The following is a 69,967-nucleotide window of genomic DNA, read 5'->3' on the forward strand; positions in this document are numbered from 1 at the left end:
ACTTGCACTGCTGCCGCCTCCATAGTCTCTTTCTTCTCTTTTCTCACACTTTGACAACTGCCACCTCCATAGTCTCTTTCTTCTTTCCCCTGACTCTGATGATGACGTTCCCTCCCCAGAGACTCTGGTAACTCCCTCCCTCACTCTTTCTTTGTTTTTCATAAAGAATGGGAGTTGTTCTGGAGGTACAAGTTTTGACCAACTTGGTGTATTGACATTCCTATACAAAACGGGAAAGAATCCTTTGGGGTTTAATGGGTTTAATATCTTTTATTCATTTAAAGATATTTTTCTTGTGCCAAATTGTACTATTGATTTCCTAAGCATTTTAGGATTTGGTGTCCTTAATTGTTTATATTTTCTTTAACACAAAAATATTTGTTTTTTCCTTGTAGAAGGCGGATTAGGGTAAAAAGCTGTTTTGATTGTTTTGGTTGTGACGGCAGCTATTCTAAAAGGGTGGAAAAACAGACGGCATAAAGAGAGAACTTGGAACGCAAGAAGATTGAGAGTCGTCTTGCATGTTTGCTAATTGAGTCTTCACAAGAGTCAAAACACTTGGTCCATGTTTAAGTGTTCTTGATCATTGTTTCATATGCACAACTTCTCTTGAGATCAGTAGAGGAGCTGTGAAGAAAGGAGAGCGATATTTGGTGATCGTTCAAGTGAAGAAGAAGTTCGAGACGGAAGACAAACTTTGAATTAGTTTTTGTCTAATCATTGTAGCCGAGCTAGTGCTATTCAAGTTTGTAAAGAACATATCCTTCATCATAAGTTAATTCTTATTTTGTGTTCTCAAGAGTAAGAGCCCCGCAGTGTTTTTAATCTCATATTTGAGGTTTTCACTACGTAACCAAAATCTGGTGTCCTGTTTATTAATTTTGGTTTTGCTGCCCAGTAAGGATTGATCCATAGCTTGGAATCCCCGTTTTCTAGAAAACACATTCTGTCCTTGTATTTTCATGTTCTATACCACTGCCTTGTACTTCAAGGATCGCCAATGCTTGCGCATTCCTCAAGTTTTCAGGCAAGTTATAAAGTTTTGAGCACCCAGCCAGATTGACGCAATCGGAAATAACCTGGGTTTACAAGCAATAAACCCTAAAAGACATAGTTCTGGAGTCCACCAGAGAAATAGAGAAAAATCTCTAGATTTTATTAAATTTGATATGATAAATTGATCATGATACAAAGCATGATGGTGCTTATATAGGCATCCAAAACCTAAAATCATAATCTAATAATAAATTCTAAAGAATCCAAATTTAAAAGGAAACTAAGAACCAAAAAATAAAAAGAATCCTAAAACAAATTTAAGACTAGCCTAAAAAAAAGATTAAATTACGAATCGGATAATTAAGACAATACATTTTGGCCTAAATCTGATAGGGCTCACTAAAGTGAGTCTTGAAGATCTCGTCGTTCCCATTCTGGAAAAGTATCATGCGTCTCAAACAGACATTCTGACCAAAAGTTGATCAAATCTGATTCACAATCAAAATCTAACTTTTCGCACGAGAAACCCGAAAAGTCCAAAACCAAATTTTCTTGGATATTGCAGCAGCTAGTAACCTCATTATGCGTGAATTACCTATTTTTCAATTATTTTTCTTAATTCCACGCCGCTTCTTTATTTTTCTAATTTTCCGGCTAAACCAGACTCATTCTCGTCCTACATCACAGATAGAGCTGTTGAAGGTATGCCAAATTACAGATGCTGTCTGGGAGGGAGACAAGGCTTCTGCAGTTTCTCATACTAAATACTTCAAGCCCGGAAGCCGTTCAATTGATGAGGGCAGTTCTTTAATTGCAGTCTCATCTAAATTAATCTCTGAAAGCTTATTCATAATTCCTGAAATCTCTGGAAACTTCTCAAGATTTGAGCAGCCAGAAAGGTCAAGGCTCCTAAGAGATATCATATAAATGCGGCTGGGAAGAATCTTAAGTTCTCTGCAACCTTTTAGATTTAAGAATACAAGATTTTCATGTAGCAAAATGGATGGGTGTACATCGAATAAACTTGTACAACCTTCAAGAATCAGCTTCTCAAGCTTTGGAGCCCCAGTCAAGTCGAAGGTCTTCTCAAGATAGGGAGAGTGACTTAAATTGATGAATTTCAATTCTCTGAGTGGCTGCATGTTAGAACAGCCAGGAAAACACATGCATTAAAAAACATATCCACAGCATCTAAAGTTCTAAACCTCAATTTCCATTTGGAAGATATATTTATGTAAATGATGAATGTACCTTGGTTCCTTCCCAAAGTTGTTCAAGGCGACTAAAACACATGTCAAGGTCAACAAGATTCTCCGGGTGAAAATCGGATGGCAAAGACTTTAGTGGGTATCTGTGCCAGATGAGACACCTCAGTTCATGAGAAAGAAACTTGAAGTCTCCATTAACATGTTGTTTGCAGTCCATGGAGCCGTTATCAAGGATTTAGAGCAGTCTGAGTTTCACCATTTTATCAAAAGCCTGTGCAGTTATGTATACCTCTTTGGAGTTCGACAAATCAAGGGTTATAACCTCAACTGCAATAGTGGCCTGGATAACCAATAGTCAAAATTGAGTTAGTGCATATATAAACAACCATATTATTCATAATATTAGAGTTGATAACATATCTGTTACAAAAATGATTTTTTTTTTAACAGGACATTTTGGTAAGTAGGGAAGGTTTGTGTTAATTTGTGTGTATTTAGCAGGAAGCTGATATTTACAAGTAAAAATAAAGTCAGAAACTTGAGTCTCACCGTATTTAAAGTTAACGTACACATGATGAACATCGTTATAACTCCATAACCGACTGCGATTTCCAGGCTCTTCCACATGTTCTTGGCATATGATTTCCCAACCCATATCCTGTACTAAATCATGCATTTTGAGAGTGTGGTCCCTCAATGAGATAGCTATTAATTAGAGATCTCTGAATTAGAATTTGTATTCCAGAAAAGGGGAAGAAGCCACAACATTCTAGAATTGATATTGCATAGTCTGTTTTCATTCCTTTAAAGAAACACGCAACATCTAGAAATATGCTCTTTTCTGAATTATCTAGATTGTCAAAGCATGTCCGCAGCACTTGCTGAACTCCCATGTGATCACTTTTCTCAAACTTCTGCAATAAATCTTCCTACTCACGTATTCTTATCTTCAAAGAAGTTCCTAAGACCTTAAGTGCTAAAGGTAGACCTTGTGCAAGTTGTATGACATGCTGCGAGAGTTGAAGGTACGTTGTTGGGGGTTCAACTGTACCGAAGGCAAACTGCGAGAAGAGCACAAGAGCTTCTTTAGGTGTCCACAAGCCAGGGCAATACTTCATCGCATTATCTCCACTAAGAATTTGTTTATTTCTAGTCGTTATGATGATTATACTCCCTCCACCAAATGAATATCTCTGTCCCAGTAATGTTTCAATCTGGGCTATATCATCTACATCATCAAGAACAAGCAGAACTTTTTTCGTACTTAGATATTTCATTATCATATTCGAAGTTCTATTCAAAGTACCTAGACTCTGCACCTTTCCAGTCAAGATTCTAGAAAGAAGTTCTTCCCGCATTTGTCTTTCACCCTTCTTTGTGAAAGCTTCCCTGAAATTCTCAAGAAAGCAATGGTATTCAAATAGAGAAGTAATTTTGTCATAAACAGCACTAGCGATGGTTGTTTTACCAATGCCACCTACTCCACATATTCCAACAAAGCGAACAATAACCACCTGATCAAGATGTAATAGCACCTCCATTTTATATATTTCGGAAACCATTTCAACAACACAATTATTAGTTGATGGTGATGATGGCCATGATGAAAAGGGTGCCGTCACTTCTTTAGATTCTTCACATGATAATGTTTCAAGCTGGTTCACGCGTAAAAGAGAGGATGGGAGTTGCTTTATACCACTTCTCTCTACTTCAAGGCCCAGCAAGGAATCTGAATTCCCAAAGTTCTCGGGCAAGCTATTGAGATTTGAGCACCCTGAGAGTGTGACACCTGTAAGGTATGACAAGTTACAGATATTGTCTTTAAAACAGATGAGGCTTCTTCCAGCTTCCCATGTCAAAGAGTGTAAGCCTCCTGAGTCGTTCAATTGATGGGAAAGGCTCTTTAATATATGTTCCACCCAATCGAAGTTCTCTTAAATCTTCGATTCCATACCGTTTATGGTTGTTGGACACACCTCAAACTTTGAACAGCCAGAAAGAAAAAGATATTCAAGGTACTTGAGTTGAGTAGTTGACAAATGCTGATAGGAAGTCCCTTGAGTTTTCGGCACCTTTTTAGACTCAAAGTAACTAGCCCAGTAAGATTTTCAATTGATGAAGGCAACTCTTCAATTGTAGTCTCATCTAAACAAAGCTTTGGTAGCTCCTTCATGATCCCTCCAATCTCTGGAAACTTCGCAAGGTTTCAGCAGCCAGAAAGACCAAGGGTTTTCAGAGACTTCATGTGAATGCTGCTAGGAAGTTGCTTGAGTTTTCCGCACCTTTCTAGACTCAAAGTAACAAGCCCAGTAAGATTTTCAATTGATGAAGGCTGTTGGTGCCAATTTCAGCATCAACGAGTCAATGGAAGATCCGTTGAAATCCAAGTGTAAAGTGGTGGGGTTGTTTTCTTCAAGTGGGCCTATCTTTTCCTTCGATTAGTTTGACTACATGAGTAGCTTTGGTCGTCTACTTGTGACTGAAGGTATGCCCTGGTGGTCTTGTGCCTAGTCTTGGTCGTCCACCTCTTGTGACTGAATGTATGGCCTTGGGCTTCTTTTGCCTGATGTTGGGCGTCCAAGCTCCCCGAGTTGGCGGAGCTCCTTGGAAAAGGCCTGCAAATGTGAAGAGATGGAAGGTTATCTGAGGACCAGCCTAAGGCCGGCCAAACACACTCCGATGCCTAAATTAGATAAGTGTGTTTGAACATTTATGGAGATTGGAGAAGAAACAATGATGCTTAAGCATTTTGCCATAAGAATGAAGTTGACATGTCAATAGAGAAAGAGAGATAAAAGACAATGCATGTTGGCATAGCTTTAGGAGAGAAGAGAGAGTTGAAGTCCCCTCTTCTGCTTGTGAAGGATTGATATTTATAGGAGAAGGAGTAGTTGAGGTGGAAAGGGACGGTATGGGCTCTTCCCTAAAATCGGGGTGTCAGCCCGTAATTCCTGCTTACTGACACTCCAATGTATGGGTTTGACAGATTCGGTGACACATGTCACCATGTTGTGGTCTGATTTGGTTGGTGAAGGGTCAAGAGACAGGTGTCGCCTATCCAAGCTTCCCTTTTCCTTGGATTACTCTTAGGCCATGCCTAAGAGCCATGCTTCATGTCAGAATTCAACACTTGGCATGGTTGGTGAGATTTGGCCTTAATTGGTGCTACATGTCTCTTCATGATAACTACTAATTGTGAACCTGGAGGTCGATGCTTTAGCCTTGGAGCTCGTGGTCATGATCCTTAGAGGTCGAGGGTTTTAAGCTTACAGGTCAAACTCTTGTTCTTGGGGGTTAAGTCTCTTGATTCCTTTGGATTATGTTTCCCTGATAGTGAGGTCATGATATGCTTTTGTCTTGCCATCCAAGATGGTGAATCAATCATATGGTGACCATCCTAGACTTAAGAGGTGGAGATCTAAGGTTGAAGACTTGGAGTACCAAAGTGAAGCATCTCACTAGCCATGGTTATTTCCGTCTTAGGATTATCTTTTCTTTCTTGACGAAAGGTTTAAGTGCGTTGGAAGGTCGGAGTCTTGCGTGGACTCTTTGACATTTCAACGCGTCCTACGTGGAGTGGGTTGAAAAGTCAAAAGTATTTGGCGAACCAAATTATGACATCAACAAAGGCAACTCTTCAATTGCAGTCTCATCTAAACAAAGCTTTAATAGCTCCTTCATGATCCTTCTAATCTCTGGAAACTTCGCAAGGTTTGAGCAGCCAGAAAGACTAAGGGTTTTCAGAGACTTCATGTGAATGCTGCTAGGAAGTTGCTTGAGTTTTCCGCACCTTTCTAGACTCAAAGTAACAAGCCCAGTAAGATTTTCAATTGATGAAGGCAACTCTTCAATTGCAGTCTCATCTAAACAAAGTTTTAATAGCTCTTTCATGATCCCTCCAATCTCTGGAAACTTCGCAAGGTTTGAGCAGCCAGAAAGAATAAAGGTTTCTAGAGATTTCATGTGAATGCTGCTTGGAAGACTTTCAAGTACTTTACAATTTTCTAGACTCCAGAAAACAAGGTTTTCAAGAGCTGAAATGGATGAATGAACCTCCACTAAACTTGTACAGCCACTAAGATTTAGTGTCTCAAGATTTGTAGCTTGAGAGCAGTCTGGGATTTTTCTTAGGTAATGACAGTCACTTAAATTGATGGATTTCAAGTTTCCCAGAGGCTACACATTTCAAAACAACAACGAAAAACAGAATCAAATAACGTGCAAGGGATCTAAAATTTAAATGCAACTGATGACCATACCTTGGTTCCTTCCCATAGTTTTTCAATGCGACCACGAGGCATGCTAACGTAGACAAGATACAGCGGCTCAAAATTAGACGGCAAAGACTTTAGAGGGTAACTACGCCATTCAAGAAGCCTCAGCTGATGCGAAAGAAACTGTAAGTCCCCAAGCACGTGTTGTTTACAAAAGTTGCCCAGAACGATCTTGAGCAGTCTTAAATTTTTCATGCTAAGAAAAGCTTCAGTGTTCCGGTATATCTCTTCTATGTTCCGGTTCCGCAAGTCTAGGTCTATAGCTTAAACTGCTTCAGCCTGGACAACCAATAGTGAAATAATTAAGTGCGAATATATATCCTAAACCTTATTCATTAAAATATGCTCCCAACATATGTATTGTACTTTGGTGATTGGTCAAAGTTGAGAATTTGTAGTAAAGTTTCAGAATTTAAGTTACATGTGATATGTGATATGGAAAAAACAGGGAAAAAAAAAACAGAGACGATCATATACAACACACCTTATTTTCAGTTAACACACGATAATCTTCGTAACTCCACAGCCTACTGGCTCTCCCTATATTCCGACCCAGTTCCACAAGTAAATCATGCATCTCGAGCCTATCGTGATATCCAATAGTTACAAGAGCTTTATCAACTAGAACTTGTAATCCAATATCAGGAAAGAAGCCACAACTCTTCAGAATGTTTGTTGCATATACTTTTCCTTTTCCTCTAAGGAAACATGCAATATCTAGAAAAATGTTCTTCTCTGAAGCCTCTAGTCCATCAAAGCTTATTCTAAGCACATCCTGAATTTCCTTTTGCGGTGTTTCCTTTATTTTCTCTAATGTATCTTCCCATGCAGGTACACTTCTGTTATAAAGAGAAGCTCCCAAGACTTTAAGTGCCAAAGGCAGACCTTGAGCATAGCTTATGACACGCCTTGACAGATGATCATACTCTCCTGACGGTGTGTTCATTCTGAAGGCATACTTCATAAAGAGTTCATGAGCTTCATCATAACTTAAGCACTTGGGCTAATATAATCGATATTCAACTCTGCTGAGAGATTGTATATATCTAGTTGTCAAAATTATTCTACTCCCAGTGCCAAATGAACGTTGCTCCCCAAGTAAGGTTTCAATTTGCTTTATATTATCCAAATCATCAAGAACAATGTTTGGCTCCAGTTTTGTTGCAGCTGGTCAACAGTCTCTTTTCTTGCAGGCGTGCCAGCACCGTTCGGGTGCGGTCGTTAGGGGTGTCCCTTGACCTGACTTCTTTCATGTGATTGTGGACAAGGAGAGCACCAACCTCGTCACTGGATACTTTGTGCCTCGTGGTGAGGACTTTTGCTTAGCTTCCTCGAAATCACACAATCGATACTCGACGTTGTAGATCGAGCAGAGCGAAAATCACCGGGAAGTGGGGAGAACTTGCTAAATCGTGACTTTAGCTTGGCTGGTTTGCGAGGGCGTTACCCTTGCTTGGCTGGTTCCGTAACCGTTGTGGTCGCGGCACTACAGTCGGCTCCTAAGGAGACTAGGACCGAAGCACGTTGACAGAGGGTTTGGTGGTACTGACAGTCGGCTCTAGAGGAGATTGGGACTGGAGTGTGGCCACCGGTAAGAGAGAGAGTTGGTTGCTCCAAGGAGGCTTGGATAATCGTAGAGATTAGTTAATTGAATTGTGTGTCTTGTGTTACTTGTTGTAGCCTCTATATATAGGCTACCAAGCCATAGTGGTTGGCCTTAAACAAATCATGATGGGTTTTCCATTTAAGCACTAATGGAATCATGATAAGTTTTCCTATTAAGCACTAATGGAATCATGGAGCACTTAATGAAATTATGGGGCACTAAATGGAATTATGGTGGGTTACGCACTTAAGCACTAATGTAATTGAAAATGATGAGTTTTGGAGTAGTTTTGAGTCACTTTCTGCTCCTTTATTCCTTCAATTATATCTCCACCAAGAATTCAGAATGGGCCTTCGAATTCTTCATATCAAATGATTCACCATGAGTGTAGATCATTCTGGTAAAATTTCAGAGTTTACTTCCATGTGGTTGGGACGGAAACGCTGCTGGACTCCTTACAGGTCCAGTTTTCCAGTTTTATCTTTTAGACAATTGGACTGATTATTTGAAGGTTTTCCACTCCAAACTATCTCTTACACTATTCATAAGAAATGATCATTGGGATGTCTAGAATGAATCTGGAAAGTTTTAGCTCGTTTGGATTTTGTTTTCTTAGTCTTTCGCCCCTTCTTCCTTGTTTAGCTCGGTTTCTCCTAGCCGAAGTAGGAAAATGTGCTAAAGTTGACTTTTCATTTCCATGCTTCCATCATTTCCTTTTCTTGCAGCTCACATAATCTTCCATAATTCTGCATGTTGGCTTTATTTAGCCTCTAAATAATATATTATGAACTTGTCGACAATATATAGCTTGAGCCACTGACATTGGCTCAATTTCTCTAAGACACGCCTTGTCAGGCCAAAATGCTCATTTTGGGTTCAAACATTGCCCCCCAGACCTCGAAGTCAAAGGTCTTTGTCTTGACTGAAGAGGTCTTAAATCAGCACTGTTCTTATAATGTCGTTGCTCCAAAGCCACTTGTATTGGCTTAACTGAAATTACTTGACTGAGTCCATATAGGCATCTAAATAGGCTATAAAGCTTGAATGCCACAATCTGAATTGCCTTTGTCATGAACTGACGCTTTCTTTGCCAACTTTATTGCCCCCCATGTATCTGATGTCTCGTGTGCTGTGAATTCGCGAAACTTGGGCAGGTTGTAGGAGATCAGCACTTTAGCGTGCCCCTCATGTGAACAAGACTGCTTTTGATCACGAATAAGGATCCTTCTCTTCCTTGGTGGTAGCTTCGCCATGTGTATAGCAGCAAGTATCTGCCTTGTTCGCTGGCTCTCTGTTGATTTTCTCAAATGTAGGTGTTGGAGCCGCTTCGCTAGCTAGATCAAGTTTGATCAAGGCCTACAGTACTTGGCGAAATAAGATGCAGAATAGCAAACTGTTTGCTGTCATTTAATCCTTCGCGAGTCTTATGTTGAAGAGAGGATGATTGAATCATGACTATCGACATCATGACATGTGACCAAGTGAAAACACCATACATGCTGCAACTTTAGCATCTAAAACCGCATGGGTTTTAATCATGTTTAAAAAAAGGGGCCGTAACCACTTACCCAATTTTAGCCCAAAAATTGCCCACTTACTCCACCAAGAGTTTTTTAGCCTCATTTATCCAATCTAACAGTGTTTGACAGTATTGCCCTCATTTTAAATAACAAATTATACTCATATCTCTCTCTCCTCCCCCTCATCGATTTTTTTTTTCTCTCTCTCTCTAACCTCGTCTCAGGCTCTCTTTCTCTCTCTCTCTCTAAGCCACCACGCCCACCACTCCACCGTCGATGACGGCCTCCACCGCCACTGCTCTGTCCCACCGTCGGACCACCAGAGGATGACGTCATCCAACTCCACGATCCCAACCCCTCTGGGCTTCGCCGGTTTTGTTCGTCAGATGTCTGGGAAGCTCTCCACGCAGGAATCGGGTCTGGGCTTCGTTTGCAGGTCTCAGACGACATCAAAACTGTGGTCGCCGGAATCGGGTCTGGGCTTCGTTTGCAGGTCTCAGACGACGTCAAAACTGTGGTCTATTGGGGGGGGCAATAAACAGATTATTGCCCCCCAATAATTTCTTAACTGTGGTTAATTAATCACTGAAATTAGAGTTTTGATAAGTCTTATGTTGTTTTGAGTTTATTAAAGTACAATAATCTGTCAATGATAGAAACTGGTGATTTTTGGGGTGGTCTATTGGGAGGCAATAGACAAATTATTGCCCCGCAATAATGTCTTAACTGTGGTTCATTTATTACAGGTCATTTCCAAAAAATGCTGCTAGATTCATTAACCAAAATAATTAGGTTTATTGGGGGGTCATAATATGATTATTGGGGGGCAATAATATGATTATTGGGGGGTAATAAAATCAGACGCCGGAATCCGGTCACCAGTCCGGCAGTCGGATTCGGGATTCCGGTGATTGGTTGTCGGATTCCGGTCACTGGACGCCGGACTCCGGTCACCGGTCGCCGGAGACCGCGGCCGGCCACTGGTCACCGGATTCCGGTCACTGGACGCCGGACTCCGGTCACCGGTCGCCGGAGACCGCGGCCGGCCACTGGTCACCGGAGCACAGCAAGGTGGAGGATGACTTCTCTCTCTAAGTGAGAAAGAAGGAGAGGGCAAAAAAGTCCTAAAAATAAATAAAAAGAATAAAAAAAGAATTAACTGGGTATTAGGGAAATAATCCCTCAGAGTGTTTTGGGTAAATGGGATTAAAAAACTGTTAGTGGAGCAAGTGGGCAATTTTTAAGCTGAAATTGGGTAAATGATCATTTCCTGTTAAAAAAAAACATCAGGCCACTATGTTGGCCCTATGGTTGTAGGGAAAGGTGCAATGCCATCTCTTCACTGCCGCCTCAGATGCAATTCTCAAGATGTAATAATGATTAATTAATTATCAACTAGAGTCACTCACTGGCCCAGCTAATAAATTAATCTCCAAAAATATCTGAGCTATAAATCAAGGTGTAGTGGAGAAGTGTTCCTTGCGACCCAGAAATGGCACCCAAGAAACCATTCGTTATCGATCAGTGGAGAAGTGGGCTTCTGGCCTACCATCGCTCCCGAGGAAAAGGTTTGGTATCAAGAGGTCCGAGCGAGAGATTTAGCCCGTTGGGATGCAGTGGGTATCATCCAAACCATCTATCTATGCTTCTGTCTTTCCCATAATACCAGCCCTGCTCCGCTAGCCGCCACTCTTTGCTTCTGGAATACCTCCAGCAATACATTCGATTTCCGGTTTGGGCAGATGAGCATAACTCTGCTGGATGTTCTTACCATCACGGGGTTGCCCATTGACTTTGACCCCTATGTGCATGGTCAGTTTGATGGCATTCAATTTCCTTTGAGAATGGATATGGCTAGTCGAGGGAATCGCAGCAAATCCTACCCATTCTGGCTCGACTATTACTGCACCCAGCGTGACCACACATGAGGTATCGCATTCCTGGAATTCTGGTTTTGCAAATTTATCTTTTGCACTTCTTCCAACAAACCTACTGGGCCCTGGAATTCTCTGGCCACTGCTCTCTACAATGGTATTTGCGTTGGCCTTGGGCAACATGTACTGGGTACGTTATATCGCTCCCTTTATAAAGCCGTAATGTTCCCCTTCGATACCGACATTAGTGGCCCTTTCTGGATCCTCGCCTTTTGGCTGCAGATTTATTTCCCTCGCTTCCGTCGCGGGGATATTCCAAAGGATTCTCCATTCGATTCCCTTTTGGGGAATTGGCTTTGCCGCAACGTAAGGTATCGAGCTCCACCCTACTCCGAGTGTTTTATTTACTTGTACTTGCTGGAAGAGATGCCGGACCCAAAAATAGACCTTTTTAGGCCCCTTGATGATGGCTTTCTGCCCAGTGGATGGGGTCATAGCGAAAGAGCCCTCCTGGCCTTTTGTCGCGCCATCTCCTGCTTGGATATTCGTCTTGCCACCGACCGCGTAAGCTACGAGCTCTATGCCCCTAACCACTTTGCTCGCCAATTTGGGTTGGCCTAGTTAGTACCCTGGCCTCTGGTTGATTCCGCCAATTACTACACCTCTTGGCGGAGATTAGCCCCTGCTGGGTCTGTCCCCTTTCAGAGTCAGTTTACTTTGATAGTGATTCCCCCTAGGGTCAGAGCGTTGTACCCCCTCAACGATGTCGATGATGATTATGCTGATTGGTGGAAAGAAGTGTCCGTGAATTGTTGGGACATGCTATATGACGAACTCTTCGCCCTGATCTTTCGTGGCATGAGTAGTCCTGGTCCGGAGGACCGCAAGATTCTTGAGCGCTTCTCCAACCCTGCAGCACAACCCCCGCGACCTATTCTACCTTCTCGCTCATCACATCCAGGGATACAAATCCACGAGCCTGGGGCAACAGTAAGTTTTTGTCTTTCTTCATCATTCCTTTTCCTTGTCTTGATTTTCCCGCTCTTATTCCTGAGTGTGTTTTGCAGCGAACTACCGGGAGCAGGACAGCCTCTGTTCAGGTCGGGAAACAAAAGGCAATAGCAGAGGCTTGAGGGTGAGTCTTCTTATGATGAAGATCCCGCTGAGGTAATAAGGTTAAGAACGATCCCAAACTTGTATATTTGGTGCTTCCCCCCCTTTTGAGTTGTGATTCTTTTCTCGTACAGGCCACTGCTGTCTTAGTTCGCAAACGCGATCGAGCTAAATTCGTCGAAGAGAGTTTTGAAGATGATGAACCTCTGGGAATGCGATTGGTAAACTCCGGTCCCGTCTCATCCTATTTAAATTTTAGAATCTGGGCAGGATCTTCACTATGTATCTTTTGACAAGTCTGTCAGAGGACCACTGATCCCTCTCGCCTGAGCGAGGCTGGATCCTCAGCCGCTGCAGAAGAGCCAATTCTCTCGCTAGTTCAAGCACCAACTAGCCCCGTGGCGCCTCTTCCCTCTCCCACCTCTACAGAGCATCTGCAAGGTCCTACCATTCTAATAACGATCTCCGATGACGACTCCCCGGAGCATGAAAGCGTGGAAAGCCACTCTGAGGATTCTGCCGTTTATGAGGAACTAATGGCGACAGAGATTCCCGCTGCACTAGAGGTCCAAGAGGCGAATGAAGCGGGGCCTCTTCCTCTTGGTGACCACGTACCAGATATCGACCCGATAGTTCGAGAGGTAAGCCACTATTGGCCAATGCTTTCCATTTCTCTTTAGATCCAAACCCGCTCTCTGACATTTCTGAACCTGACCAGGATCCTGTTTGTACCGAGGAGGTGGTCCTTGACGCTGAAGCTCTAGCCGGCGGGACGTATATCCCAGGTTTGGGGGATGAGGCGAGCAGTGGTGGTCTCTTGATTTTGGAAATAGACGAGGCGAGTGTTGAGGCCGAAGGTTCTGCTCTCGGAGCTGCTCGTCTCCAACACTCTACTAATAAAGCTCCCAAGAGGTTCATCAGTAAAGTGTTGGAAACGAGCAGCTCCGAGAGCAGAACCTTCGGCCTCAACGTACGCCTCATCTATTTCCGAAATCAAGAGACCACCACTGCTCGCCTCATCCCCCAAACCTGGGATGTACGTCCCGCCGACCAGAGCTTCGGCGTCAGGGACCACCTCCTCGGTACAAACAGGATCCTAGTCAGGTTCAGAAATGTCATAGAGCGGGTTTGGATCTAAAGGGAAATGGAAAGCATTAGCCAACAGTGGCTTACCTCTCGAGCTGTCGGGTCGATATCTGGTACATGGTTACCAAGAGGAAGAGGCCCCGCTTCATTCACCTCTTGGACCTCTAGTGTCGCGGGAATCTCTGTCGTCATTAGCGGCAGAAGCCTCAGAGTGGCTTTCCATGCTTTCATGCTCTGGGGAGTCGTCATCGGAGATCGTTAGCAGAATGGTAGGACCTTGCGGAAGATCTGCAGATGTGGGAGAGGGAAGAGGCGCCACGGGGCTAGTTGATGCTTGAACTAGCGAGAGAGTTGGCTCTTCTGCAGCGGCTGAGGATCCAGCCTCGCTCAGGCGAGAGGGATCAGTGGTCCTCTGACGAACCTGTCAAAAGATACATAGTGAAGATCCTGCCCAGATTCTAAAATTTAAATAGGATAAGACGGGGCCAGAGTTTACCAATCGCATTCCCAGAGCTTCGTCATCTTCAAAACTCTCTTCGACGAATTTAGCTCGATCGCGTTTGCAAGCGAAGACAGCAGTGGCCTGTACGAGAAAAGAATCACAACTCAAAAAGGGGGGAAGCACCAAATATACAAGTTTGGGATCGTTCTTAACCAAATTACCACAACGGGATCTTTATCATGAGAAGACTCTCCCTCAGGAGTCTCCTCTGCTATTGCCTTTTGTTTCCCGGCCTGAACAGAGGCTGTCTTGCTCTGGGTAGTTTGCGCAAAACACACTCAGGAATAAGAGTGGGAAAATCAAGACAAGGAAAAGGAATGGTGAAGAAAGACAAAAACTTACTGTTGCCCCAGGCTCGTGGATTTGTATCCCTGGACGCAATGAGCTAGAAAATAGAATAGGTCACGGGGGTTGTGCTGCAGGGTTGGAGAAGCGCTCCAGAATCTCAGGTCCTCTGGACCAGGACTACTCATGCCACGAAAGATCAGGGCAAATAGTTCGTCATATGACAGGTCCCAACAGTTCACAGACACTTCTTTCCACCAATCAGCATAATCATCGTCGACATCGTTGAGGGGGTACAACGCTTTGACCCTAGGGGGAATCACTATCAAAGTAAACTGACTCTGAAAGGGGGCAAACCTAGGCGGGGCTAATCTCCGCCAAGAGGTGTAGTAATTGGCAGAATCAACCAGAGGCCAGGGTACCAACTGGGCCAACCCAAATTGGTGAGCAAAGTGGTTAGGGGCATAGAGCTTGTAGCTTACGCAGTCGGTGGCATGACGAATATCCAAGCAGGAGATGGCGCGACGAAAGGCCAGGAGGGCTCTTTTGGTATGATCCCGTCCACTGGGCAGAAAGCCATCATCAAGGGGAGGAGGGAATCGCCTAGAAAGGACTATTTTTGGGTCCGGCATCTCTTCTAGCAAGTACAAGTACATAAAACACTCGGAGTAGGGTGGAGCTCGATACCTTACGTTGTGGCAAAGCCAATTCCCCAAAAGGGAATCGACTGGAGGATCATTTGCAATATCACCGCGACGGAAGCAAGGGAATTAAATCTGCAGCCAAAAGGCGAGGATCCAGAAAGGGCCACTAATGTCGGTATCGAAGGGGCGCATTACGACTTTATAAAGGGAGCGATATAACACACCCAATACAGGTTGCCCAAGGCCAACACAAATACCATTGTAGAGAGCAGTGGCCAGAGAATTCCAGGGCCCAGTAGGTTTGTTGGAAGAAGTGCAAAAGATAAATTTGCAAAGCCAGAATTCCAGGAATGCGATACCTCATGTATGGTCACGCTGGGTGCGGTAATAGTCGCGCCAAAATGGGTAGGATTTGCTGTGAAGCCCCCGACCAGCCATATCCATTCTCAAAGGAAATTGAATGCCATCAAACTGACCATGCACGTAGGGGTCAAAATCAATGGGCAACCCCGTGATGGTAAGAACATCCAGCAGAGTTATGCTCATCTGCCCAAACCAGAAATAGAATGTATTGCTGGAGGTGTTCCAGAAGCAAAGAGCGGCGGCTAGCGGTGCAGGGCTGGTATTATGGGGAAGACAGAAGCATAGAACGATGGTTTGGGTGATACCCACCGCATCCCATCGGGCCAAATTTCTCGCTCGGACCTCCTGATACCAAACATTTTCCTCGGGAGCGATGGTAGGCCAGAAGCCCACTTTCCTCCTTGGCCCCCAACTGCTAAAATCACCGGCCAGCTGCCGAAGAGCCGCTATGGGACGGCGGATGGGAAGGCCATAGCATCATCTGGCAAATGATCACGAGGTGTGGGACCCAGACTCGCTTGATTATCACCTCCACCAAAACCCAACAGTCGACTTCTCTCCTCTCCGGTCTGACTTCTACATCGAACACCCATGTTAGTCCGCCAGGTGAATGCGGCTTTCTCAGTGATTTCATCTGCCTGATCGATAACGAATGGTTTCTTGGGTGCCATTTCTGGGTCGCAAGGAACACTTATCCACTACACCTTGATTTATAGCTCAGATTCAGCGTTTGGAGATTAATTTATTATCTGGGCAAGTGAGTGGCTCTAGTTGATAATTAATTAATCATTATTCCATCTTGAGAATTGCATCTGAGGCGGCAGTGAAGAGATGGCATTGCACCTTTCCCTACAACCGCAGAGCCAGCATAGTGGCCTGATGTTTTTTTTTTAACATGATTAAAACCCATGCGGTTTTAGATGCTAAAGTTGCAGCAAGTATGGTGGTTTCACTTGGTCACATGTCATGATGTCGATAGCCATGATTCAATCATCCTCTCTTCAGCATAAGACTCGCGAAGGATTAAATGACAGCAAACAGTTTGCTATTCTGCATCTTATTTCGCCAAGTACTGTAGGCCTTGATCAAACTTGATCTAGCCAGCGAAGCGGCTCCAACACCTACATTTGAGAATATCAACAGAGAGCCAGCGAACAAGGCAGATACTTGCTGCTATACACATGGCGAAGCCACCACCAAGGAAGAGAAGGATCCTTATTTGCGATCAAAAGCAGTCTCATTCGCATGGGGGCACGCTAAAGTTCTGATCTCCTACAACCTGCCCAAGTTTCGCCAATTCACTGCATACCAGACATCAGATACATGGGGGGCAATAAAGTTGGCAAAGAAAGCGTCAGTTCATGACAAAGGCAATTCAGATTATGGCATTCAAGCTTTATGGCCTATTTAGATGCCTATATGGACTCAGTCAAGTAATTTTAGTCAAGCCAATACAAGTGGCTTTGGCGCAACGACATTATAAGAGCAGTGCTGATTCAAGATCTCTTCAGTCAAGACAAAGACCTTTGACTTCGAGGTCTGGGGGGCAATGTTTGAACCCAAAATGAGCATTTTGGCCTGACAAGGCGTGTCTTGGAGAAATTGAGCCAATGTCAGTGGCTCAAGCTATATATTGTTGACAAGTTCGAAATATATTATTTAGAGGCTAAATAAAGCCTACCTGCAGAATTATGGAAGATTATGCCAGCTGCAAGAAAAGGAAATGAAGGAAGCATGGAAATGAAAAGTCAACTTGAGCACATTTTCCTACTTCGGTTAGAAGAAACCGAGCTAAACAAGGAAGGAGGGGCGGCAGACTAACCAAATGAAATCCAAATGAGCTAAACCTTTCCAGATTCATTCTAGACATCCCAAGGATCATTTCTTATGAATAGTACAAGAGCTAGTTTGGAGTGGAAAACCTTCAAACAATCAGTCCAATTTTCTGAAAGACAAAACTGGAAAACCGGATCTGTAAGGAGTCCAACAGGGTTTCCGGACCAACCACATGGAAGTAAGCTGTGAAATTTTACCAGAATGATCTACACTCATGGTAGATCATTTGATATGAAGAAGTCAAAGGCCCATTCTGAATTCTTGGTGGAGATATAATTGAAGGAATAAAGGAGCAGAAAGTGACTCAAAACCACTCCAAAATTCGTCATTTTGAATTCCATTAGTGCTTAAGTGCCTAACCCACCATAATTCCATTTAGTGCCCCAGAATTCCATTAAGTGCTCCATGATTCCATTAGTGATTAATAGGAAAACATATCATGATTCCATTAGTGCTTAAATGGAAAACCCATCATGATTTGTTTAAGGCCAACTACTATGGCTTGGTAGCCTATATATAGAGGCTACAACAAGTAACACAAGACACACAATTCAATCAACTAATCTCTACGATTATCCAGGCCTCCTTGGAGCAACCAACTCTCTCTCTCTTACCAGTGACCACACTCCAGTCCCAGTCTCCTCGGGAGCCGACTGTCAGTACCACCAAACCCTCTGTCAACGTGCTTCGGTTCTAGTCTCCTCAGGAGCCGACTGTAGTGCCGCGACCACAACGGTTACGGAACCAGCCAAGCAAGGGTAACGTCATCGCAAACCAACCAAGCTAAAGATTGAAGCACTACCCTTGCTTGGCTGGTTCCATAACCGTTGTGGTCGCGGCACTATAGTCGGCTCCTAAGGAGACTAGGATTGAAGCACGTTGACAGAGGGTTTGGTGGTACTGACAGTTGGCTCTCGAGGAGACTGGGACTGGAGTGTGGTCACCGGTAAGAGAGAGAGTTGGTTTCTCCAAGGTGGCTTGGATAATCGTAGAGATTAGTTGATTGAATTGTGTGTCTTGTTGCTCTGCTAAAAATAGCACGCAATTTAAAACCCTTTTTGTTGTCAAGTTGTAGTAGTGAAAATAAGGGATCGTTCTACGCCAAGGATCAAGGGTTCACCTTCAATTTATGTAACCTAGAAAACAAAGAAAACTAGAAACTATAGTAAAACAAATTTAAAAACACAATTGGGGGGGATTGTTGATTAATTTTGCTGAAAATAAAGTAAGAACAAAAGATGAAACTAAAGTAAAGTTTGTGAATATGAAGATGAGCAGTTAGGAGTTCGTTATCCACCACTAAACACAATCCAAGTTCCAATTTTTCTTCCTATGTTTATTACTAAGTCATGAGAGAGAGATTGACCAAGTTACAAAGCTAGAAGCAAGCTAAGTACCTTATATTACTTCCCTATAATGTTCTAACAAGAACAAGCGCCGTTATTAGAACCTTTTGAAAACATGCAACATAGAGATCACAAGCGGCTCCTACATTTAGCAAGTTCTAAAGCATTAAGCACATATGGAAGGATGTCAATCTAAGTGTACAAACTAGTACAACAAGCGTGTCTAGTTGCATTCCTCATCTTTGGTACACACCTAGGCGAGAGGTTTTACTACTTCGGTTAAAATCACAAAACTATTAGGTGAATTGCTATTTAACCTAGCACCAATTACATGCATATCCTATATGTTTGCAACCACATAAAACATACATATAAAAGATTCATCTAATCCAGAACCAAAGAACAATCTCATCGACAAAGTAACTAAAACATAGAAATTTATTATGAAACTTGAACCATAGTTTAGGGCTTCAAACTAGCCCCTAACACAAAAGTATTTAGCTACTCATTGTTCTAAGGTAAACACACAGCAACATATTGAAAATAAAAGGACAAAGTCGCAGAAAAAGGGAGTGAAGAGACACGGTGAATGTTGCTTGAAGATGGATGTTCACGGTGGTGGTAGACGGCGACTTTGGCGGCTTCTTTTCCTTATGCTTGTATGGAGCTTCGAAAATCAGAGAGCTAGGGCTGTTTTGAGGCGTGAAATCTGTATGATATCGTCCCTTTGATGCAAAGAAGCCTCCTATTTTTATTGTTTACAAGCCCCCTAGTTTTTCTCCTCAAAACCGGGTTGAGTTCTCCTTATTCTTCTCCAATTCCACTTGCTTAGTTGCCACCCAATCTTCTGAACCTTCCTTCAGTCTTTCTAACCATCTCTTGATAAGTATAATGCAGCAAAAATCCAATAAAATTCGTCCCAAAATCTGCCAAAAATATCTTCAGAAAATATAGCCTTTAATTCACTTTCCTTTCTCAACTAGGATTGATTTTCCTCTCCATGTTTGACAAGGGTTCCTGGCAGATTCGAAGGTGATATTCTGCCACATAATACTCCTGATGTCACTCTTCGAAAACGTGCAAAAACCTTCTAGAAAGCTTCTTGAAACGTGGCCCAACAACGGTCTTGAAAATGCTTCGCAGAAAGACCTGTCAGAAATTCCAGATTTTCCTTATCATCTGCTCATCTTTGCAGCATCATAACTAATGCATCCCACCATCTTTCTGGATGATTCTTGATTCTAAACTTCTCTACAACATATATTCTTCAAATCTGGGCAGAGAAATTTATGATTTTCATCCTTTAAGTTCAGTAGAAAAGTCCTTGAAAAAGCTTCCTGAAAAGCTGATGGAAACAGTCTTCTCTGGGTACCAACTTTGAGCACAGCCTCTGGCTTCCTCTTTATCATTCCGGACTAAATCTTTGCCTGAAGTTATAGTAGAACATATGATCTTCAAATGTTGCTAGGCCTTTCTTCATAACTCCACTCGAAAGTTCTTCAAAACAGCTTCCCAAAACAGAAGAAAATAAGGCAGATTCTAATACTCTGTTTTCTGCTTCTCTGTAACTGTTTTGCACAACAACTCTCTCCATCTTCTCTTGAGTTTTAGGACCAATGAATGTTCAGAATCCATCCTTTGCATCACTACTTCATGTGAAGTACCTTGATTTCCCCATTGTAGCTCTCTTTTCTCCTTAACTGCTCCTCAAAGTACCTAAGAAAATAACAAAGTTAAATTGATCTTTTTAAGGAATAAACTAAGCAAAAGTATAAAGGTTTGAACTATAAATTCGATGCATTTTATGCTCCTATCAAATTCCCCCACACTTAGCTTTTGCTAGTCCCTTAGCAAAATCAAAACTAACAAGACTCAATCAAAATGAAACAAAAGACTCTAGACTCAAAACAAACTAGCCTTTCAACATTGTTGTCTCAGCAATCTCTTACTTTCATAGCATCAAGATTAGCACGCAACCAAGAATCAATCATGAATAATTCGAAAGTTAATTAAAACATATATTCCACATATAAACATGTAAGACTTGGGTGTGACAATGGTGATGGGTGGAGCTCAGCATGTATCCAACAAGTATGATTCAAACCTCACAGGATTCACCACTCTTTCTTCTCTCAGATCGTGGCTAATGCTTAAAAGCTTCTTCACTCAAATATATGTGAGAGATGATAATATTTTCAACAAACAAAAAGCTCACATATATAAAGAAGGAAAGGCTATGTCGAAATATATGCATTTTTTTCTTTTACGATCTCATGAAAGATACCAACTACTTGCCGAACGGACCGAACCATATGCTCAACTCTTGTAACCAATCTCCACAGATCAAAGGCTGCCCATCTTAAGGATCAAAGAGGTCTTAATTAAGGTTGTAATGGGGCCAAGGTTTAGGGGTTTAAAGAAACGAACGGGTAAGGAAAATTCACAAAGTGTTCTAAAAACCTAGTGGAGCCTTCATTGAAGCATTGAGACGTCTTCTTTTGGTCACCAAGGCATCTTGCAACATTGAACTTCTTGTGTGTCTTTATTGAGGCCGGATGTCATTGTGTTGGGCCCTTGCTTCATTCTAACCTTCCTTTGAACACTTGTGGAATAGGACAAAGACCAAATTTATCGTACTTAGGCCTTCAATTCAAAACAAACTCCTTATCCACAATGGGGGGACTAAAATCCATAAATACTTTCATACATTTTTTTTTCACCGTACACTTTTTCTTTCATTCTTTTTTTTTTTCTTTTTTTCGGCATACATATTTTCTCATGGACAAATCTTTCCCCCACACTTGTTCTTTCTCATCATCTCTTTTGTAGTGCCTTCAAAATCTTGTCTGTCTCGTGAATTAACTCCACTAAATCCTTAGAACAAAGGGTAGGGATATAACTATACTAAGGTTTAAAGGTTAGGATTCTGAGGGTGATGAAAGAAAAAGGTTTGAATGTAGGCTCAAAGGGGTTGATCTAAGGGGTGTACATCTTGTGTACACAATTGGGGACACAGGCTATTTTTGGCTTTGGTGGAAGTTCCTAGGTGCCTTTATCCTTTCCAGAATCAGGAACATGTATTGATAAAAGTTTCGACCGGTACAAGAGCAAGTTCTAGTAATCTCTAGAGTCCGTTAAACTTAATCTGTGGCAAGCAGTCAATCAAAGAGAAAGATAATGAGATCACTAAGCATCGCCAAGAAAATAAGAATATATTTTTCAATAAACACTCACAAAGAATGGCAAATAGGCTCAAATTCTCACAAAGGTTATTATGAATCAAACTCATCATCAACATGCTCAAAATTCTGTACCAAGGTCAACGAAAACCATATCTACTACACAATCATATGCTTTATATATATCGTAATTAACCAAAGAATTATTTTAACATCATCTCAATATTGTGATCCTCTTTTATCTATAATTTCAGAGATATAGGTTCATCCCAGACAGTTGAAAGGCAACCTAAGACTCAAAAAAAAACTAAACGAGAATTGAGAAACAAGAACTAAAAATTCCAAAAGAAAGAAAATAACTAACGAATTTTTATTTTATTTTATTTTATTTTATTTTATTATATAAGACTCAAATTTAGACAAATTCCCTTCCCCCACACTTGAATCATACATTGCCCTCAATGTATGGCAAATTAAATCAAACAATGCATAATAGAAGCGTAAAGAAAGGAAATCAAAAGTGTAAAAGGAAGAAAAGTGAGGAAGTGTAAAGAAAATCTCCCCCTTGTAGACCTCCCATGCTCACGACCTTTGGAGATGACAATGTGTCGTCAGCCCATGTTTCAAGCCTCATAACTTTTTGATGCAGCGTCAGATGACTGAGATACCAATTGGAGGTAGAAGTTGACGTTGCTAGCTTTCTGTGAATATATGGAACACTTCCTAACTCCAAGCGGTTTGAAAGTTATAGCCCTGTGAAGTTAGAGAAAAAGCAGGAAAACGAACAGAAAAACTGGCAGAATAACCTTGACCCACTCAAACCTGTATATGGGGAGTATCACTGGTCCAATGGAAGAGATTTTTGGCCATAATTTGCCACACATATAGATCTTGGAGTCCATGTAAAGAACTCCTCATTTCAACCACGGAAATATGCCCAGTTTTACTTTTTCTGTGACACAACTGCACAGTTTTCTGTTTTCCTGAGCTGACCTTACTGCATTCAAACTGGAACAGGGAACGCATATGAACTCCGAATCCAGTTCTGTAAAAACCTACAGAAACTAGACTCAAAGATCTTTCCATTCATGTATGGTATATCTTCTGGTTCCATCTGAGCAAAAAACGGCAGCAGTCTAAAGTAGACTGACTGTGCGACCTGCACTCTGTTTCGCGTACAACTTCGAGTCTTTCCTTCACTCTTTCTTCCTATCCGACCTGAACACACACTAAACACATCAAATTGAACAAAATATGAATGCAAATAAATAGAAAACGGTAAAAGATTGGGTTGCCTCCCAACAAGCGCTTGAGTTAACGTCTTTCAGCCAGACGGTGTCCTCTCTCAAGTTTCAGAAGCTGGGGCGTCGAGGAGGGGTACCTCCTCAACATCATGCTCCACAAAGGCCTCATAGTAAGGCTTGAGACGATGGCCATTCACTTTGAATTCATTGCCAGTTGTGTCACTCCGAATCTGTATAGCACCATGAGGAAAAACATGAGTAACAATAAACGGACCAACCCATCTAGAACGCAACTTACCTGGGAATAACCTTAGACGAGAATGGAAAAGCAACACTTTTTGACCTACAACAAAAGTTTTCCCTCGAATCATCTTGTCATGAAAAACCTTTGTTTTCTCCTTGTATATGCGTGCACTTTCATATGCACCATTCCGGATTTCTTCAAGCTCATGGATTTGCAACTTTCTATGAAGGCCGGCTGCATCAATGTCCATATTGAAGTTTTTCACCGCCCACCATGCCTTGTACTCGAGTTCAACAGGAAGATGACATGCTTTTCCAAATACGAGCCGAAAAGGAGACATTCCTATTGGTGTTTTATAAGCAGTCCTATATGCCCACAATGCATCGTCGAGTCTTTGGCTCCAATCCTTGCGGTTAGGGTTCACAGTTTTCTCTAAGATCCTCTTGATTTCTCTATTTGACACTTCCGCTTGTCCACTTGTCTGAGGATGATAAGGTGTTGAAACCTTATGTGTCACATTGTACTTTCGAAGCAAAGCTTCAATTGTACGATTGCAGAAGTGTGATCCTCCATCACTAATGATAACTCTTGGCATTCCAAACCTAGAAAAGATGTTAGATCGAAGAAAATCTGCAACAATTCTAGAATCATTAGTCCGGGTGGCTTTTGCTTCCACCCACTTCGAAACATAATCCACAGCAAGAAGTATGTAGAGAAAACCTTGAGATGAAGGAAAAGGCCCCATAAAATCAATACCCCAAACATCAAAAATTTCGACAATTAAGATTGGAGTTAAAGGCATTTGATTTTTAGGTCCTATAGTTCCAGTTCTTTGACACCTATCACAAGACATACAGAAAACATATGCATCTTTGAACAAACTAGGCCAATAAAAACCGGATTCTAACACCTTAAGAGCTGTTCTCTTAGCACCAAAATGACCCCCACAATTTTCAGTATGACAGAATGACAAGATATGATTAAATTCATACTCAGGTACACAACGTCTTATCAAACCATCAACACCAAATTTCCACAAGTAAGGATCATCCCAAACAAATTGACGAGCATTTTTCTTTAGTTTATCCTGACTAGCACGTGATAGAGTATCCGGAATCTTTCTAGAAACAAGGTAATTAACAATATCCGCATACCAAGGCTCACTTACCTCAATTCTGAACAGTTGTTCGTCCGGAAACATCTCCACCAAAGGAATGGCATCACTCTCTTGTACCATGCGACTTAAGTGGTCTGCTACCACATTCTCGCATCCCTTCTTGTCCTTGATCTCTATATCAAACTCTTGAAGCAAGAGGATCCATCGAATCAACCTAGGCTTAGCATCCTTTTTAGATAATAAATACTTCAAAGCTGCATGGTCAGTATATATAATAACTTTAGTTTGAAGTAAATATGATCTAAACTTATCAAGAGCAAAAACCACGGCCAACAACTCTTTTTCAGTTGTAGAGTAATTCAACTGTGCATCATTCAAGGTTCTTGAGGCATAATAAATGGCGTATGGTTTCTTGTCCTTCCTTTGTCCAAGCACAGCTCCTATAGCATAATCAGAAGCATCACACATTATTTCAAAAGGTAAGGACCAATCTGGAGGCATAATCACAGGTGCAGACGTTAAAAGATCCTTGAGCCTTTGAAAGGCACGTTGGCAATCCTCACTCCACACAAAGGCAACGTCCTTTTGGAGGAGTTGATTCAAGGGGCGTGCAATGGTGGAAAAATCCTTAATGAAGCGTCTGTAAAAACCTGCATGACCAAGAAAAGAACGAACCTCTCTCACAGAAGTGGGAGAGGGTAAGTAACGCACAGCATCCACTTTAGCTTTATCAACTTCTATCCCTCTTGAAGAAACAATATGACCTAGGACTATCCCTTGTGTCACCATGAAGTGACACTTTTCCCAATTCAAAACAAGGTTAGTCTCTTCACAACGTTGCAAAACTAATTCCAAGTTTTCAAGACAATTTTCAAAAGTATTACCAAAAACACTAAAATCATCCATGAAAACTTCAATTATCTTTTCAATATAGTCAGAGAAGATACTTACCATGCATCTTTGAAATGTACCTGGTGCATTGCAGAGTCCAAAAGGCATACGTCGATAAGCAAAAGTACCAAAGGGACATGTGAATGTTGTTTTCTCTTGATCTTCCTCCGCAATGTGAATTTGATTGTAACCAGAATAACCATCAAGAAAACAATAGAAGGAATGACCTGCTAACCTCTCAAGCATTTGATCGATGAATGGCAAAGGGAAGTGATCTTTCCTTGTGGTAGCGTTGAGCTTCCTATAATCAATACACAAGCTCATTCTCTGCATTCTTCACAACTGTGACTCCAGATTTCTTTGGAACCACCTGCACGGGTGCCACCCACTTAGAGTCTGAAATAGGGTATATGACACCACAATCCAAAAGCTTGATGACCTCCTTCTTCACAACTTCCATCATAGGAGGGTTGAGACGGCGTTGAGCCTCTCTTGTTGGTTTTGCCCCGTCCTCAAGAAGTATTCGATGCACACAAGTGGTAGGACTTATTCCCTTAATGTCCGCTAATGTCCAACCAATTGCAGTTTTGTGAGCCTTGAGCACATCTAAAAGTCCTCTCTCTTGCTTTGCCGTGAGCTTTGAGGAGATAATCACAGGCAATGTTTCCTCATCTCCCAAATAAGCATACTTCAAATGATCCGGTAAGGGTTTAAGTTCAAGTATAGGAGCCTGAATCACTGAAGGAAGAGGTTTATTAGTAGAAAGCGGAATTGACAAAGTTTTAGGGGAGTACCTCAATTGTGGAGAAGCTTCAAGGGATGCTACGATCTCTATCATTGGAGGTTCAGCCATCTCTTTTAAGTCTTCCATGGGAATAGCCTTTCCTTTGGAGTCTAAGCCAATGCTTTGCTCAATGGTGGTGGCTAACACGTCATCATTCATTGCTTCAAAGAAATCCTGCGCAAGAGTATCTAATACATCAATAGAAAAGCAAGAATGTTCATCAACTGGATACCTCATGGCTTCAAAGATGTTGAAACCAATAACTTCTCCCTCAAACTCCATTGTTAGAGAGCCTGCATATACATCTATTTTAGTACGAGCTGTTCTCATAAAGGGTCTTCCCAATAACAATGGTGTCGGACTTTGGGCACTATCCTCCATCTCCAAAACATAGAAATCTGCTGGAAATATAAGCTTATCAACCTGCACAAGAACATCTTCTAAAAGACCCTTTGGAAAGGCGTTAGACCTATCTGCAAGTTGAATAATAACATTATCTTTTTTCAATTCTCCCAAACCTAGAGATGCATAAACAGAATATGGCATAACATTGATTGATGCACCCAAGTCTAGCATGGCATTCTCAAACCTGTGGTTACCAATGACACATGGCACAGTAAAACTTCCAGGATCTTTGCATTTGGGAGGTAACTTCCTTTGTATGACCGCAGATACTTGCTCACTGACCTTCACCACTTCTTTTTCACGCAAACGTCTTCTTGTAGTACAAAGTTCCTTCAAAAATTTTGCATATTTGGGCACTTGCTTTATAGCTTCAAGAAGAGGGATATTCACTTGCACCTTTTTGAAAGTGTCTAAAATAGCTTGTTCACTTTCCTCTCGCTTTGATTTAGCAAACCTGCATGGAAAAGGCACAGGGGAACAAAAAGAATTAGTAATAACCGGAAGTTGAGAGCTGGACGTCTTACCTTTGGTTTCTGGTTTCGTTGGGGATTGCAATGAGTCTTCAATCCTCAAAGTCGCTGGGTCTGGGATTGCAAGTTCAGTTTCAATCCTGGACGGGTCAGAAACACTTTCATCCTTCTTCTGTGCCTTAGGGACGTCATTGAGTACTCTTCCACTTCGTGTTGTTACTGCTTTGGCGGACTCAAACCCTCCTCTTGGATTTGGTATTGTATTGCTCGGAAGTTTCCCTTGATCATGCAATTGATTCAACTTGTTGACACATTCTCCCACTTGTTTCTTAAGGTCTGAAATTTCCTTCCCTTGATTTTGCTGTGATTGAATGAGTTGTTGAGTAGAGGATGTCAAAGCTTCGAACATCTTGTCATACTTATCCAAGATTGGGGTCAATGAAGAACTAGAAGCTTGATGTGGTGCAGAGTTCTGTGTAAATCCCCCTTGAGGACGTTGAGTGAACCCTGGAGGCGGACGGTTGTTGCTTTGAGATGCTTGAAAAGGGCCCAAGACATTATCATTGTTACTCCACCGAAAATTTGGGTGATTTCTTGAGCCAGGATAATATGCATATGGATCATTCTTTACATGTTGTCCTCCTTGCTGAAAATTTCCCACAACTTGTACCTCTTCTTCCTCATATAATTGAGGGCAACGATCAGTATGGTGGCCTTCCATTGAGCACACACCACAAGCCATAGCTCCTTGCTTCTTGTTACCCAAGACCTGAGATAACATAGAGGTTAGATTTGATAATTGAGCTTTAATTTCAGAATCGTTACCTCCTTTTGAAGAGAAAGTTTGAACACGTCTTGAGGTATTATTGAATTGTTGTGCATTTAATGCACGATCTGCTATGAGCTTCATTCCATCCTCATTGTACTTGTCCATAAATGATCCTCCAGCTGCTGCATCCAAGATATCTCTTTCTATGGGTATGAGGCCATCATAGAACGCTGTCAACAAACTATCCTCACTCAAACCATGCTGAGGACATTGAGTAAGCAAGGTTTGAAACCTCTCAAAGTATTCGGAATAAGACTCATCCATTCCTTGCTGAATTCCGGTAATTTGCTTCCTCAATGCAATAATTTTTGAAGTGGGGAAATACTTCTCCAAGAATGTCTTGTGCATGATATCCCACGAGGTTATATAGCCATTTGGAAGCCTATACAACCATGTCTTGGCCTTGTCTGCGAGAGAAAACGGGAAAGCCTTCATCTTCATGATATTCTCATCTGCATTTTCCGGTGTCATGCTTGAGCAAATAAATTGGAATTCTTGGAGATGCAAATTAGGATCTTCATTAGGTAACCCGTGAAAAGTGGGCAGCTTGTGGAGAAAACCAGTCCTAAGCTCGAAATTCCCTGTCTTTCCTTCAGCCGGTTGAGGGTAACGAATGCATGATGGAATACCTCCAGCTATGAGGGACGTTGAGAGCTCCCTAATGGTCCTTCTTGGTGGTGGTGGTGGCAGCGGCTGCCGATTGTCTTCGTCGTCCGACATTTGAAAAATGAAACAGGGAATGATGGGTTCGGCCTTTTCTTGAGCAGCTTGTTCTTCTCTTTTCAACCTTCTGTTTTCACGTACTAGCTTCTCTAACTCAGTATTCAAAGGCACTAACTCCCCTTTTGGGTTGTTCCTTGTATGCATCCACTAGTGAAACTTCCTTTAATGAGAGAAAAGAGACGCAAGTTAGATCAACAAGAAGCTGCAAAGAAAAAGAAATTGAAAAGAACTTCAAAACTAATTGTAAAAACTAAAAGAACAAAGACACAAAAACATAAAAATAAAGGAAAAATTCGATCCCCGGCAACGGCGCCAAAAATTGCTCTGCTAAAAATAGCACGCAATTTAAAACCTTTTTTGTTGTCAAGTTGTAGTAGTGAAAATAAGGGATCGTTCTACGCCAAGGATCAAGGGTTCACCTTCAATTTATGTAACCTAGAAAACAAAGAAAACTAGAAACTATAGTAAAAAAAATTTAAAAACACAATTGGGGGGGATTGTTGATTAATTTTGCTGAAAATAAAGTAAGAACAAAAGATGAAACTAAAGTAAAGTTTGTGAATATGAAGATGAGCAGTTAGGAGTTCGTTATCCACCACTAAACACAATCCAAGTTCCAATTTTTCTTCCTATGTTTATTACTAAGTCATGAGAGAGAGATTGACCAAGTTACAAAGCTAGAAGCAAGCTAAGTACCTTATATTACTTCCCTATAATGTTCTAACAAGAACAAGCGCCGTTATTAGAACCTTTTGAAAACATGCAACATAGAGATCACAAGCGGCTCCTACATTTAGCAAGTTCTAAAGCATTAAGCACATATGGAAGGATGTCAATCTAAGTGTACAAACTAGTACAACAAGCGTGTCTAGTTGCATTCCTCATCTTTGGTACACACCTAGGCGAGAGGTTTTACTACTTCGGTTAAAATCACAAAACTATTAGGTGAATTGCTATTTAACCTAGCACCAATTACATGCATATCCTATATGTTTGCAACCACATAAAACATACATATAAAAGATTCATCTAATCCAGAACCAAAGAACAATCTCATCGACAAAGTAACTAAAACATAGAAATTTATTATGAAACTTGAACCATAGTTTAGGGCTTCAAACTAGCCCCTAACACAAAAGTATTTAGCTACTCATTGTTCTAAGGTAAACACACAGCAACATATTGAAAATAAAAGGACAAAGTCGCAGAAAAAGGGAGTGAAGAGACACGGTGAATGTTGCTTGAAGATGGATGTTCACGGTGGTGGTAGACGGCGACTTTGGCGGCTTCTTTTCCTTATGCTTGTATGGAGCTTCGAAAATCAGAGAGCTAGGGCTGTTTTGAGGCGTGAAATCTGTATGATATCGTCCCTTTGATGCAAAGAAGCCTCCTATTTTTATTGTTTACAAGCCCCCTAGTTTTTCTCCTCAAAACCGGGTTGAGTTCTCCTTATTCTTCTCCAATTCCACTTGCTTAGTTGCCACCCAATCTTCTGAACCTTCCTTCAGTCTTTCTAACCATCTCTTGATAAGTATAATGCAGCAAAAATCCAATAAAATTCGTCCCAAAATCTGCCAAAAATATCTTCAGAAAATATAGCCTTTAATTCACTTTCCTTTCTCAACTAGGATTGATTTTCCTCTCCATGTTTGACAAGGGTTCCTGGCAGATTCGAAGGTGATATTCTGCCACATAATACTCCTGATGTCACTCTTCGAAAACGTGCAAAAACCTTCTAGAAAGCTTCTTGAAACGTGGCCCAACAACGGTCTTGAAAATGCTTCGCAGAAAGACCTGTCAGAAATTCCAGATTTTCCTTATCATCTGCTCATCTTTGCAGCATCATAACTAATGCATCCCACCATCTTTCTGGATGATTCTTGATTCTAAACTTCTCTACAACATATATTCTTCAAATCTGGGCAGAGAAATTTATGATTTTCATCCTTTAAGTTCAGTAGAAAAGTCCTTGAAAAAGCTTCCTGAAAAGCTGATGGAAACAGTCTTCTCTGGGTACCAACTTTGAGCACAGCCTCTGGCTTCCTCTTTATCATTCCGGACTAAATCTTTGCCTGAAGTTATAGTAGAACATATGATCTTCAAATGTTGCTAGGCCTTTCTTCATAACTCCACTCGAAAGTTCTTCAAAACAGCTTCCCAAAACAGAAGAAAATAAGGCAGATTCTAATACTCTGTTTTCTGCTTCTCTGTAACTGTTTTGCACAACAACTCTCTCCATCTTCTCTTGAGTTTTAGGACCAATGAATGTTCAGAATCCATCCTTTGCATCACTACTTCATGTGAAGTACCTTGATTTCCCCATTGTAGCTCTCTTTTCTCCTTAACTGCTCCTCAAAGTACCTAAGAAAATAACAAAGTTAAATTGATCTTTTTAAGGAATAAACTAAGCAAAAGTATAAAGGTTTGAACTATAAATTCGATGCATTTTATGCTCCTATCACTTGTGTTACTTGTTGTAGCCTCTATATATAGGCTACCAAGCCATAGTGGTTGGCCTTAAACAAATCATGATGGGTTTTCCATTTAAGCACTAATGGAATCATGATAGGTTTTCCTATTAAGCGCTAATGGAATCATGGAGCACTTAATGGAATTATGGGGCACTAAATGGAATTATGGTGGGTTAGGCACTTAAGCACTAATGGAATTGAAAATGATGAGTTTTGGAGTGGTTTTGAGTCATTTTCTGCTCCTTTATTCCTTCAATTATATCTCCACCAAGAATTCAGAATGGGCCTTCGACTTCTGCATATCAAATGATCTACCATGAGTGTAGATCATTTTGGTAAAATTTCAGAGCTTACTTCCATGTGGTTGGGCCGGAAACGCTGCTGGACTCCTTACAGGTCTGGTTTTCCAGTTTTGTCTTTCAGAAAATTGGACTGATTGTTTGAATTGTTTGAAGGTTTTCCACTCCAAACTAGCTCTTAAACTATTCATAAGAAATGATCATTGGGATGTCTAGAATGAATCTGGAAAGTTTTAGCTCATTTGGATTTCGTTTGGTTAGTCTGCCGCCCCTCCTTCCTTGTTTAGCTCGGTTTCTCCTAGCTGAAGTAGGAAAATGTGCTAAAGTTGACTTTTCATTTCCATGCTTCCATCATTTCATTTTCTTGCAGCTCGCATAATCTTCCATAATTCTGCAGTTAGGCTTTATTTTGCCTCTAAATAATATATTTCGAACTTGTCGACTTGAGCCACTGACATTGGCTCAATTTCTCCAAGACACGCATTGTCAGGCCAAAATGCTCATTTTAGATTCAAACAAACAAGTAATACTTTTTTCTTACCTAGCCTTTCCATTATCATATTGGAACCTGTACTTAAAATGCCTGTAGTCTGCACCTTTTCCTCCAAGATTCTAGATAGAAAATCTTCCCGAATTTATGCTTTACTCTTCTTCATGAAACTTTCCTTGACATCATCAAGAAAGCAAGAATGATCAAATTGACAAGCTATTTCATCATAAACAGCTTTGGCAATCGTTGTTTTTCCTATACCGCCCATACCCCATATCCCAACAAAGTGAACATCATCCTCCCCAAGACCTAAAAGTGAATACATTTCAGTAAGGTGGTAATCCATTCCAATCAAGCCATGTGGTTTACTTGATGAGACCTGAATCAACTTATGAAGAGTATCTTTTACAATTTTCTCAATGAGCTCACCGTCATCCCTGCAAAAGTTGAATAACGTACAGTATTGTAATATATAGTGTGACACTGAAATGACACAAAGTGTGATAAAACCAAAATCCGAGATTTAGTTTTAGTATCCTATATATTCTAGAGATATTATGCAAGTTGGACATATAATTGTTAAGCAAGTTACACTGTTATACCTTACATGATTGCATTAAAAAAAATAGAAATAAAGATTTGCATAAACAACTAAATGCTGATCTCAAGTAAATCTGGAGATAGCTGACCCAAAAAATTCAAAACATAAAATGGCTGATTAGCATATGCCAGAAGCCATACTTCAGTAGTTCAGTTCACTAGATATTAAACTTTCGAAATTCAGTTTGGATTCAGGATGTCCTGCAGTTTCTTTCAAGTTGCTCCATCTAGATTTATAGATCAAATTTTTCATATTTTCTTTTTCCTTTGGTAAGGGTCACTATTTAAAGCATAGTGGATGACAAAGACTTTTAAGTGACTTTCGTGTTTTAGGGTTCTAGGAAGTATTAACATCCTGAAAGAGTGAAAGTTAACATAGGACCTGCAAGTTATAAGTGAGCGTTTATGTGATTGCGGAACAGAGTATACGTATTGATATACATGTATATGAATATGTATGAAATTTAAGCAAGTCCACTGGAGAAAGCAAAAACAGAAACTTAGTAGAATGATGAAAAATTACTTGTAATCTCGCGAATCCCAGCCAGATAGATTGGTGGCTCTAGTTAGAGCGGTCTTCCAGCTGTGCACCTCTTCCTTGTTAGCGTTAGAACCGTCTTCATGTTTAGCAAAAGCTTCTGCAAAAGTTCCCTTCAGCTTACGAACATCAGATGGATCTACTTCGTAGAAAACAGGCACCACTATTTGCATTTGTGCATCCATACATTCCAAGATTTCGACAAGTTCTATACTTCTATTAAGCACCAAGTGGAAGACGCATAATTTTTTGATAAAACTATAATCGAAAGCCTTGAGTCGTGAATAGCGTCAATTAGCTTGGAGAGATGGTTGCCTTTTCTAAGCTCTTCAGAATCGATGAATGTGTGAATTGCTTTCTGCTTGAGAGCTCTGTAAAGATGTCCGACAAAGATTTTGCGTGTGTCTTCACCTCTAAAATTGATGAAGACGTCATAGTTCCAACAACGGCTTCTCCATCTGGAAGCAGCAACTGCCATAGTTAATTTGATAAACCAGGATCAACTAGTCCAACGAAAAAAAAAAAAAATCCTGATTGCTATTGAGGGTCTAATAATGGAAGCTGCTCTGTGTTAAAATGAATAATCCCACTAGCAAGCACTATGAAAGCTGAGTCTCTTCCAATCCGCTGGCATATGGACCCAGGAATCAAATGAAGATAAGATAGTGCATCTCTCTTTGATATTATAAATGATTGTGTCGCCTTTTACACCTTTTGAATAAAATCTGTAAAAGGATTGGCTAGTGGCTACGTATTTCGCCCTTTGGCAAAAGTTGTAAGGTGCTCCCATCATCACGTACTGTCGTGTGAATTGGATTGGCTACATGAATGAGTGTGAAAATGGATGTTATAATCCCCCTATGAGGGCCCTCGTTCATAATGCACAACATATGAACCAATCTGTGGTGAGAATGTGAGATACGAAAGAAAAAATTCTGAAGTCCCAACTCTCCACTCTCCAGAAACCCTCAGACATAGGGGTATGAAATTGTTATAATGATATAGGTATTAACAGTAACAGTGTTGATATCTAAACCAAGGACTCAGCAGAGGAGGCTAGTTAAGTACCAAAATCAATATCTTATTGATTGTAAGCATACTCTAGTTTATAGACGAGGTCCACGAGGCTAGTGACATTAGCAACAAACAATGACATATGGCATAGACAGGCATATCGATCGCTTCAGAGTTTATGCATGAGCATAGATGATCGATCATAATAGCAACAATCAAAGCAAATGCAAATGAACCCCCGAGACGCAAAAGAAAATAGAAAGTGATTTGTTGGTAAGTTATAATTTTCAACATTGTAAAAGTCATGAGTTCGATTTTCATTGACATATGTAAGAGTGAGGTGGGTTAAGGGTTTTTTTTTTTTAATAAAAAAAAAAAAAAAAAATGGAAATGAACCCCCTAGACACAAAAGAACATAGAAGGGGATAAATGTATGTGTATTGCACATGATATAATGGGGGGTGTTACATCAAATAGTCTCTTTCACTATCTAGTAAGGAATGAGCTTATAATTCCTTACTTTCATGTTTGGGTATATGATAGTCTCCTTGACTATCTTGTTTGTAGACTTTTATGTTTGTTGTTTGTTTAATGGTAATTCCACATTCTCAAAAAAAAAAAAAAAAAGGGGGGGTATTACATCAAAAAAAAAAAAAAAATATATATATATATATATATAATTAATTAATTAAAATAAATAGAAAAAGGTGGATGTTATGGGAGGAGACAATATATGAATAGTCAATGTTCTAAAAATGGGAGGAGACAAAATTTAGCCGGCTAGTTTAGGTGGATGTTATTTTATTTTTTTAAACTTGAACCACCCAGGCTGGTTAGACTAATCGAGACGGCTGACCACCACCTAGTGCCTAAACCCTACCTTCTTTTTTTTCTCTTTTTTAAGAAAGAGGATCAAAGGGTTTCACTCCTGCTCTCATAGTGACTCGAACCCATAACTGGTTACATAGGTAGTGCCTAAACCCTACCTAAGACTGCCGTCTAAAGGGATTTTTAGAACAGTCCCATCAACATACTCTCAAGTCCGAACTAAAAATGAGGCAACTAAAAAGCAATTATCAATTCAATGCACTCGAGGAACAAACCAAACCATACTGCGGATGGCTGGATCGTGAAAGCAAACCAATGGATTGTTACATCATCATTACCACTTTCCTTTGGCGCAACTGTTGTAGAAGATGGAGTGTACATTCCGGCGCTGCCACTCGGGCTAACCTTCAGGATTTCGACGATTATGGACATTGAAACGTTGAAGTATTGTGAGATGAGACGGTGGTAACGTTTGGATTGGAGATTGTCTATTTATGTATACGGTGAAGAGTTGGGCCTCACTATGGGCTTTATCAAGATTTGATTACTACACCAATGATCAGTGCAAATGGAAATTTTTACACTAATCAAGGAACCAATAACAAACCAATGAATTCTCTTTGTTACAATGAGAAAAATGAATTGCCTTTCTATACCTATGTGTGGTAGCCATGTATAATTTTTAGCTTTCAGGTTTGTTTTCTATGTCCTTGTTATATACATTTGGTTTGATGAAACCGGCTGAAGATCCTTGGATATCAGAACCATAAACATGCCCCATCCTAGTTCTTTTTGTTTCCAAGTACTTCTTGTTTTCCTCTGTAATTGGTGTTAACACGGGAACCCTACCAATCACAGCCAAACCATATCCCTTTAGACCACTGAACTTGGCTGGATTGTTTGTCATCAGCCTCATCGTTCGAACTCCTATGTCTCTTAGAATCTGTTGTCAATATTCAAAAATGTCAAGTCATATTGTGAGCAACATACCAAATGTGAGGAATTTGCAATTAGGACCATGGTTTACGAAACTGACCTGTGCACCAATTCCATATTCGCGAGCATCGACAGCTAGTCCAAGTTCGATATTAGCCTGGACTGTGTCATGGCCTTGGTCTTGAAGATTATAGGCTTGAAGTTTGTGACCAAGACCAATGCCTCTTCCTTCATGACCTCGAAGGTAAACAACAGCTCCTCGACCAGCTTGTTCAATTAGCTGCATTGCCAATTCCAACTGGTTGCCACAATCACACCTCCCCGACCCAAAAATGTCACCTGTCAAACACTCTGAATGAACTCTTACTAGCACATCTTCTCCATTTCCTATGCTTCCCTGTTGATGTTAATAGTGAAACAGATGGTGTTAGCTTAGAAGAAGTTTAATACAATCGCAGCCTACTATACTAATTACTAAGCCAAATGCTACATACTTTCACAACAGCAACATGTTCTGTTCCGTCTAGCTTTGAGCGGTAGCAATAAGCCTGAAACAGACCCCATTTTGTAGGCAAACGCGATAGAGCAGTTCTTTCAACTATCTTTTCCCTCTTTCTCCTGTACCTGTGAGCATATCAAACCCTATCAGATAAATGATGATGCATCATAGGTTTGAGCAACTTCATGTTTGACTTCAATTTATATACATCTGAAGACTCAGGTATTTTAACCAACTTCAGTAGTGGAGTTTATGCCACAATTTCTCGTCACATTGCTAACCGCTCTCTTGTAAAGGGTGACTCAATTCACATTTGTAAGAGATACCATTAGTAATGTGGTCAGTAACTGTGGTACATTCCACATTATTTGTCAAGAACTGTACTTAACAAATTCAACTGCAGCAAAGTTAACTTCCTTTTTTTCATTAGTCCCACAATTATTTAGGGTACTCATTGAGAAATGCATGCTCGAGTAGACTGATTACCTAATCAGATCAGTTATTGAGACAATTGGAATGCTGTGGTCCAATGACAGTTTTTTTAAACCGGGCAAAGACGCCATAGAGCCATCTTCTGCATCAACTACGGCTGAAAGAACAGACACTGGCCTCAAGCCCGCCAGAACAACCAGATCAACAGAAGCCTCAGTGTGACCAGCTCTCCGAAGAACCCCACCATTGCGGTACTTGAGGGGAAACACATGGCCAGGCCTTCTAAAATCTTCCGGCTTTGACTCCTTAGATGAAAGAGCAAGAACAGTCTTTGCCCTGTCTGGAGCTGATACTCCAGTAGATGTTCCAATGTTTGCATCCTACAAAACCAAAGAAACTAATGTATGAACTCAAACATTATCAAATTGCGTTTACTTGAATTACGTACAGTATGGTAATGCAAAAGCATCATATACCACTGTGATTGTGAATGTGGGGGCAGAAGAGTCTTCGTCTTCGGTCTCTGGTGACATCAGAGGAAGCTTCAATCTTTCAAGATCCTCCTCCTTCATGCCTACAGAGACGATCCCAGATCCGTGTTTAATTAGGAATGCTATGTTTCTAGGATTTGCAAATGATGCTGCCATGACGAGGTTTCCTTCAACTTCCGCATTTTCATCATCTACAACAATCACAAACTAGACCACAAAAGAGAAGAAAAAAGAAAAATCAGTGGCAGTTGACATTAAATTGTTCATGATTTGAGTTTCATGAAACCAACACAATCGAGTCACATATTTCAACTTTTGGGCAACATGCCAGTGTCCACTCATTTATAAACCTAAACCAACACTGATCGATATTGTTTCAACTTGTTACTTTGGCCAAATGAGACTTAAACGGTCGTACAATGTTGTATATGATGTGGGAGTAGTCTCGTTTTCACTCATTCTGAAAACTTGCATTGAGCTATATATACTCAAACACAAGATCCACTACTAGCAAACTCCTATTCGATACACATACTAGTCGAGTCAAATAGCTGGAAAGGAGTAGCTAAACAAGAATTAACCAACCTTTCCTTGGCGTAATGTATTGAGCGCTTGCTCTATGGACGAGTAGCCCTCCGATGGAGAATCAGGATCACCCTCGGCATCACTAACAAAGAAATCAATGGTCTCTGGTGTAATCTCAGCATCCAATGTCCCAATTATTGGTGCTGATGAAGCTGACTCGTCCAAGCCACCCAACAAAGACCCATTTTCACTTTTCTTTAAAGGAATATCATTAGAAAGGTTTCCCTCTCCAGTTCTAGAAACCCCAATAGCCCAACAACTTGGATTCAACCACCTTTGCTTCTGAGGAGCCGCAAAATATCGATGCAAACTGTGATAGAAGAAGAAGAAGAATCATCAATGGTGTAAAACATGTTCTACACGTACAAAAACAATTAGGAACGCGACTAAGGGAAAGAAGGATTACCTCGAGTTAGTGAGGATGTAAGGAATGAGGGGGTGAGAAAATAAAGCAGAGTCCATTACAGAATTTTCAGAGACTCGAACTTGTTCTTCTTCTCTAGCTCTTCTCTCATTATCAGAACTTGCATATTACGTAATGCATGAAGGAAGAAAGCCCACCTCTAGTTATGGATGTGTTTGCAACTTTTGTACTCTAGCCGTTATCCAAAAGGACCCAAATTTAAACTTTTCTTATGCCAGGTTCTTATTATATGCGGATAATACACTCTTTGTAGCCAATTAAATTTAACCGTGATGGAGAACTGTCTAAGTCTTATGCATCAAAGTGATCATTTTTTAACAGTATTGTCATGATTAATTATTGGACACTCTCTATTTTAATTCACATTTTTTTTAATAGAAATTCATATAAAACACAAAATTTAAGTTACCAAAAAAAAATAAAAACAGAGGAGTACGGATTTTATTCCCCTAATTATTTCTCTTACAGAAAATTGAGTTGTTTGAAATTTTTAGGTAGATGAATCAAATTAGTGGGAAGTGGGCGAATCAGACGAAAATAAGGTGTTCCAGTCCAATTCAAAATATTTTACAAGAGGATTTCCATTTTAAATTTTCAGAGTTTAAACTTCTTTTTTGTTTTTCAAATGTCACAACTTCATACATCGGAAGATGTCCCACATTCAAGTTGCTTCATCCGATTAGTTTTCATCAAGTTGCTGGTGCTGTTTGTGGCTCTAGTAATCTCTATCAAGTGAGAAACATCTTAATCGAAGATGACAATGGTCAACTACAATCTTAGTTTTTTTACATGGTGGTACTCTTTCCTTGGTTCAGAGTTTTGTCCCATTGAGTTTTATCTGAACAAGGTTTTAATGAGATCACCTTTAGAATAGTTTTGAGAAGAGGTGAAGACATTTTTCCACTTCTACTTATTGATTTATAAGTTTGCTTTTGCGATTGTTGCAGGCAGCTAGCCTAATTAGTAAGTAACTGCTGCCATAGGTTGTGTGTACTTACATTCATTTACATTATCCTTTGAACTTTTTTTTTTTTTTTGAGTAAAAGCATTATAGAGATTTTCATTAATATAAGGGTAAGACCGGAATGATCATTACATATCCTTCCGCTACCATGTACAGATAGACAAGAAGTTGTAGTGAAGAAACACTACAGTGATACATAGGATAAGATCATTCATTCGACATGTCATGCTCACTGATTCAAAGTAAACCTATTCAACTATGATCAAGACGCATAGTAATAGGCTAGTAATGGAAAACTAACTAAAGAATGGGCATAGAAACCCCATAGTTACCCTGGACCCAAGACCCATGTCCAGAATGCATCTTCAATGCCCCAAGCCCAACCAAGAGCTTGGCTTGGAATTGAGCCTAGAAAGGCCCAATTGCCCGCTAGACCATCTGGATCCCAACAAAACCGGCCCAAAGACAAGTAGAGCTCCAAAACCAGATAGTATGGTACCCACCAAAGCCCAAATTCATAAAGGCCCAAATTGATTTGGTCACCCATCTCCAGGCACTCCAAAGTCGCCGTCATCAAACCACAGGTGACCCCTGTCTCTAACACAGCCACCAGAAACACTAGCAGCGTAAGAATCCAGTGTTCAACCCCTTGTTCGCCCTTGTCAGCATCACGGTTGCGTCATCATCAGTCTCAGAAGATTCTTTTCTCAGCCACATCGGCGCCAAAGCATCGTCCCAGCCCAAAAACTGCACAACTTCGCCTCCATGATCAGCATAGTGACAACTAGGACAACGCCACAGTCTGTCATAGTAGTCTCCGATTCGAGCCAATCAACCTCCGGTGGCCCAAAAGCCACATCACTACCTTTGGGATCGGGTTCGGGGCATCACATGCCTTGGTCCAAACTAAGATCCGGCCGCCGCCCATATTTAGAAGAGACGTCAAAAACCCCCAACGACCAGAGAAGCTGAGATAGAGAGGATCCAGCCCAAGAGGGCAATCCAACCATTGCTGAATTCAAAACACCATCGAGAGGGAAGGGACACAGGCATCTCGAGATTGGGTGGCCGGAGCCGCTGTGTTCGTTGCCTCTCTAGAGCAGCGCTAGGATCAGCGCAAAGGAGAACACCGTTAGGGAGAGGCTAGGATTTGCCATTCATTATCCTTTGAACTTAATATATGTTCTGTTTGAGCCCAAAAGTAATTTTGGCAAGATCCCTTTAGAGGATTTAGCATAGCGGGCCGATACATGCGGCCCAAAATTAAGTCTACTTGGGTTTAGGTTATAGCTTCACTCATTCCGAGATCCATAAGGAAAACGAGCCCTTATTGGAATCAAGTAGCGGAGATTGAATATGAAACTTCAATCAATAATCCTTCTATGGCAAGGAACAGTCGAAACCCTAGGGTATAAATACCAGGTTTTAAGGACGAAACAACACAACTCTTCAATCAATCAATCGCACAGATTATCAAAGCCTCTTCGGAGCAAACCTAGTTGCAATCCAACAAAGCAAGGGTAACGCCATCGCAACCCAACGAAGCTAAAGTCACGCTTTAGCAAACCCCATGCTTTCTCCAAACTTCTCGATGATTGCTCTGCTCAACCTACAACGTTGAGTATCGATTCGGTGACGCGAAGAGATCACACCACAAGCCCTTACCCGTAAGGCAAGAAGTCATTTTCCGAAAGGCATAGAAAAGAACCTGGTGACGAGGTTGGTGCTCTCCTCGTCCACAACGTTTGAGAAGAAGTCAGGTCAAGGAACTCCCCGACGACTGCACCCCACGGGGATGGCACGCTCGCGCACGTTCAAAAGAGACTGTTTGCAACCAGACTGGTTTTGGAGCCAAACATGTTCAACTCAAAAAAGAAAAAAACAAAAACAAAAATCGTCACAACTTCATAATTTTAAAATATAATAATGGTTTGATTGGATTATTATATGAATGAGTTCGAACACAATCCAAAACTCACACGAATTTATTTCAATTAGGTCGAACTGACTTGTTTGACACCTCTTTTCATCCGAATTCGATCGAAAAATGGATTCCAAAATATATACAAATGTGGAATGGTCCTCTGATAAATAAATCTAGTCTACATTAATGAACCAATGTGGAATGGTCTTGGAAACACAAACACCACCATATCAAAACATGGTTTGACCAAATTTAACGGTCTTGGAACCCCTAAACCTGTCATAAAACTCTTTAATAAAAAGCACCGAACGAGTACCCACAGTGGTGTGGGGCCGCCGATGACGTGGCCAGACAACTTTTCAAAGGCGAAGACTCTACACCAGTCTCCACCAACCAGAAAAATTGCCGCCGCCGATTCCGAGCACCCCTCATCAGGCTCAACCCCTCCCCTAAACCCCCGCCACGTGTCCTCCGAACCCTCACTCTCTCTCTCTCTCTGGCTCATCTCTATTTGATCCCCAATCCTCGGCCGCCCACATTAATTCTCCGGCGACCTCCACTCAAAACGTCACCGTTTTCGCCTCGAATCAGAATCACTGTCTCGTTAATCGGGGGGCCATGGCCGAAACGACGTCGCTCGACGGTCCGCGAGAGCGCAGCAGGCTGTGGAAAGGGGTTTTCGCCGTGACCGGAATCATGACCACGCTCGTCACCTACGGCGTTCTACAGGTTCCGATTTTCTCTCACATTTGACCAATTCCGTTGACCCAAATCCCCGAGTTCTGAAAAAGCTGCAATCTTTGGCTGCTTTGCTTTTCTTGTTCAATGCAGGAGAAGATCATGAGAGTGCCTTACGGGGAAGACCATGCCTTTTTCAAGTACTCATTGTTTCTGGTTCTCTGCAACCGAATCACAACGTCGGCGATTTCCGCCGGAGCTTTAATCTCAAGTAAAAAGGCTTTGAATCCGGTAGCTCCGTTTTACAAATACGGCCTTGTATCAGTGACCAATATACTAACCACTACATGTCAGTATGAGGTAAAATTCAGCTTCTGGGTCCTTCAAATTTTTCGCAAAATCGGAGACTTTTGCTGTAGATTTTTAGTGTTTTACTGACTATAATTGCTTGTGCCAGGCCCTCAAGTATGTAAGCTTTCCTGTTCAAACACTTGCAAAATGTGCCAAGATGATACCTGTTATGGTAAGTCAAAACAGCTCTGGCTAATTATGGTGGTTACAACTTACTATATGCAGTCTTTCAGTTTAATTTACCTGGGCATGGTTTCTTATTCCGTCTACTAGTTTGAAGAGTTATATTTGTTTGGTTCTGTAGTCTTTTATTGCTGATTTTATAGCATATTTCGGGTATGTTGGTTATATGTAACTTTGGGATCATTCAACTTAGTTACTGCATTTAGCTTTTGAAATATACAAATTTGGGGTCTCCACATAAAACTGTTGATTTTGCGAGCGGAGGACGAAAAGGAAAGAATTAGTTTGACGCTAACACTTTGATAATGGAATGCTTCTAGGAGGCAGTCGGAATATGGCATCAGACTTGTTGTTTAACTTCTGCATCTGATATAACTTTAAAGAATATGACTTACTACAGTCAAGATGAGTATTCTGGGAAGGTGGAAGTGGAGGAGGGGCAGGGCTGGAGGAGGGTGTAATTAGGCACCGTGTCCTTGTTAATGTTTCTTGTACAATTTTTGTGATGAAAGCTTAGTTTTCTTTCTTAGAACTTTCTCTCACTTTTAGAGCATAGTGAAGCTGATGAGATATGGAGTTGGTTGTTGAAGCCTCCTATATGGGAAATATGAAGATTAAAAACATAGAGTAACATTTGCCTGAATATGGGGAGGGAAGGAGGGTCGTATGGAGCATGATAGGCATTGGGGTTATTGTTTCTTAAACTATTTCGGAAATGCCAGGAATATAGTCATAGGGCATATAAATAGGCACTTAGTCCCGAACCTCCCACTGTAAATGTGAGGCCAGAAGTTGGCGGACAAGCTTAGAATGATTGGCGGCTCACAAGTGTTTAAGGGTCTGATGAAAGTTGGTGTCAAGATGAACCTAAGATGTGAGGAGACTAACCAAGACCAAACTGTCAAACACAGTTCTAAAAAAGTAACAAATGAACATCTAATTCATAGTTTAAGTCATTAGCTGGAGAGAGCATGTGCTACCTCAATGTCGTTTCCAACAATTCTGTCATCAATGAAAGATTTATTGCTAGTTGCAACCCTAGGTTTTCCACAAGGAACATAGTCTTATGCTCTTTGTTTTTCATTCATGCTGTGATTGTTTATGCAGGTTTGGGGTACCATCATTATGCAAAAGAAATACAAGGGGCGTGACTATTTGTTTGCTTTTCTAGTTACAGTTGGCTGTTCAATATTTATACTATATCCGGTATGTCCTCAGTCTCTCAGTTTAATTCCTTATATTTTCCACTCAGGCTTGCACATACAATTGGTTGTATTGAGAAGGAAGTGGTTATGATCGTCACCAGTCTCTGGTTCCCAGTAAAGTTTACTTTAGTTAGTTTAACCAGGCATGCCCATGAAGATGATGGTGTCTTGGAAACTTGCACCAAACATCAACATTCTGCCACTTTGCATGGATACTAATAATTTTCTATTACCATTTTTTCTTTAAATGTCTTGAACAATGACTGCTATGTGGGGTGTTTAATGATATAATAATGCATATGGAGTTTTGCGGTTACTTCCAAGGATAATTCTCCATTGCATTCAATATCTTAATTTATGCCATTGTACCTGTTAAGCTGCACATGCTTTCAGGATTGTTTTCTTTACTTTCATAGTTGGTCACAGAGGTTCTGAGTTTAATTACAGTTCAGACTGCTTAGTTTAAACCAACTAAGCTTCGGGATGCCGATTTATTGTCTCATACTATGATATCACATTGCCAAGTTCTTTGCCACAATATGCACTCTGGGACGCTTTCTGACAAAAGATGTGATAGCAGATGACCTATAATTTATTATCACTTGGCAACATACTCCTTCACTTATCTATGAAGATGCTACCTCTGTTGATGCATGAGACAGTTGTTTGTGTGACATCTTTTTGTTGATGATGCACAACATTTTGGTCAATTTTGTTCTTTGACATGGATACGACTGATTGTGTTGTGCTTTTGATTGTAGGCAGGGTCTGACTTGGGCCCAACTGATGCATTTGGTAGAGCAAGAGAAAATACTATGTGGGGCGTCTCTCTTATGATCGGTTACCTTGGGTATATTCTGGACCTTTCCTTTATGGTTATGCTTTTTGTATTTTTTTTGTCATTAGCTGTTGAAATAAACGTTAAATGGCCTTCAATTAAAACATATGAATTTATTCTACTTACATATCCAGTTATTGTAATAAGTTATTACTTTTGTTTCTACGCATGCTATTGAAAGTAGTTCCTCCTTTTTTGATACTCACACCTCACCTCACCTCGGACGGAAGTGAGATCCCTATAATGCTAGATCAGATTGCTAGGATAACTATGACATAGGATTATATGTCCCCTAGTGTGCTAAATTGTTGCAATGTTTTTATGGTTCCTTACAGAGGTAAAATTATACCAAAAAAGTAAGTTGAAAGTTACGCTTTCATAATACCACCATGGCAGCTTTGATATTTTGCATTTGTCTAATATCATTCCTAATTTCTTTCACTTTTTAGCAATAACATTGGCCATTGGCAAATGATGCCACATGTTTGGAATTAAAATTTATGTATTTCTTATCCATGTAGATCCTCATTTCTCTGTCTAATAGGTTTGATGGCTTTACAAGCACATTCCAAGACAAACTTTTTAAAGGTTATGATATGGAGATACACAATCAAATATTCTACACAACGTTCTGTTCTTGTGTTCTTAGCTTGAGCGGTAAGATCTTATTATTACTATTATTACTTTTCTGGTTGTTGCTGTTCTAATCTTATTGCGTTGTACTTTTGTAGGCAAATTTGGTTGTTTTGTTGCTATTTTAATAGCTTGATTTGAAGCCTTTTGGTTATGTTTGGATCTGTCTTGTCTAAATCTTTTGGCCCGATCATTAGGTTGGTTAGTCAGGTGGGAGGATATATTTTGCAATTTTGTTGCATAAGCATCTTATTGCTTAAATCAGATCTATGTAGTTGGTTGCCGGTGAGCTGTGGTCTGTGGTCTGTTGGGTATCTGAAATAACTGACACTGTGGAGGTCACATGTTCAAATCTAACTGGCGTCATTGGAGAGATGGGGTGGGAAAAAATTGTCATTTCTACTAAAAAAAAAATTGTGTAGTTGGTTCTATTTCATTTTCGTAGCTGATTGAGGAGGATAAAGTCATCTGGGATGTGTTTTGCATGATTGGTGCTTAAACCATGAACCAACTCAGCAGGCTAGCCACTCGCTTCATCTTTTTGACTGTTTGGGTTAGATAAAGGGTGTACTTGCATTTATTGCCAATGGATATTGTATATCAATATGCAATATCTGTTTCTGCTTCACATTCCCAAACTTTTTGTGTAGAAAGTCTTACAATGGTTAAGTAGTTTATTAGCATGCGAGGGTTTAAGTCAACAAAACTTTGAAACCTGACCGTTTTCATTAGTAGGGGACTGTAAGCATCTTGCCTTATGGTTATTTATTTTTTGAAAGGTATTTAGTTTGCAAGCCTCCTTTACCTTTTCTCCATTTGATTTTTTTTCTGTTGCTTTTAGCAGTTGGTTATTTGTTGCATTACCTTTCAGGTCTTATATTACAAGGACAACTGGTTCCAGCAATACAATTTGTTTCTAGCCACAATGATTGTTTCTTTGACATCGCACTGCTTTCGACTGTAAGAGACCTTTACTTCCTATTATAATTCCTGCTTGTCCTACCCCCATTTAATCACTCGTTAATTTTTTTTTTTAATCCATGATTACATCCGTTGTTCAAGTTTTTTCCCCTTCTCTCTCCCTTTTTATTTTCCCTCTCTCTGCTGTTTCCTGATATACTTATTGTTTGTGTTGCAGGTGGCAACAGCTAGCCAATTTTTCATTTCTTACACAATTCGCACATTTGGTGCTCTAACGTTTGCCACTATAATGACCACAAGACAGGTAAATCATAACTCCCAAATAATCCTTGAATTTTCTCTTTTGTTTTTTCAAATATTGATGGTACTAATAACTGGGGTCTTCTGTTTGGTGCTGAAGTTGGTCAGCATTATGCTATCATGCATGTGGTTTCATCACCCGCTTAGCTGGGAACAGTGGATTGGAGCTGTAAGCCTCATCCTTAACCCTAATAGTTTTATTCTCTTTCTAAATTCCTAAACTTCATGTTGCCCAACACTACTTTTCTTACATTGATCAGGTGGTTGTCTTTGGTTCCCTATATGCAAAAACGTTTATGAGAAATGCAACTCCAAATCCGTCCCCGTCAGACAAAGTGCAGGATGGACCTTCTAGCCCAGTAAAGGGGATCCCTTGATAGTGTTTGGGTTTGACAGTACGTTAACTTTGATATGTTGTGCTGGTACTGCCTCCAACTTTGATCAATGGACAGCTTTGGTTTTTATAAGTATAGAGCTGCACCTGTGAACAACCTTGGATGTGGGATACCTGATCTAAATGGAGTCTCGACCACACCGCATGCAAATGGATTCTTTGAAGCAAGCTGGAGACCCAAATTCTTGAAGATCCACAATTCCATAGGGATGATTGAGTATAGACTAACTAAAGGAACAGAAGTGTTTTTAGTATTTTATCTTGCAAACTTTTTGGAATACACGACCAAAGAATGTAAAATGCTACTGCAACATTTCATTAGAGAAATGGAAGAAATAGTTCTTTCTTGTACTCAAGTTCTTGCAATTCAACCTGTATTTCCTGTTCCTTTTTTTTTGGTCAATTGTATTTCCTATTCTAATTGAGAATTTGAGAATGATTTGGTTCTAAGTTTGTTTAGGGACGACACAATTTTGAAGTGTTCATTACTGTGATTAAATTGTTTTTGTACTAATTTTTCCGAACACTATCAACACATGACGAGTCGGGGTATAAAACCAAGTTTTAGAAAATTCAGTCGTTGGATCTCTATCACTTTTTAGGAAATAAAGGAATTTCCAAGCAAATATCGTAACCTGTATGTACTGGCTTTTGTATAGTTGTTCAGCGGAACAATTAGATGAGAGATTCATATACTTTTCTAATATAGAAAATAAAGGGACACACATTGTCAACTTTGTGGCTGTAGTTTAGTGGTGAGAATTCCACGTTGTGGCCGTGGAGACCTGGGCTCGAATCCCAGCAGCCACACTTTCGATGTTTTTTAACTTTTCACCTCATCATTTCATGTCTCTCTCTCTCTCTGTTTTTTTTTTTTTGGCCAAATTGAGTTCCTTCCCTAACGAACCAGGACAGTTGTTTCAATCCTATGCTTCTAATCAGGGGATACATTTTTAGGTTAAACGAGAGTAGGATTATCATGTTTGCAGTCTTGCAGAGGATCTTCTTTGTCCATTTAAATGTAATAGTAAATGGTTTAGCATGAAATTATAGAGTGAAATTAACAATCGAGAATCTAACAAAGAAAATTTAACATATACTCAATTTTAAAAAGTCAAACTTTAGTCGAAATTAAACATTTCAAACTCACATGAAGACTTAAAAAACCAAAGAAATCTCAACTAAAAGAGCCAATGAAACCTAAAGAACATAGAGCTTAATTAGCTCATGGGTTCACTTTGGAGGAGGGAAGAAGATTGCATCAGAAGTTCTCTTTGATCGAAAGAGTTTCTCAGTGTCTGAATCCACTTTGAAGGAAGCCTCAAGCACCTGAGGAGATAATGCCTTCCAAGCTCCAATACTTCCAGCCAAATGAGTGAATATTGGGTTGGGAGTGGTGATGATGGAGAACCATTCCAAGCCTTCTGGATCAGCAATCTTCGAAACGACAAAGAATCGAGGAACAATGAACAAGTTGCCAGCTGTAACAGTTGTTTCCAAGACCCTCTTCCCATCTACACCAACAACTTGCACACGGCCACTGCCCCTAACAATGTAAGTCACCTGCAATGCAGAGTCACAAGAAAATCCAGGGGAGCACATAGCACTTCCATCCAACCTAACAAGATCAGCACCAAGCCCAACCTCACCAACCAAAGGAAGATTCTTAGTATTCAAAACAACAACTCTCCCACCACCCTTGATATCAACATCAAGAGGAGCCTCTTCGCAGTTCAATGTCATCCCATCTCTATGTTCCTTCTTTGGTTCAGGCAAATTAGCTCCCCCCAACTTAACAATGCCCTTGCCGGTTTGCTTGCCAACAAGAGTCTTCACAACACTCTCCTCCAAATCCCATGCTCGGCCGACAAACTCAGTTGAGAAGCCAGTGAAAATGCCATTAGAACCATTGAGATAGAAATTGGTGAACTCTCCCCGTTTGTGAGCTGTTTTGGTATCACCCAAGAAAAGAACCACAAACTCAGTGTCCTCCTTGTTGTACCACCAAGTGATAACTCCAAAAGGCAGGGCAATGGCATCACCCTTCTTCACTGGAAGAACTTTTTCTTCTTTCTCCGGCAAAACAATTCCGACTACTCCGTTACCTGAGGCCCAAGAAAAGTAAACAAAATTAACAGAATTTCCCCGTGGTGTAAGGAAAAAAAAACGAAAAAGAAAAGAGAACAGCATGGCATAACCATTGAACACACAAAACAAATGATAACATGATCCAAGCACTTATCATTAATAAAACAAAAGGCTACGTACCGGAGTGATTTCAACAACTTACAATAATACCAAAAGTATGGATCCAAGGAAAAAAAAAAAACACATGATCACCGTTAAAAAGGGATCGACCTTTGCAAAGACAATCACTGTTATCTTTTTTTTTTTTTTAAAGGATCTTATTGTAAACTATTTCATATATGACTTTCACGATTCGCTAGCAATTAAACAACTAAGAACATATATACAAGATCAAGCCGATCATGAAAAATTCAAACCCACGATCTTATTTTTCGAATGCTATGAATGAAAGTTTATGGTGTAGTGATCTTATTCTAATATCATAAAGGCAATCACTCATGATCCACAAAAATCAATAGCTAACTAATAAGATTGTAAGCACTTTCATCCAGGATTCACAGAAATCAATAGCCAACTAATAAGATCAAGCAGTTCAATTCACAGCAATTCTGCACTGTAATCACAATATCATTTAACAAAGCTAGCAGAACAAAACGATACCTTGAAGGACATAAGCAACTCTGGCAGAGTCAGAGTAACTGGGGAGAGCAAAGCCGTCCCTCTCCAGAGAGAGCTTGGCAGCTCCGATGTCACCTTCCCGGAGCATGGGAAGATCCGACGGGGACCAGGCAGAGTAGGAACCACCATCTCCTCCATAAACCTTCTTAGCCAACCTTGGTGTAAGATCAATCTCCATCTTTTCTCTAACCCAGAAAGCAAAAAACCCAAAACGAGAGGAAAGTGATGATGGTACTAAATGTGTGAGCGGTCTTGTCTTGTGGTGTATATATAGCAGTACTATAGTAAATGTCATCTTCTACAAGGAGAAAGATTCGGAGGGAGGTAGTATTTGATTACAAAATGGATTAATATATCTGGATTATCCTAACCCGGATTGAATTTAGCATAAGATAAGATGTAATGAATGGGGAAATTTGATATTTTTGGAAGATTAGTTGGTAATATAGATCTTGACAAACTATACGTTTCATTTTTTCTATCTTTGTTTGGATAATATTTGTAAGCTAACCAAATTTCCGTCTTTAACTTTATGAATGCTAGTAGAATTTTTTTTTGAAAATTTGAAATTTCGAACATCCGTCAATTAATGCTTGGATCCCTTCAAATATTGCGGTCGAATCCTTGAAAGTAATGCACAAAATAACTCAAAACCTTTTTTTTTAGAAGGTTTTGCATCTTTAGTTCTTTACCAACATTATGGAAAGTACGCTAAATTATTATTTAGTTTGTGTAAAAAATGTGATTGATATTGCAATTCTAATCTAATTTGAATGTCATTAATACATAATATCACAAAATCCCTTAGGTTTAGTAATTTAATCAAGAGTCAAACAAGGATCACGAATTCACGATGCTCACAAAATCCCTTAGGTTTAGTAATTTAATCAAGAGTCAAACAGGGATCACGAATTCACGATGCACTTTTAATAATTATTAATTTAGTCTTTATTTTTTTTATGGTCTTAAACTTCTTTACCCTTTAAGCAAGAAATGACAAATCTCATCCCTAATTGCACATCTGATTTACTTATCCAATAAGATTACACATTTGGATAAACAAATATTAGTTAAGCAAGAAATAATATTTGGATAAATTTGGTGCTTATCGGAATCTTGGTACACAATAACACAAACTTGAAATTCCAAGCTGCACTCTTATTATTCAACTATTAACCAATATGACAATGAGATTAGATATTGGATAATATTGAAAAAGAAAAAAGAAAGTAGGGATTTGCCTTTATCCATGATCATGGTCTTTCTTTACAAAGAAGGCAGTGTCATCTCATATCGAATCTTATTCTCAACTATAATCTTTTTGGTGAATTTGTTCTCCAATTTTTGGACTTACATTATAAAACTTCATCTCTCTCTTTTTTTTTTCTTTTTTTTTTGTTATAACTTTTTTGTGTATAAAACATCTAAAAAGAAATTTTCTGTTCTTAAAGTTAGTGCAAGTGGTGATGGGGTCAAGAAAAGAGTTTTTTTTTTTTTATGACACAAAAACACAAAAAAAAAAAAAAAAACTAAAACACAAAACCACGACTAACTCCCCCTCCCAGCTTATCCAAATGGAACGCTAGAGACACAGAAAGGGGAAGGCAAAAGAACCAAACAGTCGGGTTCTGAGATTGATGAACTAAGGATGCTAGATGATCAGCAACAAAGTTGGCTTCTCGGTATATATGCTGGAAGACAATGGAATTAAACTGCTGAGCTAGATACTTAATATCTTGAACCAGAACTTTAATTCTCCAAGGAACAATAGTCTTGCCTTGAATGCAGTTGATCAAAAGCTTCGAATCCCCCTCAACAGAGATATTAAATTGATGATGAAATAAGGCAGTGTGTAAACCATCTCTGAGAGCAGTTGCTTCTGCAATGAGAACACTAGAATGACCTAATCTTTTGTTAGATACAACTAAAGGATTTCCATCCGAATTCCGAATAACAAAACCAATAGTAGCTGAGCCATTCCTAACGGAACCATCAAAATTTAATTTCACTTGCTCTGAATTAAGAGGTTGCCATTTCACATGGAAATATTTCGAAAACTTAGGTTGACTAGTCTTAGGGTTAGCCTGACAGTAATTAGTTCCCATAATAACAGTCCCAAAGAAGGTTTTATTAGGGGAAAAAACTAATTGCTGAAAGATTAACCTATTCCTAAAATGCCAAATGGACCAAGAAATAAGCAGCGCTTGAGCAAGAGAATCAGAAGATGAACCTGCATTATTAATATGATCTAGCCAAGAAATAAAAGAGTCATTCTATTGAAGAGGATTAGAAGAATGAGCCAAAGTCCAAACCTGATGAGAGAATGGACAATGCATAAAAAGATGGTCAATAGTTTCTGGAGAATTAGTACAAAAAGGACAAATGGGAGAAATATTATGATTATAAGCAGAAAGTTTATCTCTTGTTCGTAAACGATTTTTAATCAGAATCCAAGCAAAGATCTTAACTTTAGGAGGTAAATTTAACTTCCACATTTTATTTAACAAAGAAGCTTTAGAGTGAGCATGAACCTGTTGAGATTGAAGCCAAGAAGCACTTTTAACAATGAAAGTACCTGATCCGGAAAGTCCCCAAACAAACTCATCCTGAGTAGGATACAAAGGCAAAGGAATAGCTATGATCTTATCAACAATATCAACAGGAAAAATATTTAGCAAAGCTTCTTTATCCCAAGACGTATTATGAACAAAATGAGAAACTGTAAGAAACCAATCTAATTGATTTCTCTGTTGTTCTGGAATAAGTAAAAATAAAGGAAAATGCATAATCCAATTGAACAGAGCCGGCCCTGAGGGCTGCTGCCTGAGGCAGCCGTCTCAGGCCACCGGTTTCCGGGGGCCTCGGAGAAATTTAATTATGTATATATGTTATATATAGTATATATATTTTCTGTGCTATCATAGACACAAACTGATGTGTTGCTCCAGCGGCAACAGCTTGGTCTCTTTCTGAACCAACCAAGGTTTGAACCTCATATGCGTATTTTATTTTTACTTTTTTTTTTGAACTTTTCCGTATAAAAACAGACAATTAATAATTGTCTTTTCCTTTTTCATATCAATAATTCATTTCTTTCTCCATATAAAAATATTTTCCTTATGAAAACTGATTTTTTTTCTTATCCTTTTTCATATGAAAACAGACAATTAATTCATTTCCTTTTCCTTTTTCATATAAATAACTAATTCATTTCCTTCTCCTTTTTCATATAAATAACTAATTCATTTCCTTCTCCTTTTTCATATAAATAACTAATTCATTTCCTTCTCCATATAAAGATTTTGACCAAAAATCCTAGCCTATATATTAATTATTTTAACTACTTTTTGTATTTCAGAAATTTATATACGAATCAACATTCATATATTTTTGTTTTGTTATTAATTCTACACAAAATTTTGTACTGCGTTTTGACGATACACACACACACACACACACATGAGGGGCCACATTTTATTTCTTCGCTTCAGGCTGTTAGAGTCTTAGGACCGGCCCTGCAATTGAAAGACCAAAAAAGAATACTGGCCATCAGCAACAGTCCATCTAAGACCTTCAGAGAGTAAATCTAGCATCTAAGATGCCTTTCCATGCCAAAGAATGCGAAGCTTTCTTTTGAGTAGTCAAAAAGTGACTATTCTTAAGATATTTCTTGTTATTAATTGAACCCACCAATTTTCAGGTGGGTTAAAACTTTCCAACCTAGCTTAGCTAGGACAACTTTATTAAAGTTATCAGCCGGTCTAATCCCTAAACCGCCTTTAGATGTTGGTAAACAAGATTGCCTCCAAGCAATATTAGTATGTGATTTCCCAAAGAAAAAAGTACCCAGATTATATACTTGAAAGATAATAAATCAAACTTTTTAGTATGTAAAAAATGCTTTCACATTACATTAGAGGAAAATGAAACTCCTAATTTGGTCAAGAAAAGAGTTTGGATTATACTAAATTAGGAGTTTCATTTTCCTCTAATGTAACGTGAAAGCATGTTTTACAGTCTAAAAAGTTTGATTTATTATCTTTCAAGTATATAATCTGGGATGCAATTTTTCTTTTTTATTCCTTTGTATTTTATCTAATCGATCTGTTGTGCAATCCCTATTATGATTACTATAGTGGTTAAGCTCTTGACTAGAAATAATATTCCAAAAGCAACATAAACTATATAAAGTAAGGTTACCAATAAAAAAACTTATTCACGTACCAAATCATAATAAGTTAGAATATGACAATACAACTAATTAGTGGGCTTGGATTATATCTTGTTCAATTTTTTAAAGGAACAAATAAGCATGAGCACCAAATGAGGCGTATGAGCTAGTGTAGTGCCAGACATAAAAGATATTTAGCATCATTACTTTGAAAAATAAGTCAACGTTGGATAATTTCAATTGTTACTATGGTCATTGTTTTACTTTCTATACCAAAAAGTAATGAAATGAGTCCTCTCTTTATCTTTTGTTCTCAAAAGTCCAAACTCAAAATTATATTGCCTAGTTATTTCTCACCGAACAGCTTCACACACACACAAGAAATAATATTCTACCTAACATACTTGTTATTGGAATATCGATTCAAAAGACAAACTTGTTATATATATGGTACTGTGATGTTTATCATGCATACACTCAATTTACATTTATTCTTTGGCTGCCGGTATTGCCACCACCCCATCTCTCCTGTAACAGCGAACCACCAAAAAACCAGATGAATCTGGTTGGGAGCAAACTCAACGCCGACGAGTTCGATCTGAACTCACCGTAGTCGAACTGCACTGACGCCGGCACGCAACGCCGCCGCTGAAACTTGGATCTTCGAAGGACCTATAGAGGAAATTTAATGCTGCCCTCCAATCACTTGCCCAGTGCCCGAAGTTAGGGAGATTGAATCCGCCCTCGACCCACATCCAATTCTCCGGGATCCAACCACCTGGAATCCGAGAAAGAGAGCCCACGACTTCGACACCCACAGTAAGAAGCCTCACCTGCTAGAACAACCAGAGATTGGAAGGAACCAAAGAGGGTTTCGCAGCCGCCGTTACTCGTCTACTCTCGTCGAGCCTAGGGTTGTATCAAAATTAGCTCTTCTGTGAGCAATTATTGGTAGACTAATTTTTAATCTTATAAATATCAACTATGACAAAATGACAAGTTTAGTTTACATAAATAGGTCGCCCTTGCAGATTCAAAGCACGACCTACGCTAGATCTTATTACCTAAAGGTGCAAGCAAAATGAGGGTCGAAGGCCACGCGACACCGCTTGGATGATGTCACCTGTAGATGAACTAGCCAAGACCAAAGCGGCTAAAGGCGGAGGACAAACGCCACCCTAGATTGGCATAAGAATACGAAGTTATCGCCGCTTGGTCACGAGAAAAAATCCTAAGGCTCTCATACGTACATAAAAATTCCCTCATTACCAAATACATATATGGCTCAACCAATTGTTAGTTTGATACACCGTAAACAAGAAATATATAAAGCAATAACTAATGAGACATAAATTCATGATACATACCATGAAACATTTCAACAACTTCTACTTTTGCAATTTAAGAGTATCTTTAGCAGACTCTCTATTGTGGCTCTTTAGTTATTTTGGAGAACATGTTTAGCTTTTTATCTATTTTAGCAGCTGCACCAGACTCCTAAGTGGCTCTCTATTATAACTTTTAGCTATCTCGCTCCTAAATATAGAGAGCGGGATGAGGCTCTCTATAATTTAAAATATTCATTTTAAGTTATTTTATGTAATTTATAAATACATTTAAACTATTTAATATTCATTTAAAAAATAATATAAATTCAAAACTAGCTAAAATAGAGAGCATTGATGCAGACGTAATTCTAAAGTGGCTAGCTAAAATGACTTTTTAGCTACTTTAGCTAAAATTTGACTCAAAAATGGCTAGCATTGCTAAAGATGCTCTAACCATTTTTCATAGTACCAAACTTGGAAAGTAAATATAAAACCCAATAAAACTAGACTAAGTTATATAATTCAGCATCCAATTCCGACCGCACAAACCTAAAGGCTCCCATGGCCGCACAAACCTAGAAACCCTAACATCCAATTCCAGCATCTGTCGGCGGCTTCTCCAACCACACCCATCGATCTCCTACCCTATCTCACTGCCTATCATGGCAAATATCGACTCTGTTACCAGGAACTTTGCCACTTCGCTTGCCATTGCAAGCAATGACGTTGTGGACATCTCTAACATAACTGAGGGAGGTGCGCAACGTACGTCCCAGTCCTATCTCTTGGCACGACCCCTCACCACGAAGCCAACGACGGCGATGGATCTGAAGCGTCACTTCCGGCGTGTTTGGGTTTTGAGTCAAGGCTTTAATGTTCAGCAGAGGACACCAGATCGGTTTATGTTCTCTTTTGATCTCAAGAGTGACTGCAGGAAGGTGTTGATGGGCGGGCCATGGATTTTTCACCGGACTCTCGTGGTATTGCAGCCTTATGATGGTATTGCACCGCTGAGATCGGTGCCTTTGCTTGATCTTTTCTTCTGGGTTCGTATAACTGATATGCCTCCAGCGTTTGAACAGCGAACAACCATTGCAAATGTGGCTACGGTGGCAGGCAAGTATCTGGACATCAATGGAAAGCTATTTGATGCCACAGGGGAGATTCGAGTTCGAGTATCCTACTCGATCATGAAACCATTTTATCTGAAAAAAAAAAACCCTAAAGTTTGCTAAGGGTGTTGAGCAGGAGGTACACTTTCTGTATGAAAATATGGTAGGCATGTGTGATATCTGTGCTTGTGTCTTTCATGAGAAAAGCCCCTGCAACCCTAACATGGTGACATCTGTTGTGAAAACCATGGAACAACCAGTTGCTCGTAAACTGGACCTTACTCACCAATTTCTTGGAGTACAAGGTCATCAGTTCAAGGAGGGAACCTTTAGGTTTCGAGGCATCACCACGCCCATTTTGCCACCGGTGGGTAGATCGTTGTTTGGGGGTCCTGAGTCCAGCAAGCCAAGGAGACCGGTGATCATCAAAAATGCTACTGTGCGGGAACCTAGTGATGGGGACTCCCTTGCTCTTGTTCCAGTTGAGGCAGACGGTCCAGCTAAGAGGGGCCGATCTTTTCCCTCCCCACAAAAATTGCATTTCTTGATGTCTGACTTGCTTGCAGGAAGATCAAGTCCAGTTGCTTCTGCAAAAAAGGTTAGGATGCCTGAATTCTCCTCGAAATTTAGCGCTAAGTCTTTGGGCCTTGTAGAAACTCCAGGAGGTATGTTGGTGCCGACTGAAGTTATGTTGCCAAAACCATTACTTGAGTTGCCAAGTGCAAAGAAGAAGAGGGGAAGACCTTTAGGATCCAAAAATAAAACTACTAAGGCAACAAAGGTCTCTGCTGAAGAAGTCCTCACTGTTTTGTACTCGGGCAAGCCTCCAAGCCCTAGCTTGAAGGGCAAGGAAAAAATCTAGTTCATTGTGGTAGGAGCCTATTTACTATGTCTTTGCTATTTTCCATAGTTATAGGCTCACTTTTAAATAAGAGAGCGGTTAATTCGAATATAGATGGTCTGTCTCTATGTATCGCAGTAGTTCTCTTGCCACGACTTCTTGATCTGTCTAGTTGAAGGCAACAGAAGGATATGTAATGGCCACATTGGCATGCGTTTAATGAAATCCACCTTTAAAAAAAAAAAAAAAAGTTATATAATTCAGCTGGGAAAAATATAAAGTAAATTTTAAAATAAATTATTCATCTATCGATTTAATAATTTCTTTAGAATAATATTTTTTTAGTCTCCACAATATTAAACTATAAGGATTTTATTATATAAAAAAATGCAGAATAATTGAAATTATAGGACAATTGTGTGGACTAATTACCTTTATTCCATTAAAAGAATTAAATTTTTTAGGCATAATAATATGATTACTGGGGGGCAGTAATATGATTATAAATTGATTAATTGTTCCTGTAGTGTATTCATTTTGGTTTTAGGAGTTCATACAATTCACTGGACGTCAATAATATGATTTTTGGGAGGCAATAATATGATTACTGGGGGGTAGTAATATGATTACTGGGGGGCAATAATAGCCGGATTCTGGAATCCGGTCACCGGTCGTCGGAATCCGGTCACCGGTCGCCGGAATCCGGTCACCGTTCGCCGGAGTCAGGTCACCGGTCGCCGGAGACCACGCCGGCCACTGGTCACCGGAGCACAGCAAGGTGGAGGGTGACTTCTCTCTCTAAGTGAGAAAGAAGGAGAGGGCAAAAAAGTCTCAAAAAAAAAGAAAAAAGAATTAATTGGGTAAAGGGGAAATAATCCCTTAGAGTGTTTTGGGTAAATGGGGTTAAAAAACAGTTGGTGGAGCAAGTGGGCAATTTTTAGCCTAAAATTGGGTAAACGAGCATTTTCCCTTTTATAAATTCATTAAAAAAATCAGTGGAAGCCACAGCCCCCTCTAGGCCACAATTGGCATCATCGTGTACATCTTTACGTTTAACAATTGAGGTAAAATGAAAACTTAATTTCTCAAAATTGGGGTGCATTGTGAAAGAAAAAGAAAACTATATACACTAGGGTGCAAAATAAAATTAACCCTATTAAAGACTTTTTTTTTTTTGGGTCTGAATTAAAGACACTGAGATGGAAAACAAGTGATATGTGACTGACAGAGTTTATGTACAACTGTCCTAAACTCCTACTACTAGTTCTTCTTCAACAAATCTCCTTCCACTCCGGATCAAAAACATTTACAGACCGAGTAAAAAAGTTACTAGTCAAATCACCGTATGTTATCCTCAATTCAATCCGAAATTACTCCACTTCCTAATCAGATTCCATAACAGATCATCTTTGCTTGGTACACTTCCTTCTCAATACTCCTATATATGGATACCCAAACACAATGCATTTCTCATCCCTCACACATTGTGCTCGATATAGTGCTACTATCACTTTCCTCTCGTTCTGGGTTTTTTGGTTTCAGGGTTAAAGAAAATTTGTGAAGATGGATATTGATCTTGCACCAAAGTTGGCCAAGAAGGTTTATGGAGGAGATGGAGGTTCTTACTTTGCTTGGTGCCCATCGGAGCTTCCCATGCTCCGTGAAGGTAACATCGGCGCTGCCAAGCTAGCCCTTGAGAAGAACGGCTTTGCTCTCCCCAATTACTCGGATTCTGCCAGAGTTGCTTATATCCTCCAAGGTATTGTTTTCTAGTGCTTTCTGAATTGTCATTACGATTCAATTAGTTCATAACTGTTGATGATGGCGTTTGAAAGTTCATGATCGGCTTGATGGTACGTGTTTGTTTTCTCATTTGTTTTTGTTGAACCATGAAATTTATGGATGAGTGTAGATCAAATAGGATCAAATGGGTTTTTATTTTTATTTTTATTTTTTTTTATATCAATTAACATGTGGAATTGTGAAATATATTAGGGGATCATGTGGGAGTTTTATAATAGCTGATGATGTTTGATCGCGTTTTTTTTAATCAAATGATCATGTGGGTTTCTTTGGATTTTTCTGTGTGTTTCTGAATGAGATTGCAATTTATAAATCTAGTAAAGACCAATACTATCATTACTATGGAATAGTTTAATGAATCATAGTCAATCATATTCCAAGGTTATGGTTTTGTGGCCACTAAGGTGCTCTATAAATCTATGATTGTTGAAATGATTCTAGCATTTACTATGATATTGTAACTATGGAATTTACTTTTATTTTCTTATTCAGGAAGTGGTGTTGTTGGAATTGTCCTCCCGGAGAAGGAAGAGAAGGTTCTTCCAGTGAAGAAGGGTGATGCCATTGCCCTTCCTTTCGGAGTTATCACTTGGTGGCACAACAAGGAGGACACTGAGTTTGTAGTTCTTTTCTTGGGTGATACCAAAACAGCTCACAAAAGGGGTGAGTTCACCAACTTCTATCTCACTGGTACTAATGGCATTTTCACTGGTTTCTCAACTGAGTTTGTCGGCCGAGCATGGGATTTGGAGGAGAGTGTTGTGAAGACTCTTGTTGGCAAGCAAAGTGGTCAGGGCATTGTTAAGTTGGGGGCATCTAATTTGCCTGAGCCAAAGAACGAGCATAGAGATGGGATGACATTGAATTGCGAAGAAGCTCCTCTAGATGTTGATATCAAGGGTGGTGGAAGAGTTGTTGTTTTGAATACTAAGAACCTTCCTTTGGTCGGAGAGGTTGGGCTTGGTGCTGATCTTGTTAGGTTGGACGGAAGTGCCATGTGCTCCCCTGGGTTTTCTTGTGACTCTGCATTGCAGGTGACTTACATTGTTAGAGGCAGTGGCCGTGCCCAAGTTGTTGGTGTTGATGGGAAGAGGGTCTTGGAAACAACCGTCAAAGCTGGTAACTTGTTCATTGTTCCTAGATTCTTTATTGTTTCAAAAATTGCTGATCCAGAAGGCTTGGAATGGTTCTCCATCATCACTACTCCTAAGTAAGTCCTTTTTACATTCTCAGATTTTGTTGGTTACGTCTCCAATCACCTTATACTTACATGTAAGTTCCAAATTTCTTTGGTTGAAGTTAAAAAAAAATTGCTAATGTATTTATTACTTTGCTGCAGCCCGATCTTCACCCACATGGCTGGAAGTATTGGTTGTTGGAAAGCTCTATCTCCGAAGGTGCTCGAGTCTTCTTTCAATGTGGATTCTGATACCGAGCAACTTTTCCGTTCAAAGAGGACTTCGGATGCAATCTTCTTCCCTCCACCAAAGTGAACAAATTAGCTTGCCTTTGCTAGTTTCTTTAGCCAAATAAAGGTTTTCTGCTCTCTTTTGCCCTTCCTTTGTTATCGGTGGAGATGTTAGCTGTGATGGTTTGCAACTGCTATGATGGTTTGCAACTGGATTTTTCATAAGAGTTAATATTAGTGGCTTTTATACTGGTCACATTGCCTATAAGATCTCGAGCAACTTTCTGCAATCTATACGTTGTGCTGCATCTGTTGTTCTCTGTAGTTCTAATCCTTGGCTCTAGAAGTTTGGGAAGATTATTCAATGCCTTGGTTCTTGAATTTTCATATCTCGAACCTTCTCACAAAAAAGCGATTTTATCTCTGATTAATCATTTTCCTAAACTTATTTAGAGTAATAGTAAATAACCGTAATATTACGGGAGTCATTTACAAAATGAATCATTACCTAATTAGCTACAATACGATCTTGCAGAGTCAACAATTAGCAGATTGCTTGACGTTTCTAAACCAAATTAACTACCAAAGACCCTCGAAGGCAATGATCACGAGCACAGAGATCGTACAATGACTCAAATACCAAGTCCCAAATCCAAAATTATGAGAACATAAGCAAAGTACAAACCAAACCAGTAGTAGACCACTTGATGTTGCTAAATCGAAGACCCTACCATTACCATGTCTCAAATACTGTTATCTAAGGGCATCTCCAACCTTTTAGTCAAAAGCCATAGCCATTTCATGAATTTGACACTCTTAATGTTATTACTATTCATTCAAATTTTGCATTTCCAACCCTCTTTAATCAAAAGTTATAGCATAATCTCAATAGATCATGGAGCCCACCTCCTCTCCCTTCTTCTCCATTTTGGCTTTGGTTCGACAAAATTTGGTCAAAATGACTAAGCTTTTGACTTAAGGGTCATTTTGACTACTTTTTCTATTGGGTTGAAGATGCTGGACTTGAATTGGGGAAGCCAAAATGACTTTTGACACTAGGATTGGAGATGCCCTTAGAGCGACTTAAGGCCACGTTTGGTTCGCGGAAAGTAAGCATCAGGAAAGGAAACCTGTTCCTTTCCTGCGTTTGGGATGCAAATGGAAAGGAAATCATTTCCTGAAGGAAGAGAAAATAAAGGGGAAAGTGGTTCCTTCCAAACCCCAAATGAATCACTTTCCCCCCTTCTTTCCTTGCATTTATTACTCACAACATATTTTTTTATTATATTATTTATCAACTTTTTAATAACTTTCCTGATAACTTTCCTTAAGTTACCAAACATCAGAATGGAAAGTTGTTGGGAAATTTCATTTCCCTTCCCATGGGAAAGACAAAGGAATTACTTTCATTTCCGTGAACCAAACGAGGCATAAATATTCAAACAAGAATATGGCGGTATCCAAATTGGAGCTAGTCTAGGCCAAAATTTTGGCCCATCAACTCAGCATGTAGCAGCAAAGTAGCCCACAAATATCGGCCTTCAACTTCTCATGAAACGACCAGACCAAAGGAAGGACTAAAACAGGCCCCAAAAGTTGGCCCAACTGCCACCATAAGCCACCAGCGATTGATATGGAGGGGTCCCTTGACTCCCTTCATGGCTTCATATGAATCAACTTCTATGTAATTAAAAAAAAAAAAAAGTAATCACAATAATCAATATCGAAATTATCCTGCAATGTTCACAATTTTTTCGTTCATAATGACTTCTAATTGAAAACTAGTTCGTTGGAAAAGGTATGGAAAAAAAAGAAAGAAACAAAAACAATTTAAAAAAAAAATTGGGTATCAGTCTTGGTTAGTTTTTAGTAGTTTTGTTTTTTTTTGTCTTTTTTTTTTTTTGAGTCAAGCCCCAGGGGCGAAATAATATATTCGCCAGAATAGGTAGTTACACATCTTTCTGCTGCCATTTAAGGACATAGACTCATAGTGGTACATAGAAATATACAAACTGAAATACGTAGAGGTAGTGAAGATCCTCCATTGATACTACTCCGGAGACACTAGAAATTTATGTTCTTAATACAAGAAAATTATTGTAATTAGACAAAAGCCAAAAATATAGGGTTCGGCCAAGGGCCAAAGCCCTACCCCAAAAAGTTGTTTGTATGTTTTGAGTTTTAAGATACCGTCTAATGAGAAGTGAAATATTTAGGAGAAACTTGTCTTTGAGCTTCTCATTGGGATTTGTGCCTCAAAGCATGAATTCCTGTAAAATTTAGATTCGAGCACACCTTGATTTTCTTATACTAAATCGTAGGCCTGGGATCGGTTTGGCTCGGCTCGGGAACATGCCTATACCGATACCGATACCGAGTTTATAGTCGGCTCGGTTCGGTTCGGGACGCCGAAATCTCATCTGCAATACCGATTAGGCCCGAAACCGATCGGTTCGGTACCAATCGGTTCCAATCGGCCTGAACTGTTTTGAATAGCAAAATTTCCAGAAACCTGAAAAAAATGCAGCATTGTAAATTTGCAAACCTCCACAAATCAACATATCCACAAATCAGAAGCCTCCAGCCTAAATCACTTCAAATTTAAAACTCATTTGATCCCACAAGTCCACAACCACACACTACCCACTGCCCAGCACACCCACTTCTCCAGCCTAAAATTTCACTACTGAAACCTCACAGATCCAACCACTAATCAACCCCAAATTAATCATGCTGCTACAAAGTACAAAGCATGAACGAAAACAGAAAAATCTAAGAAAGTGAGAGACTTACCCGCAGTTTTCCCATCGATTCAGAGTGGGAGGCTTGAAATCGAGTTGAGTCAAATCGAGGCTCTTAAGTCTTAACTTCTTCACTCTTGAACTTTGATTTGGTCTCTGTGAGAGGACTGAGAGGAGTGACCGAGTGAGAGACTTCGATTCTTCGATGGAGGGGAGAGAGGAGTGAGAGCCTTCGAATTTGAATCTCCTCTCTGGGCCTTCGAATCTTCGATGGAGGGCAGAGAGCCAGAGAGGAATTTAGGAATTTAGGGTTTGTGAGTTGAGAAATGAGAACAGCAGAACGCGAAATGAATTGGGATTTGGGAGTTTAGGGCTGAGTGGCTGACATTTACGACAAGTCGTGAAAATATTAGAAAATCGGGTCGGGTCGGTCAATACGGTATCTATTTGACCCATACCGATGCCGACCCGTTTACATACTATTCGGTACGGTACGATTCTGGAATATGTGGAACTGGATTTGCAAACCGACCCGATCGGTATCGGCTCGGATTGGACGGTTTCGGTCTCGGTTAGTCGGTTTGGAGTTCCCAAGCCTACTAAATCGACCATAACTTTTTCTAGAAAAATGATATTCACAAGTTGTAAAGTTTTATGAAAACTTATCCTGGGCTTCCAATCATATAAAAGTAATTATCCGGTTCGTTCTGAACTATTCTTGTTTTGTTAAAAAAAAAAAAAAAACATTTTATTCCTTTTGTTAAGTTAATTTCTCTTCTTTCCTCCAATATATATATATATATATATATTTTTTTTTTTTTTGAGAATTTCTTTCCTCCAATATACTTGCAAAACATAAAAACAAAATAAATGACTCAAATATATAAAAAATTAACCCAAGAAGTTTGGTCTAACGAAAATCTGGCTAGATCTATAAGTTGAGCGAATGTGAGCTAGAAACTCTGAGCCGGGACCTGATTTAGATAAACCTCTCACCAAGAGGCGTTTTTCACAAGAGGATGGTTGAACGCTAGACCTTTTTTTTTTCAACCATCCTCTTGTGAAAAACGCCTCTTGATGAGAAGTTTATCTAAATCAGGTCTCGGCTCAGAGTGGTATCACAGTCATAATTTCAAAAAAGAATTAGCTAAGAAAACGAAGAAAACTTCTTCAATTATTTTCTTCTTAAAGAAACCGATGCAAAGAGTGATCAGACAAAACGCTGACCTCGCTGCGTTTCGCTCATTCGAACTGAATTCCTACTTGAAACGACTTCGTAGAAAGAAGAGGGTAAAAGAAATGGCACCCTTCAAAGCTCTGGAGCTAGAGTACCCAATAATCGACTCCAATTTCCAGACTTTTTGCGCCTCACATGGCATTCTCTCAGGTTAGTAAGTTCTATAATTTGCTCCAAATCCAATAAACTACATACAAATATCTTCTTGGGTCTCCTGAGTTTCGATAGAATATGAAGAAAAACAAGTTAAATTTTCAGACTTTTTTTTTTCTGCTTTACTGCAGTGGAAGATTTCCTCATTCACGACCTGTATGAGTTGGCTGCGTTTGCAAAACAACAGCCCACCTCGGAAAAACTAGAGCAGGTTTACATATGAATACCACACATTCATGTTCTATGTTCAGTTAATCAAATGGCTTTGTATAATTGTATGACATTGTTATGTATGGGCTATCAGGGCATTACCCAGATCCTCTCTATTATTGATGCTCAGCACCAACCATGGGTGAATGGTATGCAACTTTTAGATGATGCTCTACATAGGAAACACGTAATTCCAACTGGCTGTGAAGGGTATGTTTAATTTTCCCAAAAAAGACTGACATGTTCATTTTACTGCTGTTAGTAATGGTAAATGTAGATTTGTAATGTTTCTTGGGTATCTGTGGAGCAGGGTTGATTTGTTACTGGGAGGTGGATTACTTGAGGGACAATTAACTGAACTTGTTGGGCCGTCATCTTCTGGTAAAACGCAAGTTAGTAACTTGCCTTGTTCAAAAATTATGAGTTGATGATAGCAGTGATTTGAAATTTTTGATTTACATATCACAATCATTTGTTGAGGTTTGGTTCATTACTTACTTAAGAACACTGCTATGCTTACTTCTTGATCGGACTGTTGAAAAGTTATATAAGTTTGTGATAATTTCAAAATTTCAGTTCATATGTCGCATTCTTTTTTTTTTTTTTGGGTTTTGTTGTCATCACTTAAGAACACTGTGCTACAGTGCTAAGCCTACTTTGTGATCACCTAAAAACCACTTACTCATCACTAATTCGATATCGAATTTTAGTAATGTGAAGAGAGATTTCATGATATTATGATACAGATAATACACAAGTATACGTTCTGAAAGTGAGTGCCAATTCTTGGTTATGTTCAGGTCTGCCTGCTTGCTGCCTCATATCTTGCATCAAAGCACATGGGTACTGTTGTATATCTAGACACAGGAAACTCTTTCTCCACCCAACGAATTGCAGAGTTTGTTGGTCGATTCTCTAACCACATGTTTAGTCAGGTTATACCATTACTTTTGGGTACTGTTTCTTTCTTTTGTTTGTTCTCATTAGCTGTTTTACTCAAATTGACAACTATAGTCTCTGATTTTTGTCCTGATTGTAGGCAGGCCAAAGGAATTTTCAGAAAGTAATGAACAACATCTTGTGCCATTCCGTGTTTGACATCTTTACAATGTTCAATGTGTTACATCAGCTGGAGTTCAATTTGAAATCTCAGGTTTGCACTGACATGAGGCCTTTCCTTCCTGTTTCTTAGTAGACTTTCTTATATTTACCATACGAACTGGTTCCAGCTGCAGAAAGGAGGGCAGGTGCGGTTGCTTATTGTTGATTCGATCTCTTCACTAATTACCCCAATTCTTGGGAATATAGGTTCACAGGGTATTACATCATAGTATCCAAATAACAGTTTGTTTTTTTGTTATTTTGTTTTTTTTTTTTAATTCAATATCAATCTTATGATTTTTATCCCATCTTTCCTCGTGTCTTATTGGTGGATTTTTCTTTCATTCTCAAGGATTTTTCTACCGTTTTAGTGATTTTATTCTCATTTAAGTGTCATATAAGACTGAAAATTGAGCTCATTGGTGATAGGACGTGCTTTGATGACATCTGCTGGATATTTGTTAAAGAAATTAGCACATGAGCATAATATTGTGGTACTGGTAAGTTTCTTTTGAAACCATGATACACATAATTATCAGTTCAAAATAATTCTGTCGGCTTTTTTGCAACTTCACCTTCATATAGTGTACATGTAAACATTTTTCATAGCTTGGATTGGTCTCCGTTTCAACTCAAGCATTATGCATCCCCATTATCATTTTGTTCATCATAGGATTTAATTGACTGCAAAAGAAACTTGAAATTGAATTCAGTATATGCTCTTAGACATGATAGTATATTGAATTTGAAAGTATTATTGAATAGGAGTTTTAGGTTATACTTTTTCATTTGCAATAACTCTGTAAATGGACTAAATGTGAAGGTGACCAATCACACAGTAGGTGGAGAGAGAGGTATTCCAAAACCAGCTCTTGGCCAGATCTGGAAGACCGTCGCACATGTGAGGCTTCTGCTTTCCGCTGACCATGGAAATGATACCCGGAGTATTTCTGTGCTAAAACACCCATCTATGGTACATTATCCCTTATCCACATTCTATCACAATCCTGAGTAAATTACTTTTCTGCACAGCTGTACGTGCTCAAATCTTTAGCTCCATCTATGTCAAATAGTTTCTTCTTTTTCACTTGGAGATCAAAGCTGTAGCCTGATTCTGTCAATGCAGTACACAGCTGATACTTTCTCCTCCAAAAAGTTTCTTCTTCTTTGGCACCGTAGTCTCACAATTGACAGTATTTTGTCCAAAAAAAAAAAAAAATTCTACTGCACATTACCAATGTAGTTTCAGAACCTTCTTGTTGGTTTTCTGTTTAATTTGTTGTCTTAATTTTTCCAGGCTTCTGGCAAGGTTGCAAGGTTTAGAGTGTAGGGGGAATAGCATACATGCAATATATTAGGAAGAGTGAATCATTGAGAATTCAAGCTGTTCTTTAAGAGGAGCTGTTAGCAGCCTTAATGTAATTTCTCTCTTTCTGCGGTAGAGATTCTGACCATCAATTAACTAGGAACTGGCCTGGCCCTTATTACACCAATTAGTTCCCATCTTGAGAACGCAAATCAGCTCAGGGTTTCTAAATGCACCTAACTATTGAATCAATATATTCAGCATCCAAGACAGTTCCAGTTTTCTTATTTGGTCAAAAGTGCAGCCATCTTTTGAAGAAGCAGGAGACTAAATTCTACACTCTCTTTTGTCTTATAGCAATACTTCTGTGCTGTCATGAACGTGTTGAGCCCTGATGAGCTCAGCTAGCTTTATATACAGCTGCAGTTAGAATATTGTTAGTCTACGTAGTTTAATTTCTCTGTATTAGTAGATTCCTCACCCAGAGCAGTTGCAATATTTTATTTTATTTTATTTTATAATAATAATAATTATTATTATTTTTTACTGGCAACGAATGTATCCCCCCATGATCAAAATATATTTGCTAACTTTGAACAGAGTGCTATTATTAAAGTTGGTAGCAGTATTGTCATACAGTTAGTAAACAGCTCAAATTTTGTGATTGAATCAATTCATAACTGATAGTACTATAAATTCCACTTCCAGTAGCAGCAGCAGCAACTGGAAAAGAAGGGACCATGATGTCATGGTCCGAGTGTTTCACAGGAGATGATCTCAATTTTTTTTGGTTAAATAACTCATGCATTTATTAAATGGAGCACATATTACAAATGTTATAAAAAGAAAACAGGAGTCCTAGGCCCAAAGACTCATTAGACAAAAAAATCAGAAATAAACTGAAACTTATACAAATGCAAAGCCGAAGCCCAAAAACCAAAAAACTGCCACATGATGTTAATGACGACGAAGTGAATAGATGGGAAAAATTCACCAACGGTGTCTGGACACTTTGGTGACTTTCAGAACGATACCTGAACTCTGAATGTTATCAATATGATACCTAGACTTTACTTTTCGTATTATCGTCGTACCTCTAGCGAACTTCCGTCACGTCTCTGTCAACTGTGAGCACGTGTGACTCACGTGAGCCCAAAAATGAGGGCAAAAAGGACATTCTGCCCTCAGTTTGTTTTAGGGAAAAATTCACCAATGGTGTCTGGACACTTAGGGGACTTTCAGAATGATACCTGAACTTACAAAGTTATCAATGTGATACCTGGACTCATTTTTTCATATCAACGTCGTACCTACGACCAATTTCCGTCACGGAACTGTTAAATTCTGCATATGAGTAACTTAACGAAGACAAAAAGACCGATTTACCCTAAAAAGTTTTTTTTTTCTTTTTCTTTTCTTTCTTTATTCTTCTTCTTTCTTTCTTTCATTCTTGTTCTTCTTTTTTGGATTCTTCTTCCCTTGATTTGAATCATCAAGATTCAAATCATCTTGCTAGTCCGATTCCCACCGCCGCTGCGGCTCAATCCACCTTCATGCACCGCAAATGTTTCTGGTTCCCCCCCCCCCCCCCCCACTTCAAATCCTACAGCAAATTGAAATTGTGCACTGAGGCTTCGCCGCTCACTCCAAGTTCGTCCCCGCCGCCGACGACTTAGCCACCACCACTCTCGTTCTCTCCTCTGACCCCCTTTTATACACCATTGATCAGAAACTCAAACCCCGCCAGCCCTCCACTCTCAAATCACAGCTCCAATCCCCCCCCCCCCATCCTCTCCGTCGTTCCCGATATGCAACACCACCTCCACACCATCCTCACCTGCAACTTCATCGGTCTAGCCGACAACTTCGGCCTCTCGCCCAAACTTCAATTAGAGGCAATTATAGGCAGACAAAGATTAACAACTTCGGCCTCCACACCATCCTCACCTGCAGAAAATTCGAGCTGTTCTGATTCACCAGCTCCGCCACTCCGCTGCTACCCACCATTGCGCCTCGCCGATTAGCAGACAAAGAACTCGGAGCCTCCATCATCGAGAAATGGAGGCTCGCGTTCTGCTTGTCCTGCGCAGCCGATATCGGCACCGTCAGAGAAGATGTTGCCTGAACAAAAATTGAGTTCAGGTTCCACGGCGGCAGCTCGTCGAGCTCGTCCATTGCGGCCTTGGCTTTCTTGATGAGCCAATCGACTGCCTTGCTGGGCCAGTCGTACCCGAGCCGGTCTTGCACGTCGTAGAATTGAATGGCGGTGTGGGCGGCCAGCCAGATGCAGTGGTCCCTGGGGCCTTTGGCGGTGCAGACCTTGCTGTGATGGTCCTTTCGGCCGGTGGCCCTTAGAATGTGGCCTCGAGCCTCCACAATTTCGCTGGTGGTAGAGGAAGAAGCAGTCCTTATCCCCCAGCGGAGGATGACGTCATTGCTCGTTGGTGGAGGTTGTTGTGGCTCTCCCCCATTTTTCTTCCTGCATATTTGATGGTGGGTTCTCCAAAAGTGGTGGTGTTGGCAAGGAGAGAAGGAGAGAATAAAGAAACCGAAAAAGAAGAAGAAGAAGAATAAAGAAAGAAAGAAAGAAAAGAAAAGGAAAAAAAAAAGAATAAAGAAAGAAAGAAATAAAAGGAAAGGAAAAAAAACTTTTGAGTGTAAATCGGTCTTTTTATCTTCATTAAGTGACTCACGTGCATCGCACGTGCAAAATTTAACGGCTCGTGATGGAAATTTGTCATAGGTACGACGTTGATATGAAAAAATGAATCCATGTATCACATTGATAACTTTGTAAGTTCAGGTATCATTCTGAATGTCCCCTAAGTGTCCAGACACCGTTGGTGAAATTTTCTCGGGGGTAAATCGGTCTTTTTGTCTTCATTAAGTGACTCACGTGCATCGCACGTGTAAAATTTTAACGACTCCGTGACGGAAATTGGTCGTAGGTACGACATTGATATGAAAAAATGAGTTCAGGTATCACATTGATAACTTTGTAAGTTCAGGTATCATTCTGAAAGTCCCCTAAGTGTCCAGACACCGTTGGTGAATTTTTCCCTGAATAGATTACTGTCAAGACTCCAAGGGTCGAATATGAAGATGAGGTTGTTAAAAAAGAGAAAATTAGGATGAAAGATGAGAGGGTGAGGTGTGATTGAAGATCTGGAATTTTGGTGAGAAATTGGGCTGGAACAAGGAGAGACAAATTGAGAAATAGATAAAAGCTTCATACTGAGACCAGGCTCGGGAA

The 69,967-nt window shown here is 39.9% G+C and overlaps 5 protein-coding genes, 1 long non-coding RNA gene, 1 other non-coding gene and 2 pseudogenes across 11 annotated transcripts; 4 read left to right on the forward strand and 5 right to left on the reverse strand.

The window, feature by feature from the left end:
* Positions 1-1,677: 1,677 nt before the first annotated feature.
* LOC133730443 (disease resistance protein RUN1-like) lies at positions 1,678-4,377 on the reverse strand (annotated as a pseudogene).
* A 1,439-nt stretch (positions 4,378-5,816) lies between these two features.
* Positions 5,817-33,613, reverse strand: LOC133730444 (disease resistance protein RPV1-like; annotated as a pseudogene).
* A 1,725-nt stretch (positions 33,614-35,338) lies between these two features.
* Positions 35,339-38,307, reverse strand: LOC133732541 (monofunctional riboflavin biosynthesis protein RIBA 3, chloroplastic). Its single transcript, XM_062160118.1, has 7 exons — positions 38,129-38,307; positions 37,723-38,032; positions 37,123-37,344; positions 36,701-37,026; positions 36,210-36,339; positions 35,816-36,112; positions 35,339-35,722 (listed from the first exon to the last, which is right to left on the reverse strand). Exons 1-7 carry the CDS (start codon positions 38,182-38,184, stop codon positions 35,462-35,464), a joined length of 1,602 nt encoding a protein of 533 aa, XP_062016102.1. The 5' UTR covers positions 38,185-38,307; the 3' UTR covers positions 35,339-35,461.
* A 3,049-nt stretch (positions 38,308-41,356) lies between these two features.
* LOC133733107 (UDP-galactose/UDP-glucose transporter 5B) lies at positions 41,357-46,893 on the forward strand. The gene is made up of 10 exons (XM_062160715.1): positions 41,357-41,763; positions 41,866-42,072; positions 42,170-42,235; positions 43,354-43,452; positions 44,213-44,301; positions 44,834-44,946; positions 45,794-45,882; positions 46,061-46,147; positions 46,244-46,312; positions 46,404-46,893. Exons 1-10 carry the CDS (start codon positions 41,653-41,655, stop codon positions 46,518-46,520), a joined length of 1,047 nt encoding a protein of 348 aa, XP_062016699.1. The 5' UTR covers positions 41,357-41,652; the 3' UTR covers positions 46,521-46,893.
* Positions 46,894-47,275: 382 nt separating this feature from the next.
* On the forward strand, positions 47,276-47,347 carry TRNAH-GUG (transfer RNA histidin (anticodon GUG)). The gene has a single exon. It is a non-coding gene; the product is annotated as a tRNA-His (tRNA).
* A 266-nt stretch (positions 47,348-47,613) lies between these two features.
* Positions 47,614-49,695, reverse strand: LOC133733258 (glutelin type-D 1-like). The gene is made up of 2 exons (XM_062160904.1): positions 49,286-49,695; positions 47,614-48,642 (listed from the first exon to the last, which is right to left on the reverse strand). Exons 1-2 carry the CDS (start codon positions 49,596-49,598, stop codon positions 47,771-47,773), a joined length of 1,185 nt encoding a protein of 394 aa, XP_062016888.1. The 5' UTR covers positions 49,599-49,695; the 3' UTR covers positions 47,614-47,770.
* Positions 49,696-53,769: 4,074 nt separating this feature from the next.
* On the reverse strand, positions 53,770-54,757 carry LOC133734790 (uncharacterized). Its single transcript, XR_009858578.1, has 2 exons — positions 54,539-54,757; positions 53,770-54,383 (listed from the first exon to the last, which is right to left on the reverse strand). It is a non-coding gene; the product is annotated as an uncharacterized LOC133734790 (long non-coding RNA).
* A 3,457-nt stretch (positions 54,758-58,214) lies between these two features.
* LOC133734176 (glutelin type-D 1-like) lies at positions 58,215-60,347 on the forward strand. Its single transcript, XM_062161811.1, has 3 exons — positions 58,215-58,514; positions 59,051-59,768; positions 59,898-60,347. Exons 1-3 carry the CDS (start codon positions 58,319-58,321, stop codon positions 60,049-60,051), a joined length of 1,068 nt encoding a protein of 355 aa, XP_062017795.1. The 5' UTR covers positions 58,215-58,318; the 3' UTR covers positions 60,052-60,347.
* Positions 60,348-63,764: 3,417 nt separating this feature from the next.
* On the forward strand, positions 63,765-67,267 carry LOC133732902 (DNA repair protein RAD51 homolog 4). 5 transcript variants are annotated; one of them, XM_062160510.1, is made up of 10 exons: positions 63,779-64,094; positions 64,229-64,308; positions 64,402-64,517; positions 64,618-64,699; positions 65,108-65,261; positions 65,351-65,460; positions 65,543-65,624; positions 65,838-65,908; positions 66,232-66,381; positions 66,706-67,267. In XM_062160510.1, exons 1-10 carry the CDS (start codon positions 63,785-63,787, stop codon positions 66,736-66,738), a joined length of 1,188 nt encoding a protein of 395 aa, XP_062016494.1. In that variant the 5' UTR covers positions 63,779-63,784; the 3' UTR covers positions 66,739-67,267. The 5 variants fall into 5 exon arrangements, with proteins under 5 accessions (XP_062016497.1, XP_062016494.1, XP_062016496.1 ...); XM_062160512.1 differs by having other exon boundaries at positions 63,781-64,094; positions 65,108-65,242; positions 65,347-65,460; XM_062160509.1 differs by having other exon boundaries at positions 63,783-64,094; positions 65,537-65,624.
* Positions 67,268-69,967: the final 2,700 nt, after the last annotated feature.

The sequence above is a fragment of the Rosa rugosa genome, chromosome 2, assembly GCF_958449725.1.
Source record: "Rosa rugosa chromosome 2, drRosRugo1.1, whole genome shotgun sequence".
Classification (NCBI taxonomy): Eukaryota; Viridiplantae; Streptophyta; class Magnoliopsida; order Rosales; family Rosaceae; genus Rosa; species Rosa rugosa.

Excerpts from the sequence above, each read along its gene's own strand:
- LOC133732541 (XM_062160118.1), bottom strand. The coding sequence starts at position 38,184 with ATGGACTCTGCTTTATTTTCTCACCCCCTCATTCCTTACATCCTCACT. Across the intron at positions 36,113-36,209 it reads AACATGTTGCTGTTGTGAAA|GGAAGCATAGGAAATGGAGA; the intron begins GTATGTAGCATT and ends TAACATCAACAG. Across the intron at positions 35,723-35,815 it reads AATATGGAATTGGTGCACAG|ATTCTAAGAGACATAGGAGT; the intron begins GTCAGTTTCGTA and ends TATTGACAACAG.
- LOC133733107 (XM_062160715.1), top strand. The coding sequence starts at position 41,653 with ATGGCCGAAACGACGTCGCTCGACGGTCCGCGAGAGCGCAGCAGGCTG. Across the intron at positions 42,073-42,169 it reads CCACTACATGTCAGTATGAG|GCCCTCAAGTATGTAAGCTT; the intron begins GTAAAATTCAGC and ends TGCTTGTGCCAG. Across the intron at positions 43,453-44,212 it reads CAATATTTATACTATATCCG|GCAGGGTCTGACTTGGGCCC; the intron begins GTATGTCCTCAG and ends TTTTGATTGTAG.
- LOC133733258 (XM_062160904.1), bottom strand. The coding sequence starts at position 49,598 with ATGACATTTACTATAGTACTGCTATATATACACCACAAGACAAGACCG. Across the intron at positions 48,643-49,285 it reads AGTTGCTTATGTCCTTCAAG|GTAACGGAGTAGTCGGAATT; the intron begins GTATCGTTTTGT and ends CTTGGGCCTCAG.
- LOC133734176 (XM_062161811.1), top strand. The coding sequence starts at position 58,319 with ATGGATATTGATCTTGCACCAAAGTTGGCCAAGAAGGTTTATGGAGGA. Across the intron at positions 58,515-59,050 it reads AGTTGCTTATATCCTCCAAG|GAAGTGGTGTTGTTGGAATT; the intron begins GTATTGTTTTCT and ends TTTCTTATTCAG. Across the intron at positions 59,769-59,897 it reads TCCATCATCACTACTCCTAA|CCCGATCTTCACCCACATGG; the intron begins GTAAGTCCTTTT and ends ACTTTGCTGCAG.
- LOC133732902 (XM_062160509.1), top strand. The coding sequence starts at position 63,785 with ATGAGAAGTTTATCTAAATCAGGTCTCGGCTCAGAGTGGTATCACAGT. Across the intron at positions 65,262-65,350 it reads GGTTATACCATTACTTTTGG|GCCAAAGGAATTTTCAGAAA; the intron begins GTACTGTTTCTT and ends GATTGTAGGCAG. Across the intron at positions 65,461-65,536 it reads AGTTCAATTTGAAATCTCAG|CTGCAGAAAGGAGGGCAGGT; the intron begins GTTTGCACTGAC and ends AACTGGTTCCAG.